Source organism: Triticum urartu, chromosome 1A, assembly GCF_056163025.1.
Source record: "Triticum urartu cultivar PI428250 chromosome 1A, HENAU_Tu73, whole genome shotgun sequence".
NCBI lineage: Eukaryota > Viridiplantae > Streptophyta > Magnoliopsida > Poales > Poaceae > Triticum > Triticum urartu.
In genome coordinates, this window is record NC_141873.1 from 472,519,573 (window position 1) to 472,591,661 (window position 72,089).

Genomic DNA, 72,089 nt, shown 5'->3' on the forward strand with positions numbered 1-72,089 from the left:
CAGGTAAGGTATCAATCAATATTAGCAAGGACATTTTGGAGAACGTAGCAGAAATTCAAAAAAATTCCTACGTGTCACCAAGATCAATCTATGGAGAGACTAGAAATGAGAGAGCGGAGTGCATCTTCATACCCTTGAAGATCGCAATGCGGAATTGTTACAAGAACGCGGTTGGTGGAGTCATACACGCAGCGATTCAGATCGCGGTCGATTCCGATCTAAGCGCCGAACAATGTCGCCTCCGTGTTCAACACATGTACAGCCCAGTGACGTCTCCCACGCCTTGATCCAGCAAGGAGAGAGGGAGAGGTTGGGGAAGACTCCGTCCAGCAGCAGCACAACGGCGTGGTGATGGTGGAGGAGCGCGGTACTCCAGCAGGGCTTCGCCAAGCACTACGAGAGACAAGGAGGGAGAGGGGTAGGGCTGCGCCAAGAGAGAGAGCAAATCACATGTGTTGGGCAGCCCCATACCTCAAGTAAATATAGGGGAAGGGGAGGGGCTGCGCCCCCTCTAGGGTTCCCTCCCCAAGGGGGGGCGGCAGCCCTAGATCCCATTTAGGGTGGCGGCCAAAGGGGAGAGGGAGAGAGGGGGGCGCCCTAGGGTGGGCCTTAAGGCCCATCTGGACCTAGGGTTTGCCCCATCCCACTCTCCCTGCGCCTTGGGCCTTGGTGGGGTGGCGCACCAGCCTACCTGGGGCTGGTCCCCTCCTACACTTGGCCCACGCAGCCTTCTGGGGCTGGTGGCCCCACCTGGTGGACCCCCGGGACCCTCCCGGTGGTCCCGGTACGTTACCGATAGCACCAGAAACTTTTCAGGTGACCAAAACGGGACTTCCCATATATAAATCTTTACCTCCGGACCATTCCGGAATTCCTCGTGACGTCCGGGATCTCATCCGGGACTCCGAACAACATTCGGTAACCACGTACATACTTTCCCTATAACCCTAGCGTCATCGAACCTTAAGTGTGTAGACCCTACGGGTTCGGGAACCATGTAGACATGTCTGAGACAACTCTCCGGCCAATAACCAACAGCGGGATCTGGATACCCATGTTGGCTCCCACATGTTCCACGATGATCTCATCGGATGAACCACGATGTCAAGGATTCAATCAATCCCGTATACAATTCCCTTTGTCTATCGGTATGATACTTGCCCGAGATTCGATCGTCGGTATCCCGAAACCTCGTTCAATCTCGTTATCGGCAAGTCTCTTTACTTGTTCCGTAATACATCATCCCATGATCAACTCCTTGGTCACATTGTGCACATTATGATGATGTCCTACCGAGTGGGCCCAGAGATACCTCTCCGTTACACGGAGTGACAAATCCCAGTCTTGATTCGTGCCAACCCAACACACTTTTGGAGATACCCGCAGTGCTCCTTTATAGCCACCCAGTTACGTTGTGACGTTTGGTACACCCAAAGCATTCCTATGGTATCCAGGAGTTGCACAATCTCATGGTCTAAGGAAATGATACTTGACATTAGAAAAGCTTTAGCATACGAACTATACGATCTTGTGCTAGGCTTAGGATTGGGTCTTGTCCATCACATCATTCTCCTAATGATGTGATCCCGTTATCAATGACATCCAATGTCCATGGTCAGGAAACCATGACCATCTATTGATCATCAAGCTAGTCAACTAGAGGCTTACTAGGGACATGTTGTGGTCTATGTATTCACACATGTATTATGGTTTCCGATTAATACAATTATATCATGAACAATAGACAATTATCATGAACAAGGAAATATAATAATAACTATTTTATTATTGTCTCTAGGGCATATTTCCAACAGTCTCCCACTTGCACTAGAGTCAATAATCTAGTTCACATCACTATGTGATTGTAATGAATCCAACACCCATGGGGTATGTTCATATCTTGCTTGTGAGAGAGGTTTATCAGTCAATGGGTCTGAACCTTTCAGATCCATGTGTGCTTTACAAATCTCTATGTCATCTTGTAGATGCAGCTACCACGCGCTACTTGGAGCTATTCCAAATAACTACTCTACTATACGAATCCGGTTTACTCCTCAGAGTCATCCGGATTAGTGTCAAAGTTTGCATCGACGTAACTCTTTACGACGAACTCTTTTACCACCTCCATAATCGAGAAAATTCCTTAGTCCACTAATTACTAAGGATAAGTTCGACCGCTGTCATGTGATCCATTCCTGGATCACTCTTGTACCCCTTGACTTACTCATGGCAAGGCACACTTCAGGTGTGGTACACAGCATAGCATACTGCAGAGCCTACATCTAAAGCATAGGGGAAGACCTTCGTCCTTTCTCTCTCTTCTGCCATGGTCAGGTCTTGAGTCTTACTCAATGCTCACACCTTGTAACACAGCCAAGAACTCCTTCTTTGCTGATCTATTTTGAACTCCTTCAAAATCTTGTCACGGTATGTATTCATTTGAAAGTACTATTAAGAGTTTTGATCTATCCTTATAGATCTTGATGCTCAATGTTCAAGTAGCTTAATCTAGGTTTTCCATTGAAAAACACTTTTCAAATAACCCTGTATGCTTTCCAGAAATTCTACATCATTTCTGATCAACAATATGTTAACAACATATACTCATCAAAAATTCTATAGTGCTCCCACTCACTTCTTTGGAAATACAAGTTTCTTATAAACTTTTATATACCCAAAATCTTTGATCATCTCATCAAAGCGTACATTCCAACTCCGAGATGCTTACTCCAGTCCTTAGAAGGATTGCTGGAGCTTTGCATACTTGTTAGCATCTTTCAGGATTGAAAAAACCTTATGGTTGTATCACATACAACCTTTCCTCAATAAAAACGTCGAGGAGACAATGTTTTGACATCCTTTCTGCAAGATTTCATAAATAATGCAGTAACTGCTAACATAATTCCAACAGACTCTTAGCATCGCTACGAGTGAGAAAGTCTCATCGTAGTCAAATCCTTGAACTTGTCGGGAAACATTTTAACGACACGTTGAGCTTTCTTAAAGGTGACACTTACCATCATTGTCTGTCTTCCTTTTAAAATCCATCTGCACCTAACAGCCTTACGACCATCAAGTAGTTCTTTCAAAGTATATACTTTGTTTTATACATGGATCCTCTCTTGGATTTCATGGCCTCGAGCCATTCGTCGGAATCCAGGCCCACCATTGCTTCTCCATATCTCGTAGGTTCATTGTTGTCTAGCAACATGACTTCCAAGACAGGATTACGTACCACTCTGAAGTAGTATGCATCCTTGTCGACCTATGAGGTTTGGTAGTGACTTGATCCGAAGTTTCATGATCACTATCATAAGCTTCCACTTCAATTGGTGTAGGTGCCACGTGAACAACTTCATGTGCCCTGCTACACACTAGTTGAAGTGACGGTTCAATAACCTCATCAAGTCTCCACCATCCTCCCACTCAATTCTTTCGAGAGAAACTTTTCCTCGAGAAAGGACCCATTTCTAGAAACAATCACTTTTGCTTCCGGATCTGAAATAGGAGGTATACTATGAAGATCCGCTTTGGGTTCAAGCTTACCAGCCTGAAACTTTTTCATATAAGCATCGCAGCCCCAAACTTTTAAGAAACGACAGCTTAGGTTTCTCTAAACCATAGTTCATACGGTGTCGTCTCAACGGAATTGTGTGGTGCCCTATTTAAAGTGAGTGCGGTTGTCTCTAATGCCTAACCCATAAACGATAGTGGTAATTCGATAAGAGACATCATGGTATGCACCATATCCAATAGGGTGCAGTTGTGATGTTCGAACACACCATCACACTATGGTGGTCCAGGCGGTATTAGTTGTGAAACAATTTCCACAATGTCTTAATTGTGTGCCAAACTCCTAACTCTGATATTCATCTATATGATCATATCATAGACCTTTTGTCATCTTGTCACGACGATCTTCAACTTCACTCTGAAATTACGTAAACCTTTCAATAATTCAGACTTGTGTTTCATCAAGTAAATATACTCAGTATCTACTCAAATCATCTGTGAAGTAAGAACATAACGATATCCACTACGTGCATCAGCACTTATTGGACTGCACACATCAAAATGTATTACTTCCAACAAGTTGCTTTCTTGTTCCATCTTACTGAAAACGAGGCCTTTCAGTCATCTTGCCCATGTGGTATGATTTGCATGTCTCAAGTGATTCAAAATCAAGTGAGTCCAAATGATCCATCTGCATGGAGTTTCTTCATGCATATCTACCAATAGACATGGTTCGCATGTCTCAATCTTTTCAAAAACGAGTGAGTCCAAAGATCCATCAACATGGAGCTTCTTCATGCATTTTATACCAACATGACTCAAACGGCAGTGCCACAAGTATGTGGTACTATCGTTACTATCTTATATCTTTTGGCATGAACATGTGTATTACTACGATCGAGATTCAATAAACCATTCATTTTAGGTGCAAGACCATTGAAGGTATTATTCAAATAAATAGAGTAACCATTATTCTCCTTAAATGAATAACCGTATTGCGATAAACATAATCCAATCATGTCTATGCTCAACGTAAACACCAAATAACAATTATTTAGGTTTAACACCAATCTCGATGGTAGAGGGAGCATGCGATGCTTGATCACATCGACCTTGGAAACACTTCCAACACATATCGTCATCTCACCTTCAGCTAGCCTCCGTTTATTCCATAGCCTTTTATTTCGAGTTACTAACACTTAGCAACTGAACCGGTATTTCAATACCCTGGTGCTACTAGGAGTACTAGTAAAGTACACATTATAATGTATATCCAATATACTTCTGTCGACCTTGCCAACCTTCTCATCTACCGAGTATCTAGGGTAGTTCTGCTTCAGTGACCGTTCCCCTCATTACAGAAGCACTTAGTCTCGGGTTTGTGTTCAACCTTGGGTTTCTTCACTAGAGCAGCAACTAATTTGTCGTTTCATGAAGTATCCCTTCTTTCCCTTGCCCTTCTTGAAACTAGTGGTTTTACTAACCATCAACAATTGATGCTCCTACTTGATTTCTACTTCCACGGTGTCAAACATCGCGAATTGCTCAAGGATCATCATGTCTATCCCTGATATGTTATAGTTCATCACTAAGCTCTAATAGCTTGGTGGTAGTGACTATGGAGAACTATAACTATCTCATCTGGAGGATTAACTCCCACTCGATTCAAGTGGTTGTTGTACTCAGACAATCTGAGCACATGCTCAACGATTGAGCTTTTTCTCCCTTAGTTTGCAGGCTTAAGAAACTTGTCAGAGGTCTCATACCTCTTGACGTGGGCACTAGTCTAAAATTCCAATTTCAGTCTTTGGAACATCTCATATGTTCTGCGACGTTTCAAAAACGTATTTGGTGCCTCCATTCTAAACCGTTAGTATTACGTACTGAACTATCACGTAGTCATCAAAACGTGTATGTCAGATGTTTCCCAACATCTACAGACGACGCTCGAGGTTCAACATACTGAGCGGTGCATTAAGGACATAGCCCTTCTGTGCAGCAATGAGGACAATCCTCAGTTCACGGACTCAATCCGCATAATTGCTAGTGTCAACTCTCAACTAAATTTTGTAGGAACATATCTAAAACAGTAGAACCAAAGCGTGAGCTACGACATAAATTGCAAAGACCTTTTGACTATGTTCATGATAATTAAGTTCATCTAATCAAATTATTCAATGAACTCCCACTTAGATAGACATCCCTCTAGTCATATAAGTGATACATGATCTGAGTCAACTAGGCCATGTCCGATCATCATGTGAGACGGACTAGTCATCATCGGTGAACATCTTCGTGTTGATCGTATCCACTATACGACTCATGTTCGACCTTTCGGTCTTCCGTGTTCCGAGGCCATGTCTGTACATGCTAGGCTCGTCAAGTCAACCTAAGTGTTTCGCATGTGTAAACCTGGCTTACACCTATTGTATGCGAACGTTAGAATCTACCACACCCGATCATCACGTGGTGCTTCGAAACAATGAACCTTCGCAACGGTGCACAGTTAGGGGGAACACTTTTCTTGAAATTTCAGCGAGGGATCATCTTATTTATGCTACCGTCGTTCTAAGCAAATATATGTAAACATGACAAACATCACATGCAAATCATAAAGTGACATGATATGGCCAATATCATCTTGCGCCTTTTGATCTCCATCCTCGAGGCGCGACATGATCACCTTCGTCACCGGCATGACACCATGATCTCCATCATCGTGTCTTCATGAAGTTGCCTCGCCAACTATTACTTCTACTACTATGGCTAACGGTTAGCAATAAAGTAAAGTAATTACATGGCGTTTTCATTGACATGAAGGTCATAAATAAATTAAGACAACTCCTATGGCTCCTGCCGGTTGTCATACTCATCGACATGCAAGTCGTGATTCCTATTACAAGAACATGATCAATCTCATACATCACATATATCATTCATCACATCCTTTTGGCCATATCACATCACATAGCATACCCTGCAAAAACAAGTTAGACGTCCTCTAATTGTTGTTGCATGTTTTACGTGGCTGCTATGGGTTTCTAGCAAGAACGTTTCTTACCTACGCAAAACCACAACGGTGATATGCCAATTGCTATTTACCCTTCATAAGGACCCTTTTCATCGAATCCGATCCGACTAAAGTGGGAGAGACAGACACCCGCCAGCCACCTTATGCATCAAGTGCATGTCAGTCGGTGGAACCAGTCTCACATAAGTGTACGTGTAAGGTCGGTCCGGGCTGCTTCATCCCACGATGCCGCCGAATCAAGATAAGACTAGTAACGGTAAGCAAATTGAACAAATCATCTCCCACAACTACTTTGTGTTCTACTCGTGCACAGAATCTATGCATAGACCTAGCTCATGATGCCACTGTTGGAGAACGTAGCAGAAATTTAAAAAATTTCCTACGTGTCACCAAGATCAATCTATGGAGAGACTAGTAACTGTTGAGGAACGTTGCAGAAAACAAAAATTTTCCTACTCGTTTCACCAAGATCCATCTAGGAGTTCATCTAGCAACGAGTCATCGGATGCATCTACATACCTTTGTAGATCGCGTGCGGAAGCGTTCAAAGAACGGTGATGATGTAGTCGAACATGACGTGACCAAATCACCGATGACCAAGCGCCGAACGGACGGCACCTCCGCGTTCAACACACGTACGGGACGGGAGACGTCTCCTTCTTCTTGATCCAGCAAGGGAGAAGGAGAGGTTGATGAAGATCCAGCAGCACGACGGCGTGGTGGTGGATGCAGGGCGTCACAGTAGCAGGGCTTCGCCCATACTACGAGAGAGAGACGTAATGGGGAGAGAGGGAGGCGCCAGGGGCTGGTGTATGAAGTCCCTCCTCTCCCCCACTATATATAGGGGTGCTAGGGGGGCGGCGGCCCTAGGAGATGGAATCTCCTAGGGGGGGCGGCGGCCAAGGGTGGGGGGCTTGCCCCCCAAGCAAGGGGGCGCCCCCTTTAGGGTTTCCCCTCAACCCTAGCCGCATGGGCCCTAGGGGAGTGGCGCCCCAGCCCACTTTGGGCTGGGTTCCCTCCCACTTCAGCCCATGGGCCCCCCCCGGGATAGGTGGCCCCACCCGGTGGACCCCCGGGACCCTTCCGGTGGTCCCGGTACAATACCGGTGACCCCGAAACTTGTCCCGATGGCCGAAACAACACTTCCTATATATAATTCTTTACCTCCGGACCATTCCGGAACTCCTCGTGACGTCCGGGATCTCATCCGGGACTCCGAACAACATTCGGGTTGCTGCATATACATATCTTCACAACCCTAGCGTCACCGAACCTTAAGTGTGTAGACCCTACGGGTTCGGGAGACAAGCAGACATGACCGAGATGACTCTCCGGTCAATAACCAACAGCGGGATCTGGATACCCATGTTGGCTCCCACATGCTCCACGATGATCTCATCGGATGAACCACGATGTTGAGGATTCAATCAACCCCGTATGCAATTCCCTTTGTCAATCGATATGTTACTTGCCCGAGATTCGATCGTCGGTATCCCAATACCTCGTTCAATCTCGTTACCGGCAAGTCACTTTACTCGTACCGTAATGCATGATCCCGTGACCAGACACTTGGTCACTTTGAGCTCATTATGATGATGCATTACCGAGTGGGCCCAGTGATACCTCTCCGTCATACGGAGTGACAAATCCCAGTCTTGATCCATGTCAACCCAACAGACACTTTCGGAGATACCCGTAGTCTACCTTTATAGCCACCCAGTTACGTTGTGACGTTTGGTATACCCAAAGCACTCCTACGGTATTCGGGAGTTACATGATCTCATGGTCTAAGGAAAAGATACTTGACATTGGAAAAACTCTAGCAAACGAACTATATGATCTTGTGCTATGTTTAGGATTGGGTCTTGTCCATCACATCATTCTCCTAATGATGTGATCTCGTTATCAATGACATCCAATGTCCATAGTCAGGAAACCATGACTATCTGTTGATCAACGAGCTAGTCAACTAGAGGCTTACTAGGGACATGTTGGTGTCTGTTATTCACACATGTATTACGATTTCCAGATAACACAATTATAGCATGAATAAAGACAATTATCATGAATAAGGAAATATAATAATAATGCTTTTATTATTGCCTCTTGGGAATATTTCCAACAGTCTCCCACTTGCACTAGAGTCAATAATCTAGTTACATTGTGATGAATTGAACACCCATGGAATTCTGGTGTTAATCATGTTTTGCTCTAGGGAGAGGTTTAGTCAACGGATCTGCTACATTCAGGTCCGTATGTACTTTACAAATATCTATGTCTCCATCTTGAACATTTTCACGAATGGAGTTGAAGCGACGCTTGATGTGCCTTGTCTTCTTGTGAAACCTGGGCTCCTTGGCAAGTGCAATAGCTCTAGTGTTGTCACAGAAAAGTTTGATTGGCCCCGACGCATTGGGTATGACTCCTAGGTCGGTGATGAACTCCTTCACCCATATTGCTTCATGTGCTGCCTCCGAGGCTGCCATGTACTCCGCTTCACATGTAGATCCCGCCACGACGCTTTGCTTGCAACTGCACCAGCTTACTGCCCCACCATTCAAAATATACACATATCCGGTTTGTGACTTAGAGTCATCAAGATCTGTGTCGAAGCTAGCGTCGACGTAACCCTTTACGACGAGCTCTTCGTCACCTCCATAAACGAGAAACATTTCCTTAGTCCTTTTCAGGTACTTCAGGATATTCTTGACCGCTGTCCAGTGTTCCTTGCCGGGATTACTTTGGTACCTTCCTACCAAACTTACGGCAAGGTTTACATCAGGTCTGGTACACAGCATGGCATACATAATAGAACCTATGGCTGATGCATAGGGGATGACGCTCATCTCTTCTATATCTTCTGCCGTGGTCGGACATTGAGCTGTGCTCAATTTCATACCTTGTAACACAGGCAAGAACCCCTTCTTAGATTGATCCATATTGAACTTCTTCAATATCTTATCAAGGTATGTGCTTTGTGAAAGACCTATGAGGCGTCTCGATCTATCTCTATAGATTTTGATGCCTAATATATAAGCAGCTTCTCCAAGGTCCTTCATTGAAAAACTCTTATTCAAGTAGGCCTTGATGCTGTCCAAGAGTTCTATATCATTTCCCATCAATAGTATGTCATCTACATATAATATGAGAAATGCTACAGAGCTCCCACTCACTTTCTTGTAAACGCAGGCTTCTCCAAAAGTCTGCGTAAACCCAAACGCTTTGATCATCTCATCAAAGCGAATGTTCCAACTCCGAGATGCTTGCACCAGCCCATAAATCGAGCGTTGGAGCTTGCACACCTTGTCCGCATTCTTAGGATCGACAAAACCTTCCGGCTGCATCATATACAATTCTTCCTTAAGGAAACCATTAAGGAATGCCGTTTTGACGTCCATTTGCCATATCTCATAATCGTAGAATGCAGCAATTGCTAACATGATTCGAACGGACTTTAGCTTCGCTACCGGTGAGAAAGTCTCATCGTAGTCAACCCCTTGAACTTGTCGATAACCCTTAGCGACAAGTCGAGCTTTATAGATGGTCACATTACCATCCGCGTCTGTCTTCTTCTTAAAGATCCATTTATTTTCTATGGCTCGCCGTTCAACGGGCAAGTCAGTCAAAGTCCATACTTCATTTTCATACATGGATCCTATCTCGGATTTCATGGCTTCTAGCCATTTGTCGGAGTCCGGGCCCGCCATCGCTTCTTCATAGTTCGAAGGTTCACCGTTGTCTAACAACATGATTTCCAAGACAGGGTTGCCGTACCACTCTGGTGCGGAACGTGTCCTTGTGGACCTTCGAATTTCAGTAGGAGCTTGATCAGAAGTATCTTGATCATTAACTTCCTCTCTAGTCGGTGCAGGCACCTCAGGAACATTTTCTTGAGTTGCGCCATTTTCCGGTTCAAGAGGTAATACTTCATCAAGCTCTACTTTCCTCCCACTTACTTCTTTCGAGAGAAACTCTTTCTCTAGAAAGGACCCATTCTTGGCAACAAAGATCTTGCCTTCGGATCTGAGGTAGAAGGTGTACCCAATAGTTTGTTTTGGGTATCCTATGAAGACGCATTTTTCCGACTTGGGTTCGAGCTTTTCAGGTTGAAGTTTCTTGACATAAGCATCGCATCCCCAAACTTTTAGAAACGATAGCTTAGGTTTCTTCCCAAACCATAATTCATACGGCGTCGTCTCAACGGATTTCGACGGAGCCCTATTTAAAGTGAATGCGGCAGTCTCTAAAGCATAGCCCCAAAAAGATAGCGGTAAATCGGCAAGAGACATCATAGATCGCACCATATCTAATAGAGTGCGATTCCGACGTTCGGACACACCGTTACGCTGAGGTGTTCCAGGCGGCGTGAGTTGTGAAACTATTCCACATTTTCTTAAGTGTGTGCCAAATTCGTGACTCAAGTATTCTCCTCCATGATCTGATCGTAGAAACTTGATTTTCCTGTCACGTTGATTTTCAACCTCACTCTGAAATTCCTTGAACTTTTCAAAGGTTTCAGACTTGTGTTTCATTAAGTAGATATACCCATATCTACTTAAATCATCAGTGAGCGTGAGAACATAACGATAGCCACTGCGAGCCTCAACACTCATTGGACCGCACACATCAGTATGTATGATTTCCAATAAGTTGGTTGCTCGCTCCATTGTTCCTGAGAACGGAGTCTTGGTCATCTTACCCATGAGGCATGGTTTGCACGTGTCAAATGATTCATAATCAAGAGACTCTAAAAGTCCATCTGCATGGAGCTTCTTCATGCGTTTGACACCTATGTGACCAAGGCGGCAGTGCCACAAGTATGTGGGACTATCATTATCAACCTTACATCTTTTGGTACTCACATTATGAACATGTGTAGTATTATGTTCGAGATTCATAAAGAATAAACCATTCACCATAGGAGCATGACCATAAAACATATCTCTCATATAAATAGAACAACCATTATTCTCGGATTTAAATGAGTAGCCATCTCGAATTAAACGAGATCCCGATACAATGTTCATGCTCAAAGCTGGCACTAAATAACAATTATTAAGGTTTAAAACTAATCCCGAAGGTAGATATAGAGGTAGCGTGCCGACGGCGATCACATTGACCTTGGAACCATTCCCGACGCGCATCGTCACCTCGTCCTTTGCCAGTTTCCGCTTATTCCGCAGCCCCTGCTTTGAGTTACAAATGTGAGCAACTGCACCGGTATCAAATACCCAGGAGCTACTACGGACACTAGTAAGGTACACATCAATTACATGTATATCACATATACCTTTTGTTTTGCCGGCCTTCTTGTCTGCTAAGTATTTAGGGCAGTTCCGCTTCCAGTGACCGCTTCCCTTGCAATAAAAGCACTCAGTCTCGGGCTTGGGTCCATTCTTTGGCTTCTTCCCGGCAGCTTGCTTGCCGGGCGCGGCAACCTCCTTGCCGTCCTTCTTGAAGTTCTTTTTACCCTTGCCATTCTTGAACTTAGTGGCTTTATTGACCATCAACACTTGACTTCTACCTCCGCTGATTTCAGCATTGAGAACAACTCAGGAATGGTCTTTTGCATCCCCTGCATGTTGAAGTTCATCACAAAGCTCTTGTAGCTTGGTGGAAGCGACTGGAGGATTCTGTCAATGACTGCATCATCCGGGAGATTAACTCCCAGCTGAGACAAGCGGTTATGTAACCCAGACATAGTGAGTATGTGCTCACTGACAGAACTATTTTCCTCCATCTTACAGCTGAAGAACTTATCGGAGACTTCATATCTCTCGATCCAGGCATGAGCTTGAAAAACCATTTTCAGCTCTTCGAACATCTCATATGCTCCATGTCTCTCAAAACGCTTTTTGGAGCCCCGGCTCTAAGCTGTAAAGCATGCCGCACTGAACGAGGGAGTAGTCGTCAACACGTGTCTGCCAAGCGTTCATAACGTCTTGGTTCTGTGGGACGGGAGCTTCACCTAGCGGTGCTTGTAGGACATAATCTTTCTTGGCAGCTATGAGGATGATCCTCAGGTTCCGGACCCAGTCCGTATAGTTGCTGCCATCGTCTTTCAGCTTGGTTTTCTCTAGGAACGCGTTGAAGTTGAGGACTACGTGGGCCATTTGATCTACAAGACATATTGTAAAATATTTTAGACTAAGTTCATGATAATTAAGTTCATCTAATCAAATTATTAATGAACTCCCACTTAGATTGGACATCCCTCTAGTCATCTAAGTATTACATGATCCGAGTTAACTAGGCCGTGTCCGATCATCACGTGAGACGAACTAGTCAACATCGGTGAACATCTTCATGTTGATCGTATCTTCTATACGACTCATGCTCGACCTTTCGGTCTTCTGTGTTCCGAGGCCATGTCTGTACATGCTAGGCTCGTCAAGTCAACCTAAGTGTTTGCATGTGTAAATCTGTCTTACACCCGTTGTATGTGAACGTCTGAATAAAACACCCGATCATCACGTGGTGTTTTGAAACAGCGAACTGTCGCAACGGTGCACAGTTAGGGGGAACACTTCTTGAAATTATTATGAGGGATCATCTTATTTACTACCGTCGTTCTAAGTAAACAAGATGCAAAACATGATAAACATCACATGCAATCAAATAATAAACGTGACATGATATGGCCAATATCACATAGCTCCTTTGATCTCCATCTTGGGGCTCCATGATCATCTTGTCACCGGCTTGACACCATGATCTCCATCATCATGATCTCCATCATCGTGTCTCCATGAAGTTGCTCGCCAACTATTACTTCTACTACTATGGCTAACGCGTTTAGCAATAAAGTAAAGTAATTTACATGGCGTTTCTCAATGACACGTAGGTCATATAAAAGAATAAAGACAACTCCTATGGCTCCTGCCGGTTGTCATACTCATCGACATGCAAGTCGTGATTTCTATTACAATAGCATGAACATCTCATACATCACATATAGATCATTCATCATTCATCACAACTTTGGCCATATCATATCACAAACCACTTGCTGCAAAAAACAAGTTAGACGTCCTCTAATTGATGTTGCAAGTTTTACGTGGCTGAATTTAGGGTTCTAGCAAGAACGACTTCTTACCTACGTTAAAGCCACAACGTGATTTGTCAACTTCTATTTACCCTTCATAAGGACCCTGTTCATCGAATCCGCTCCAACTAAAGTGGGAGAGACAGACACCCGCCAGCCACCTTATGCAACTAGTGCATGTTAGTCGGTGGAACCGGTCTCACGTAAGCGTACGTGTAAGGTTGGTCCGGGCCGCTTCATCCCACAATGCCGCTGAAGCAAGAAAAGACTAGTAGCAGCAAGAAAGTTGACAAATCTACGCCCACAACAAATTGTGTTCTACTTGCGCAAGAAGAACTACGCATAGACCTAGCTCATGATGCCACTGTTGGGGAACGTTGCAGAAAACAAAAATTTTCCTACTCGTTTCACCAAGATCCATCTAGGAGTTCATATAGCAACGAGTCATCGTATGCATCTACATACCTTTGTAGATCGCGTGCGGAAGCGTTCAAAGAACGGTGATGATGTAGTCGAACACGACGTGATCCAAATCACCGATGACCAAGCGCCGAACGGACGGCACCTCCGCGTTCAACACACGTACGAGACGGGAGACGTCTCCTCCTTCTTGATCCAGCAAGGGGGAAGGAGAGGTTGATGAAGATCCAGCAGCACGACGGCGTGGTGGTGGATGCAGGGCGTCACAGTAGCAGGGCTTCGCCTATACTACGAGAGAGAGACGTAACGGGGAGAGAGGGAGGCGCCAGGGGCTGGTGTATGAAGTCCCTCCTCTCCCCCACTATATATAGGGGTACTAGGGGGGGCTCCGGTCCTAGGAGATGGAATCTCCTAGGGGGGGGCGGCGGCCAAGGGTGGGGGGCTTGCCCCCCAAGCAAGGGGGCGCCCCCTTTAGGGTTTCCCCTCAACCCTAGCCGCATGGGCCCTAGGGGAGTGGCGCCCCAGCCCACTTTGGGCTGGGTTACCTCCCACTTCAGCCCATGGGGCCCCTCGGGATAGGTGGCCCCACCCGGTGGACCCCCGGGACCCTTCCGGTGGTCCCGGTATAATACCGGTGACCCCGAAACTTGTCCCAATGGCCGAAACAGCACTTCCTATATATAATTCTTTACCTCCGGACCATTCCGGAACTCCTCGTGACATCCGGGATCTCATCCGGGACTCCGAACAACATTCGGGTTACTGCATATACATATCTTCACAAACCTAGCGTTACCGAACATTAAGTGTGTAGACCCTACGGGTTCGGGAGACAAGCAGACATGACCGAGACGACTCTCCGGTCAATAACCAACAGCGGGATCTGGATACCCATGTTGGATCCCACATGCTCCACGATGATCTCATCGGATGAACCACGATGTCGAGGATTCAATCAACCCCGTATGCAATTCCCTTTGTCAATCGATATGTTACTTGCCCGAGATTCGATCGTCGGTATCCCAATACCTCGTTCAATCTCGTTACCGGCAAGTCACTTTACTCGTACCGTAATGCATGATCCCGTGACCAGACACTTGGTCACTTTGAGCTCATTATGATGATGCATTACCGAGTGGGCCCAGTGATACCTCTCCGTCATACGGAGTGACAAATCCCAGTCTTGATCCATGTCAACCCAACAGACACTTTCGGAGATACCCGTAGTCTACCTTTATAGCCACCCAGTTACGTTGTGACGTTTGGTATACCCAAAGCACTCCTACGGTATTCGGGAGTTACACGATCTCATGGTCTAAGGAAAAGATACTTGACATTGGAAAAACTCTAGCAAACGAACTATACGATCTTGTGCTATGTTTAGGATTGGGTCTTGTCCATCACATCATTCTCCTAATGATGTGATCTCGTTATCAATGACATCCAATGTCCATAGTCAGGAAACCATGACTATCTGTTGATCAACGAGCTAGTCAACTAGAGGCTTACTAGGGACATGTTGGTGTCTGTTATTCACACATGTATTACGATTTCCGGATAACACAATTATAGCATGAATAAAGACAATTATCATGAATAAGGAAATATAATAATAATGCTTTTATTATTGCCTCTAGGGAATATTTCCAACAGTAACGAGAGAGAGGAGTGCATCTTCGTACCCTTGAAGATCGCAAACAACGGCGCCTCCGCGTTCAACAGAGGTACAGCCCGGTGACGTCTCCCACGCCTTGATCCAGCAAGGAGAGAGGGAGAGGTTGGGGAAGACTCCGTCCAGCAGCAGCACAACGGCGTGGTGATGGTGGAGGAGCGCGATACTCCAGCAGGGCTTCGCCAAGCACTACGAGAGACGAGGAGGGAGAGGGGTAGGGCTGCACCAAGAGAGAGAGCAAATCACATGTGTTGGGCAGCCCCTTACCTCAAGTATATATAGGGGAAGGGGAGGGGTTGCGCCCCCTCTAGGGTTCCCTCCCCAAGGGGGGGGGGCAGCAGCCCTAGATCCCATCTAGGGTGGCAGCCAGAGGGGAGAGGGAGAGAGGGGGCGCCCTAGGGTGGGCCTTAAGGCCCAACTGGACCTAGGGTTTGCCCCCTCCCACTCTCCCTACACCTTGGGCCTTGGTGGGGGGGTGCACCAGCCTACCTGGGGCTGGTCCCCTCCCACACTTGGCCCACGCAGCCTTCTGGGGCTAGCGGCCCCACCTGGTGGACCCCCGGGACCCTCCCGGTGGTCCCGGTACGTTACCGATAGCACCCGAAACTTTTCCGGTGACCAAAACGGGACTTCCCATATATAAATCTTTACCTCGGGACCATTCCGGAATTCCTTGTGACGTCCGGGATCTCATTCGGGACTCCGAACAACATTCGGTAACCACGTACATACTTTCCCTATAACCCTAGCGTCATCGAACCTTAAGTGTGTAGACCCTACGGGTTCAGGAACCATCTAGACATGACCGAGACAACTCTCCGGCCAATAACCAACAGCGGGATCTGGACACCCATGTTGGCTCCCACATGTTCCACGATGATCTCATCGGATGAACCACGATGTCAAGGATTCAATCAATCCCGTATACAATTCCCTTTGCCTATCGGTATGATACTTGCTCGAGATTCGATCGTCGGTATCCTGATACCTCGTTCAATCTCGTTACCGGCAAGCCTCTTTACTCGTTCTGTAATACATCATCCCGTGATCAACTCCTTGGTCACATTGTGACATTATGATGATGTCCTACCGAGTGGGCCCAGAGATACCTCTCCATTACACGGAGTGACAAATCCCAGTCTCGATTCGTGCCAACCCAACAGACACTTTCGGAGATACCCGCAGTGCATCTTTATAGCCACCCAGTTACGTTGTGACGTTCGGTACACCCAAAGCATTCCTACGGTATGCGGGAGTGCACAATCTCATGGTCTAAGGAAATGATACTTGACATTAGAAAAGCTTTAGCATACGAACTATACGATCTTGTGCTAGGCTTAGGATTGGGTCTTGTCCATCACATTATTCTCCTAATGATGTGATCCCGTTATCAATGACATCCAATGTCCATGGTCAGAAAACCATGACCATCTATTGATCAACGAGCTAGTCAACTAGAGGCATACTAGGGACATGTTGTGGTCTATGTATTCACACATGTATTACGGTTTCCGGTTAATACAATTATAGCATGAACAATAGACAATTATCATGAACAAGGAAATATAATAATAACTATTTTATTATTGCCTCTAGGGCATATTTCCAACAGGACAGGCTATGCACCAGAATAGGATTAACGGAAAGCAGTAACATGATACACTACTCTAATGCAAGCAGTAGAGAGGAGAATAGGCGATATCTGGTGATCAAGGGGGGGCTTGCCTGGTTGCCCTGGCAAGAAGGAGGGGTCGTAGGCGATCACAGGGGTATCAGCGTTGGTCTCGGGGTCTACCGGAAAGAAGTAACGGAGGGGGAACACAATAAATAACAGAGCAATCAAAGCATCACAAAGCATAACATGGCAATACGCGGTGCTAGAGGTGACCTAACGCAGTACTAGGTGACACCGGCAAAGGGGGGAAACATCCGGGAAAGTGTTCCCGGTGTTTCGCGTTTTCGGACAAATGGACCAGAGAGGGAAAGTTGCGTGTTTTCTATGCTAGGGATGTGTGGCGGACGAACGGGCTGCATATCCAGAATCGTCTTGTCGTTCTGAGCAACTTTCATGTACAAAGATTTTTCATCCGAGTTACGGTTTATTTTATATGATTTTTCAAAGTTTTACTCAGTTTCTAAATTGTTTTAATTCAAAAATTAAATGTTAAATTGCTATGGGTACCCAATGGTGTACCTAGCAAAGAAGCTTACAGGTGGGTCTAGTGGACCCAGTCAATTTGTGAGTCAGCTTTGACTATTGACCTAGTCAAAAGGTGAATAGTGCATGTGGGTCCCGTATGTCAGTGGGACATAATTTTTAACAATGGATTTACTTGTTTAGTTTAGACTAATTAGTAAGTGGGACCTACTGTCAGCCAACCATTAGTGGAGGGGGTTATTTACTAAACTAATTAGGGGGGTTAATGCCTAAACTAATACGGGGGTTATCCCCCACTAACGCAACAGGGGCTGGCTGGGCTCGCACGGCGGTGGTAGCGAGCGGCGGCGAGGGCAACAACGGGGCGTGGCAGGGGCGGTAGGCAAGCAGGGGGGGGGGGCGCTTGGCGGCCGGCTCGGTGTAGCAGCGGCAACGGCGGCCGGAGACGGGTGCAGCCGGGCGCGGAGGGCCAAGCAGCAGCGGCACGGGTGAGCCGCGCGCAGGGAGGACGGCCGGCGGCCACGATGTTCGGCCGGCCGACCGGAGCAGCAAGCGCGCGGCCGGGCCGAAAGCCGAGGGCGGGCGCAGGGAGCGGTGGGCTCGCCGGCCGGCCATGTCCGGCATCGAGGGGGCGCGCGGGAGGCACCATTGGGTCGGGCTCGACGGGGCGCATCCAGGGGACATCGGGATAGTCGGAGAGGGGCCGTAGCGGCGGTGGCGTGGAGCGGGGCGGCGGTGGCGCTCGGCCCTGAAGCGGGCGAGGCGGGGCGCGTGGGTACTGGAGGCTGCGGGGAAGGCGGCCATGCGGGCGAGCGGCGGATAGGGCCGCGGCTGTCGCAAGCGGATGCGGACGGGCGAAGGCGGGCCGCAGGCGTGGCTGCAGACAAAGCGGGCGAGGGAGGAGGCGTGCGGGGCGGCACGGTCGCAGTAGTAGCAGCACCAGGGGGTGGCCGGGCTCGAGCAGAAGGCAGCGAGCGAGCAACGGCAACGCACGCGTGGGTAGTGCGGGAGGCGGGCGGCAGCAATGGGTCAAGGCCGCGGGAATGAGTGGCGTGGCGCGAGGCGGCAAGGGTGCAACAACGCGAGGACGAGCGCGGGGCGGGCGCGGCCACGGGGAACGACGAACTACGGCACGACAGCAAGGGAAAACAATGGGGAGAGAGGGTTTTGGTAGAGGAGCTCACAACGGTGTCGCCGGTGAGCTCGGGGAGGCCGAAGACTGGACAGAGCTAGGCGAATCGACGACGAGATGGTGCCGTCCGTCACGGAGAAGAGCTCGATGGTGAGGCTTGGAGCGGTCCTAGCTCGAACGGGTGCACGGGATGGACGAAGACGATAGATGCGGATCTCCTGAACGTCTTCCCACGCGAAGGCGACGACGGTGAGCGCGGGGACGGGGAGGTTCGTGGCGGCGGCGGCTCTGTTGCACGCGGGAGAGAGGAGGGGGAGCAAGGGGAGAGGAGAGGGGCAGCTAGGGTTCACAGGGGGGGTTTGAGGGCACCATGTAGATGCAGGGGACGAGGGGGGCACAGGAGGAACAACACGCACCATGGCACGGCCATGGCCGGTTGGATGCCCTCCATGATCCCTTGTCTCTTGTAGGAGGAAGGAGAGGTGGAGGTGGGTTGGGACTGGTGCTGTGCACTTGGGCCTCAAGTGCACAGTGTTAGGTTTTGCCTCTTTTTTTATATTACTCTTGTTTCTTTTTATTTATTTAGTTATGTTTTCTAATTCTTTTCAAATGATTTTAGCTTTATGAAATACAAAACTTGCACCACAATTTGTCATATATATTAGGCCACTGCCATAGTAGGTTTGGTACTCAAATAAAATATCTCGAAATTTCTTATAATTTAAAAAGCATTTAAAATATTGATTTGGTCCTAGTTTCAATTATTTTAGAGCGCTTAAACACTTTATAAATTTTTTGGTTGCCGTCTGTTAAATAGTTAGTGCATAATTGTAACCTTTTGAACATTTTTAATTCTTTGATTTACGAAAACTATAATTTGACTTGTTATTTGAATTTGTATTTGGACTAAGTTTGAAGCAAATGAGTTTAGCAAAATTTTAACTATGATGACTTGGCATCATTAATAGAGGTTTACTGTAACTTAACTATCGGGTGTCACACATGTTGTTTCTGTTAAAATAGGAGATCATTCTATCATGGCTTATGTGACATGGGTGCTAGTGCGAGTGCAATACCTCATTTCTTATACGAAGAAATTATGCATGATATTGTACCTACTTAGATAGAAGGTATTGATGTTATAATTAAACTTGCCAATAGAGATACTATTTCACCAGTTGGGATTGTTAGAGATATTGAAGTATTGTGTGGGAAAGTTAAATATCCTACTGATTTTCTTGTTCTTGGTTCCCCACAAGATGATGTTTGTCCCATTATATTTGGTAGACCCTTCTTGAATACTGTTAATGCTAAGATAGACTGCAAAAGGATATTGTTACTTTTGGTTTAGGGGATATGTCTCATGATTTTAATTTTGCTAAATTTCATAGACAACCCCAAGATAAAGAATTGCCTAGTAAAGATGAAATTATTGGTCTTGCTTCTATTGTCGTGCCTCCTAATGATCCTTTAGAACAATATTTGCTAGACCATGAAAATGATATGTTTATGAATGAAAGAAGGGAAATAGATGAAGTATTCTTTAACCAGGGGCCTATTTTAAAACACAACTTGCCTGCTGAAATTCTAGGGGATCCTCCTCCACCCAAGGGTGATCCCATGTTTGAGCTTAAACCATTACCTGATACTCTTAAATATGCTTATCTTGATGAAAAGAAGATATATCCTGTTATTATTAGTGCTAACCTTTCAGAGCAGGAAGAAGAGAAATTATTGAAAACTCTGAAGAAGCACCATGCTGCTATTGGATATACTCTTGATGATCTTAAGGGCATTAGTCCCACTCTATGCCAGCACAAAATAAAATTGGAGAAAGACGCTAAACCGGATGTTGATCACCAACGATGGTTAAATCCTAAGGTGAAAGAAGTGGTAAGAAATGAAATACTAAAGCTTCTAGAGGCAGGTATAATTTATCCTATTGCTGATAGTCAGTGGGTAAGTCATGTCCATTGGGTCCCTAAGAAGGGAGGTATTACTATTGTTCCTAATGATAAAGACGAATTGATCCCACATAGAATTGTTACAGGTTATAGAATGGTAATTGATTTCTGCAAATTAAATAAAGCTACTAGAAAGGATCATTACCCTTTAACTTTTATTGATCAAATGCTAGAAATATTATCCAAACATACACATTTTTGCTTTCTAGGCGGTTATTCTGGTTTCTCTCAAATACCCGTGTCGAAAGAGGATCAGGAAAAGACCACTTTTACTTGCCCTTTCGGTACCTTTGCTTATAGACGTATGCCTTTTGGTTTATGTAATGCACCTGCTACCTTTCAAAGATGTATGACTGCTATATTCTCCGACTTTTGTGAAAAGATTGTTGAGGTTTTCATGGATGATTTCTCCGTGTATGGAACTTCTTTTGATGATTGCTTAAGCAACCTTGATCGAGTTTTGCAGAGATGTGAAGAAACTAATCTTGTCTTGAATGGGGAGAAGTGCACTTTATGGTTAATGAAGGTATTGTATTGGGGCATAAAATTTCTGAAAGAGGTATTGAAGTTGATAAAGCTAAAGTTGATGCTATTGAAAAGATGCCACGTCCTAAGGAAATTAAAGGTATAAGAAGTTTCCTTGGTCATGCCGGTTTTATAGGAGGTTCATTAAAGACTTCTCAAAAATTTCTAGGCCTCTGACTAATCTCTTACAAAAAGATGTTCATTTTGTCTTTGATGATGATTGTGAAGAAGCATTTGAAATACTTAAGAAAGCCTTGATTTCTGCACCTGTTGTTTAGCTACCTGACTGGAATTTACCCTTTGAAATTATGTGTGATGCTAGTGATTATGTTGTGTTCTAGGACAAAGAGTTGATGAGAAATTAAATTCTATCCAATATGCTAGTAAAACTCTAGACAGTGCCCAGAGTAATTATGCTACTACTGAAAAAGAATTTTTAGCAGTTGTATTTTCTTGTGATAAGTTCAGACCTTATATTGTTGATTCTAAAGTAACTGTTCACACTGATCATGCTGCTATTAAATACCTTATGGAAAATAAAGATGTTAAACCTAGACTTATTATATGGGTTCTCTTTCTACAAGAATTTGATTTGCATATTATTGATAGAAAGGGAGCTGAGAACCCCATTGCAGACAACTTGTCTAGGTTAGAAAATGTTCTTGATGACCCACTCCCTATTGATGATAGTTTTCCTAATGAACAATTAGCTGTCATAAATGCTTCTCGTACTGCTCCATGGTATGCTGATTATGATAATTACATTGTTGCTAAATTTATACCACCTAGTTTCACATACGAGCAAAAGAAAAAGTTTTTCTATGATTTAAGACATTACTTCTGGGATGACCCACACCTTTATAAAAAAGGAGCAGATGGTGTTATTAGACATTGTGTACCTGAGCATGAACAGGAACAGATCCTATGCAAGTGTCACTCTGAGGCTTATGGAGGACACCACTCTGGAGATAGAACTGCACATAAGTTACTGCAACCCGGTTTTTATTGGCCTACTCTTTTCAAAGATGCCCGAAGTTTGTCTTGTCTTGTGATGAATGTCAAAGAATTGGTAATATTAGTAGACGTCAAGAAATGCCTATGAACTATTCACTTGTTATTGAACCATTTGATGTTTGGGGATTTGACTATATGGGACAGTTTCCTTCCTCTAATGGGTATACACATATTTTAGTTGCTGTTGATTACGTTACTAAGTGGGTAGAAGCTATTCAAACTTGTAGTGCTGATCATAACACCTCTATTAAGATGCTTAAATAAGTTATTTTTCCGAGGTTTGGAGTCCCTAGATACTTAATGACTGATGGTGGTTCACATTTTATTCATGGTGCTTTTTGTAAAATGCTTGCTAAGTATGATGTTAATCATAGAATTGCATCTCCATACCACCCACAGTCTATTGATCAAGTAGAACTGAGTAATAGAGAGATTAAATTAATTTTGCAAAAGACTGTTAATATATCTAGAAAGAATTGGTCCAAGAAACTTGATGATGCATTACGGGCCTATATAACTGCATATAAAAATCCTATGGGCATGTCTCCGTATAAAATGGTTTATGGAAAAGCATGTCACTTACCTCTCGAACTAGAACATAAGGCATATTGGGCCATTAAAGAGCTCAATTATGATTTCAAACTTGTCGGTGAGAAGAGACTATTTGACATTAGCTCACTTGATGAGTGGAGAACCAGGCCTATGAAAATGCCAAACTGTTTAAAGAAAAAGTTAAAAGATGGCATGACAAAGGGATACCAAAGCGTGAGTTTAATGTAGGTGATTATGTTTTGTTATACAACTCTCATTTAAGATTTTTTGCGGGAAAACTCCTCTCTAAATGGGAAGGTCCTTATGTTATCGAGGAGGTCTATCATTTCGGTGCCATAAAAATCAACAACTTCGAAGGCACAAATCCGAAGGTGGTGAACGGTCAAAGAATCAAACATTATATCTCAGGTAATCCCATAAATGTTGAAACAATGTTATTGATACTATAACCCCGAAGGAGTACATAAGGGACACTTTCCAGAATGTTTCAGACTCCAAAAAGGAATAGGTATGTGGTGCGGTAAGTAAACCGACTCCAAAACAGTTATAATAGCAATTTTCTCCGTTTTGGAATATTTAAGAAAATAGGAAAATAAGAAGTAGTCCGAAAGGGACACGAGGCATCCATGAGGGTGGAGGGCGCGCCCTACCCCCTAGGCACGCCCCCTACCTCGTGGGCACCTCGTGTGCCCTCTGGACTCCGTTTCTTGCACGATACTTCTTTTGGTTGGCAAAAATTCATTATATAATCTCTCGAAGGTTTTGACCACCGTACCATGCAAATATCTCCTGCTTTTGTTTTGAGCTATTTTTCTGACAGATCTAGATCACCATGACGTCTTCAAGCGCCCCCAAGGACAAGTTTTTTGAGAAGGTCATCAACCCCTACCTCGCGGAGGTGCTACAACACCCTCAAACCATTGCGATGCGTGAGGGGGTGCTGCACATCCGCGATGTTGAGGGACCAAGGAGGACCGGAAGCATGGAGACAAGACTCGAAGCAATGGAGCAACAAGTTTTCAAGTCCAAGGGGATGGCGGAATGCGGACTCAACGCCAACCACATGGTGATCGCGGAGTTCACCAACAACCACAAGCTGGATTCCAAGAACATTGGGGAGATTATCTGTAACACCCACGATGCGGCTATATCTCCCACGTGTCGGAGCACGACTTAGAGGCATAACCGCATAGTAGGCATGTCGCAAGAGGGGTAATCTTTACACATCCCATGTACTGAATAAGAAAGGGATAAAGAGTTGGCTTACAATCGCCACTTCACACAATACATAAATAAAGCATTACATCATCTAGAATACAATCAAGGTCCGACTACAGAACCAAAATAAAGAAAGACAACCCCTAATGCATAGATCCCCGATCACCCCGACTGGGCTCCACTACTGATCAACTGGAAACGAAAACAACACAACGAACACGATCTTCATCGAGCTCCCACTTGAGCTCAGCTGCGTCACCTGCACTGGAATCATCGGCACCTGTAACTGTTTGGAAGTATATGCGAGCCACGAGGACTCAGCAATCTCACACCCGCGAGATCAAGACTATTTAAGCTTATGGGTAGGAAAGGGTAGTGAGGTGGAGCTGCAGCAAGCACTAAGCATATAAGGTGGCTAACTTATGCAAATAAGAGCGAGAAGAGAAGCAATGCACAGTCGTGAACTAGAAGTGAACAAGAAGTGATCCTGAAACTACTTACGTTCAAGCATAACACAAGAACCGTGTTCACTTCCCAGGCTCCGCCGGAAAGAGACCATCACGGCTACACACACGGTTGATGCATTTTAATTAAGTTAAGTGTCAAGTTATCTACAACCGGACATTAACATATTCCCATCTGCCCATAACCGTGGGCACGACTTTCAAAAGTTCAAAACCCTGCAGGGGTGTCCCAACTTAGCCCATCACAAGCTCTCACGGTCAACGAAGGATATTCCTTCTCCCAGGAAGACCCGATCAGGCTCGGAATCCCGGTTACAAGACATTTTGACAATGGTAAAACAAGACTAGCAAAGCCACCCGATGTGCCGACAATCCCGATAGGAGTCGCACGTATCTCGTTCTCAGGGCAACACCGGATGAGACAGGCTACGAGTAAAACCAGCCCTTGCGTTTTCCCAAGGTGGCCCCGCAGGCGGCTCGGTTCGGACCAACACTTAGACAAGCACTGGCCCTGGGGGGGCTAAAATAAAGATGACCCTCGGGCTGGCCGACCCGAGGGAAGGGTAGGTGGTGGTGAGGCAAATGGTAAAACCAAGGTTGGGCCTTGCTGGAGGAGTTTTATTCAAAGCGAACTATCAAGGGGTCCCCATAACACCCAACCATGTAAGGAACGCAAAATCAAGGAACATAACACTGGTATGACGGAAACTAGGGCGGCAAGAATGGAACAAAACACCAGGCATAAGGCTGAGCCTTCCACCCTTTACCAAGTATATAGGTGCATTAAAGTAAACAAGATATAATAATGATATCCCAACAATAATCATGTTCCAACAAGGAACAAACTCCATCTTCACCTCCAACTAGCAACGCTATAAGAGGGGCTGAGCAAAGCGGTAACATAGCCAAACAACGGTTTTCTAGGAAAGGTGGGTTAGAGGCTTGACATGGAAATATGGGAGGCATGATAAAGCAAGTGATAGGTATCGCGGCATAGCAATAGAGCGAGCAACTAGCAAGCAAAGATAGAAGTGATTTCGAGGGTATTATCATCTTGCCTGAGATCCCGCAAGGAAGAAGAACGAGTCCATGAAGAAGACAAACGGACGTAGTCGAACGGATCCTCACAAACGCGACGTTGTCATAACTAACCCGAAGAAGCAACACCGGAAAGAAGCAAACAATATAGTAAAACTACCATCACATAAACATGGCATGATGCACAAGCAAGTATGATGCATGTCCGGTTTAATGAAGCATGGCATGGCAAAGTGCAACAAACAATACTACAAATTAAGTGGAGCTCAATATGCAACTCCGTTGCATATTGACGAAACACCACGACAATTATTTAGTTCCTCTCGTTTATGTACCCAACAATATTAAATGTTGATTAACAAGGCAAGATGTGAAGCATAATAAAACTACTTAACTAGGCAAGTTTAAATGAGGCCGGAAACAACAAGCAACAAGTCCGGAAAACTCCTCATGTGCATATTTTTAGGTTTGGTACTGTTCTGGCCTAAACCATATTTTAGAGTTGTTAAGCATGCAAAGTAAAGCCACCATGTTAAACTAGGCATTTTTCTACCCCATTTACATATAAAGTTTGTTAGGTTTGGAGCTACGGTTATTTAGTTATGAATTAAATCATTTTAACATGGCATAAAGCAAAACAAGTGCAAACAGCAATTTAACCATCTCAAACATGCATGAAAGTTGGATATTATGAAACTAGACAAAATTCTAAGCATATTACATGTATAACTTATTTAGATCCGATGCATGGTTGTGAAGTTATTATATGCATGATGCTCAAGGGGTTTTCTGAAAAACTACAGTCTCTAGATAAAGCTAAAAGGCAGATTTGGAAAAAAACAAGGCACGGGCCGAAACTACTAGGTGCTGGGGCGCTCACCATGGGCCTGGCCCGGTCATTGCAGCAGCCGGCTTGGGCTGGCGGAGGCTTGGTGCGCTGGGCCTCGGTCAACAGGCGCAAGGGAAGGCGGCCCGGGCACGCACGATCGATGAGGGCGCGGTCAATGGAGAACCACGGCGGCAGCGGCCGAACTCCGGCGAGAGCGGCGCATGGCTAAACGACGATGGGCGCGGTCGGGAACGAGCAGATCCTGGCGAGGGGGTCCCGGATCTGACGATGTTTCAGGGTGAGGAGGCCGGCAACGCCCTCGACGACGGTGGAATGTGCGACTCCGGCGACGGTGATCTCCCCTGCGCGCGCGCGAGAGAGAGAGTTTAGAGAGGGAGGCCGAATGAGGAGGAGAAGGAAGTAAAGAGGCGGGGCGGCGGGGCTAGCCTGATACAGGGGTGGCGGTCGCCGGCGCAGCTCCAGTGGCCATCGGGGTTCGGCGAGGTGGCGGCAGGTCAGCGTAGAGGGAGCTCGGGCTCCTGACCGCGAGGAGGAAGACAGGGCACCGGGGGCTGAGGCAGACGGGCCCAGATCCGGCCCGGGCAGGCCGGTTGAGGGCTCGGGCGGGCCACGGCGAAGTGGGGCGCGGGGGGGGGGGGGGGGGGGGGGGGAGGGCGTGGCGCCTGCCCGTTGGCTGCGAGCGTCCTACGTGGTGGCAGCTAGCCACTAGGACGACGCCAAGTGGCAGGGACGAGGTGGCCAGCGGCGGAATTTGAGGAGAAGAGGTGGGAGGCGGCTGGTTGATGATTGGGGGTCAGATTTCGAGGAGGAGGAAGGAGAAGGCCGAAAATGGCATGTGGGTGTGCTTAAATAGGGTAGGGGCTAGGGTTTGGTGGGTTTGAGGCTGTTTCGAGCCGTTTGATCTCGATCGAACGGCTCCGGCGAGAGGGGAGCTAGATGGTCTGTGTAGAGGGGCTTGGGCTGAGAGGAGAGGAAAGAAGGCAGCCCGGCAACCGTTTCCGGAGACCGAAAACGTCCGACGTTTGACCAACTATAATGCCACTATAGTTATCCGTTGGGGCGTCAAACGGACTCCGAATGCGATGAAACTTGGCAGGTGGTCTACCGACAACATAACAACACCGCATGCCAACTTTCAATCCATTCCGAGAACCTTTTCTAGCCACTTATAAAATACTATTTCGGACGTGCCGCGGGCGTGTGCATGTGTGTCTGGGCTCAGAACGGAAAACAGACAGAACTGGGGGAACCCGGACGGATGCAAGTTTTGAAAACATGATGATGCAATGCACATGATGACATGACAAGATGCAACACGCAAGCGAAATACACGGCAACACAGCGAATAACTGGGAGACAGCTGGCGCAACGGTCTCGGGGCGTCACAACACTCCACCACTACGAGAGGATCTCGTCCCGAGATCTAGGATGGCACCGGAGAGAAGGAAGAGGAAGAGAAGAGGTAAAACTAAGTTGCTCCTTTAACCAAATGAGTGAAACCAAAGAACCTTGCGAGGTTGAAACAAATTGAAAGAAAGAATGTAACGAAGGTGAACAAAGTTGAAAACAGTCCGTTAGAAAAGAGAAACAAGGAACATTACTAGAACCTTTGTAGGTAGAAAGACATAAGAAAAGGGTTGCAATGGACAAAAGTACATGCAAGCACTCCATTGAAACGAGATGTACAAGGAATGATAAGGATCAATTACGACAACATGCCAGTTGGAAAAGGAAGGCATAGCAATATGAACTTGGCAAAATGAAGGAACTTGGATGAGAGTCCGGTTAGAAGAGGAATGATAGACATAACACTCCTGTTAAAACAAGATAAAGAAGGAATAAGAATGATATAATTTGGACAACACTTCGACTGTAAATGTAAGGAATTGAACATGATCTTGACAAGATGAGAGGATACTTGATGAAATCAACAACACACGGCCTCCAGAACTATTGAAAGAATGGCACAAGGGGTAAGAAAGATTTCAGACAGCACTCCGGTTGAGAAGGGAGGCAAAAACTTGACAAAATGGGAAGAACTTGAAAAGAGGGCACGACACTCCAGTTAAATGGATAAGCAAAAAGAAAGAACATGATCTTGGCACAACAAGATGATTGGACGAAAAGAGCAACGTCACCATGCCTCCGGAACAAAAGTAAGAATAGAATCAAAAGAACGGAGGAGAAAACAACATCTTCTACCTCAAATGAGCTTGAAAAGCATCTTTAGGAGAAGGGTCGAACGGAGTTGTTGGAAAACCAACAACGAAAAAAACAAGGTTGTAGTGGGCTTATGGAGAACATCTCAAAACTATGAGGTGAAATTTTGCTAGTAATGGAAACAATAGATTGGATTGATATCAACGAGACGAGAAGCTTATTTCACCGGGATAGGAAGGATAAGATTGGATCATTGGTAAGCATCACAATAGCAACATTCCCAATGGAAGGCTTTCGGTGAAATCTAAACCAAGATACTCCAACAAAGAGATTGATGGATTGAGAAGAGCTCATGCTCAAAAAAATTGATGGGTTTAACTATCTCATTCATGACAAATTGAGAATCATGAAACACGAAAGAAATTGTCAAGAATGACATAACACCACCGCAAGCGACAAGATATAAAGAATTGCGCTTCGGAATGCAAGATGAAGAATGCTTGAACTCCTCAAAACAAGACATGTGTTGAACACCATGTTTAGTTTTGAGTATAGCTATGCAGATCTTCACTCCAAGAGAAATCTTGAAAAACAATTGAAGAATGAAATGAATCCTTGATGAACCACCACGTAGAAGCTCCATGAAGAACTCTGGCAACAAAATGATGATAAAAAAGAAAGAGAAGTTGAAAACACAAGGTGAAGCCTTGTAATGATTTAGATGGATCTTCGCGATGATATAATTGAGAGAGCTTGGAACTCCGGAAAAAGAAAAGATGAAACAATTGAAACTGAGAATTGACTCATCGTGAACAAACTCCGGAAGAATGAATCAATCACTTGGATGAAGCAAGAATAAGAATTATGTTATGCGTATCCTTCACCAATTAAATCGATGACGAACAATGGATTTGGCATACTACTTATTCTCGTTGAAAGGAAATAAGATAGATATAGCGCAAACATGGGAAGGTCTTCGACGAACCACCGGAAGGATTGAAACAACGAATGAATTGATATGATAACGAAGGAAGATAAATCTTCAATGAACCACCGTAAGAATTAAAAATGAACATAGAAAAGGCACAATTCACCGGGAAGGATTGGAGAACGAATGAAGATACTTGAGGGAATATAAATATATGAGAACAAAGAGATCACGAGCTGATTAGAGAATACTTGAATGATGCACCGGTATGATTTCGAGAATGAGAGCTGAAAGCTGGAATGAATAATTTTGAGAAGATGGGCTCCAGAGAATCAAACTGAAAAGACTCTTAAATTGCTCCGGAAGGGTGAAAAGCATTCTCACAATCGAAAACAATTATGTGAGGATGGCATCAAGCTTGAACTACGCATCTCTGAGAGAACGGATAAGATTTGGAGGAAAAACTTCTTTGGCCTTCAAATGTTGAGAATGACGAGAAGAAAACAGCACCAAATTGTTGAGACACTCCGGAATAATGAAGAATAGAAAGGTTGAACCAACGATGAAAAGAATTTGAAAGATCTTGAAGAAATACATTTGACTGATGACCAATCATTCTTACGTCAAACTTTGAAATGAATTTGAGAATAACTCCGAATTAGAAGAGTTAGGTAAGATCCTGGAAAAGACCTATGGGTTAGGGCCCACTCAAAAGAAACACCATTGAAAAGGTTTTGAAGAGAGATTGCACCGGTTGAATTAAATGGCTTGAGTGAGATAACAACCTCAAAATAACTTGAACGGATCGGGAATGGCAACGTGAATCTTCTGAGATATCTTCAGCACTCTGGAACAATTGAATAGCGAGAGGTGAATGATTAAGAGGTGCATCGGCATGAGAAAACATTTGAACCGAGGAAAATGATGTGATCAACACCAAAGCTTGAATTGAATCCATCGGAGAAGAAAAGAGAACGAAGAATGATGAACTTGTGGAGCATCTTCATGAGAACCACTGGGTAAGAACATTGATTGAAAATAACGAAGAGACTTCACATGAATAAAATGGATATTTGATGAAGAAATCTGAGTTCTTGAAGAAAAAGGGTGGGTGGGTGGGTAAAACAAAAGGAAACTTGGGACGGATGAAACAAACAACATTGAGAAGACTTTGAGTTGATCTTGCGGATGTTGAAAATGATCGGATCCACTTGAAGAGAAACACGCCGGTTGAAAAGGATTGACATGAAAATCTTGATTATCATGAAGGATTAGTATTCACATAGAAATATGAGAACACCTCTTAGGCAAGGTATGGAACCAACATTTGACTTCGAAGCAACTCGAATACCACAACTGAAAAAAACAAAGGACTGGCTTGCAAAATAAGCTGGAACAAACATATGATAGAGATTTCGTCCGAAGCTTTCGTGGTGGGGCCCATACGGCTCGATCGTACAGCACCATCATGTACAAGGCAGTGCACATGACATACGAAGCATCCCTGAGTCAGCATAGCCAAGGACTCTTTAAGACACAACGAGACCACTGTAAAACCAACCGTGGATAGGCGGACCACTAGACGTTGAACCCCAATTTCATATCATGCATCTGTCGGAAAGATATCCTAAGAGCTACTTGAATTCCCACTTATAAACTCCCGAAACATTTTGGTTATGCAATCAGGTGTTGGGGATACAAGGGAAGCATAATATCTCACCCAAAACTAACAAATCCTACATCCAGTTGTATCCATCCTTCAACACATAACCAAGAAACCTTCGGAAACCATTTACCTCAACCTTCGAAAAGCATCCGTTATACGAGTTATGGCAATACTCCTGAACTCCCGCCCCAGTACTGGGTGGCGTCGAGGTTATCTCACCAACAATTGCATAAAAGAGATTTTCGATGTCGGCGAAACTCAGGTATTCCAGAACTGCAAAGATAAAATTGTGACGACAACACCTCGGAGCTCAACTCCCTGGGACACTGCCACAACCCCTAAATGCGAGGAGGCACCAAGAACAATGTTCTCGTCACAAAACCATCGGAACAATACCAAGATACCCGTGTGATCCTAATTTTTTTTCATGAAATTTGAGGAGAGAAGAGTCAAAAATTCTACCCCAGGAGGCCTCACCAGAGCGATGAAGGGACTGAGGAGTAAAAAGAATCCTACTCTCCGATATATATAATCCTAAGACTCAAAACATTTTTTTTCTAGACTCAACAACGTCAGCGATTCGATCAAGTAGGGGGCTCCTAAGTCGGGGAAGCCTCTGATTACCAACTTGTAACACCCACGATGCGGCTATATCTCCCATGTGTCAGAGCACGACTTAGAGGCATAACCGCATAGTAGGCATGTCGCAAGAGGGGTAATCTTTACACATCCCATGTACTGAATAAGAAAGGGATAAAGAGTTGGCTTACAATCGCCACTTCACACAATACATAAATAAAGCATTACATCATCGAGAATACAATCAAGGTCCGACTACGGAACCAAAATAAAGAAAGACAACCCCTAATGCATAGATCCCCGATCGTCCCGACTGGGCTCCACTACTGATCAACTGGAAACAAAAACAACACAATGACCACGATCTTCATCGAGCTCCCACTTGAGCTCAGCTACGTCACCTGCACTGGAATCATCGGCACCTGCAACTGTTTGGAAGTATCTGTGAGCCACGAGGACTCAGCAATCTCACACCCGCGAGATCAAGACTATTTAAGCTAATGGGTAGGAAAGGGTAGTGAGTTGGAGCTGCAGCAAGCACTAAGCATATAAGGTGGCTAACTTACGCAAATAAGAGCGAGAAGAGAAGCAATGCACGGTCGTGAACTAGAAGTGATCAAGAAGTGATCCTGAAACTACTTACATTCAAGCATAACACAAGAACCGTGTTCACTTCCCGAACTCCGCCGGAAAGAGACCATCACGGCTACACACGCGGTTGATGCATTTTAATTAAGTTAAGTGTCAAGTTATCTACAACTGGACATTAACAAATTCCCATCTGCACATAAGCGCGGGAACGACTTTTGAAAGTTCAAAACCCTGCAGGGGTGTCCCAACTTAGCCCATCACAAGCTCTCACATTCAACGAAGGATATTCCTTCTCCCAGGAAGACCCGATTAGGCTCGGAATCCCGGTTACAAGACATTTCGACAATGGTAAAACAAGACCAGCAAAGCCACCTGATGTGCCGACAATCCTGATAGGAGTCGCACGTATCTCGTTCTCAGGGCAACACCGGATGAGACAGGCTATGAGTAAAACCACCCCTCGAGTTTCCCCGAGGTGGCCCCGCAGGCGGCTCGGTTCAGACCAACACTTAGACAAGCACTGGCCCGGGGGGGGGGGCTAAAATAAAGATGACCCTCGGGCTGGCCGACCTGAGGGAAGGGTAGGTGGTGGTCAGGCAAATGGTAAAACCAAGGTTGGGCCTTCCTAGAGGAGTTTTATTCAAAGCAAACTGTCAAGGGGTCCCCATAACACCCAACCGTGTAAGGAACGCAAAATCAAGGAACATAACACCGGTATGACGGAAACTAGGGCGACAAGAGTGGAACAAAACACCAGGCATAAGGCCGAGCCTTCCACCCTTTACCAAGTACTAGCAAATATGCTCGTGCGTTGCAACGGAAGAAAAGAATCCTCACATGTCCTTTACCCACTGAGCTTGGCGAAAAACATCACCCTCATGCCCATAACATAATAAACATGACTAATACCTCATTCTTGGGTCTACATCCCCATTTCAATATAACACCAGACACATGTTTCCGCTTGTCGTCTTTGTCGTCCTCGTCGCGGGTGGTCTCAGTACTAGTTGTCACTAACCAAGGTTGGCCCGGTCCAATAGTTGGATTGTTGAGCCGCCTTCGTGTCCGTCGAAGATCAAGAGCGTTGAACAAAGTTTTTTATCATTGGGCTAATATAATAGGGAAAAGCACTGCACATTATATATGTCCGTGTCATCATGTAAATTGAGTAGTTTGCGTCAGATAGACCATGAAATCTTAGTTGGACTCCTCATGCATTTTGACGGGAGTCACTGGGCCGAGTGAGACTGGTCGTACGTGAAGGCATGACAGAGAAAAAGATTCCTTCCATATCCCTAGTTTAATAAATTGAACTAAAACAATGCATCAGGTGGGCATATTTCAAAAATTCGCCAAGTTTTATTAATAGATATAGATTAGAACAATTTAGCTACAGTACCTCCTAGTTTTTATATATAAAAAATCATGTTTTGAAAAATGTTTGCCTTTTCAAATTTAAAGTTAAAAATATATTTGTGTTTTTCAAATGTTTACAAATTCGAAAAATATTCACAACTGTACTTCCTGGTTTTAAAAAAATTGTTTGTGTTTAAAAAAATACTCAGGGAAAAAATAAAAAGAGAAATATTGTTATTTTGAAAATGTTCCAGTTTAAATTTTTAATTAAAAACTTTCCAAAAAATTTGCGTTGTAAAATATATTCACTTAAAAAAACAAATGTTTTCCTCTCTATATCTCGCACGACTGCGAGCTTAATTTAAAACTTTGCGCTGCCAAGTAAACACCAACAATTGTTAGTCTAATGGCTGGCATTCCTAGAACTCCAGCGTGAGCAACTGGGTTCGAACCCTGACAGCGCAGTATTTTTTTCTTGGTATTATTTTATTGGCGTAGCATGTTGGTATATGCTAATGGGCCGGCGCATTATGGCTCTATTCGTCCTGTGATTTTTTTCGACAGAAAAGATCAGGAGAACGATAAAACTAACGCACGAAGAAACACCTGGGACGTACAAAAATTATCTAGATCCCACCATAAACCAAAAAATCTAGAGAAACAATCCTCCCTTTAATATTAGGGAAAGATATAGGTGCATTAAAGTAAACAAGATATAATAATGATATCCCAACAATAATCATGTTCCAACAAGGAACAAATTCCATCTTCATCTGCAACTAGCAACGCTATAAGAGGAGCTGAGCAAAGTGGTAACATAGCCAAACAACGGTTTGCTAGGAAAGGTGGGTTAGAGGCTTGACATGGCAATATGGGAGGCATGATAAAGCAAGTGATAGGTATCGCGGCATAGCAATAGAGTGAGCCACTAACAAGCAAAGATAGAAGTGATTTCGAGGGTATGGTCATCTTGCCTGAAATCCCGCAAGGAAGAAGAATGAGTCCATGGAGAAGACAAACAGACGTAGTCGAACGGATCCTCACAAACGTGACGTTATCGGAACTAACCCGATGAAGCAACACCGGAAAGAAGCAAACAATATAGTAAAACTACCATCACATAAACATGGCATGACACACAAGCAAGTATGATGCATGTCCGGTTTAATGAAGCATGGCATGGCAAAGTGCAACAAACAATACTACAAATTAAGTGGAGCTCAATATGCAACTCCGTTGCATATTGACGAAACACCATGGAAATTATTTAGTTCCTCTCGTTTATGTACCCAACAATATGAAATGTTGATTAACAAGTCAATAGGTGAAGCATAATAAAACTACTTAACTAGGCAAGTTTAAATGAGGCCGGAAACAACAAGCAACAAGTCCGGAAAACTCCTCATGTGCATATTTTTAGGTTTGGAACTGTTCTGCCCTAAACCATATTTTGGAGTTGTTAAGCATGCAAAGTAATGCCACCATGTTAAACTAGGCATTTTTCTACCCCATTTACATATAAAGTTTGTTAGGTTTGGAGCTACAGTTATTTAGTTATGAATTAAATCATTTTAACATGGCATAAAGCAAACCAAGTGCAAACAGCAAGTTAACCATCTCAAACATGCATGAAAGTTGGATATTATGAAACTAGACAAAATTCTAATCATATTACATGTATAGCTTATTTAGATCCGATGCACGGTTGTGGAGTTATTATATGCATGAAGCTCAAGGGGTTTTCTGAAAAACTGCAGTCTCTGGATAAATCTAAAACGGAGATCTGAAAAAAAACAAGGCACGTGCCGAAACTGCAGGGCGTTGGGGCGCTCACCATGGGCCTGGCCCGGTCAGTGCAGTAGCTGGCTTGGGCTGGCGGAGGCTTGGTGCCCTGGGCCTCGGTCAACAGGCGAAGGGGAAGGCGGCCCGGGCACGCACGGTCGATGAGGGCGCGGTCAATGGAGAACCACGGCGGCAGCGGCCGAACTCCGGCGAGAGCGGAGCACGGGGAAACAACGACGGGCGCGGTCGGCGAGGTCGGGAATGAGCAGATCCTGGCGAGGGGGTCTCGGATCTGACGACATTTCAGGGCGAGGAGGCGGCAACGCCCTCGACGACGGTGGAATGGGCGACTCCGGCGATGGTGATCTCCCCTACGCGCGCGAGAGAGAGAGTTTAGAGAGGGAGGCTGAAGGAGGAGGAGAAGGAAATAGAGAGGCGGGGCGGCGGGGCTAGCCTGATGCAGGGGTGGCGGTCGCCGGCACAGCTCCCGGTGGCCATCAGGGTTCGGCGAGGTGGTGGCAGGTCGGTGCAGAGGGAGCTCGGGCTCCTGACCGCGAGGAGGAAGATAGGGCACCGTGGGCTGAGGCAGACGGGCCCAGATCCGGCTCGGGCGGGCCGGTTGCGGGCTCGGGCGGGCCACGATGAAGTGGGGCGCGGGGGGACGGGGACGCGTGGCGCCTTCCCGTTGGCTGCGGGCGCCCTGCATGGTGGCGGCTGGCCACTAGGACGGCGCCAAGTGGCAGGGACGAGGTGGCCGGCAGCGGAATTTGAGGAGAGGAGGTGGGAGGCGGCTGGTTGATGATTGGGGGCGCGGATTTCGAGGAGGAAGGAGAAGGCCAAAAATGGCATGTGGGTGTGCTTAAATAGGGTAGGGGCTAGGGTTTGGTGGGTTTGAGGCCGTTTCGAGCCGTTTGATCTCGATCGGACGGCTCCGACGAGAGGGGAGCTAGATGGTCTGTGTAGAGGGGCTTGGGCTGAGAGGAGAGGAAAGAAGGCAGCCCGGCAACCGTTTCCGGAGACCGAAAACGGCCGACGTTTGACCGACTATAATGCCACTATAGTTATCCATTGGGGCGTCAAACGGACTCTGAATGCGATAAACTTGGCAGGTGGTCTACCGACAACATAACAACACCGCATGCCAACTTTCAACCCATTCCGAGAACATTTTCCAGCCACTTATAAAATACTATTTTGGACGTGCCGCGGGCGCGTGCAAGTGTGTCTGGGCTCAGAACGGAAAACGAACGGAACTGGGGGAACCCGGACGGATGCAAGTTTTGAAAACATGATGATGCAATGCACATGATGACATGACAAGATGCAACACCCAAGCGGATGAGTTTGGCTGGGAGACAACTGGCGCAACGGTCTCGGGGTGTCACACCACCTTCAAGCTTCACGAGAAAATCGAGCACCTCCAAGCCCAGATCTATGACCTGCAAAACCAAAACTGTGAGTTTGACTATAGATTCAAGAGGATGAGTTTGGCTACAGATTTGAGGATCCCGGAGACTCGATCATCCTTCTATGATGGTGAGCCTATGCCTTGGAAGATGGACGACAAGCCTACAACATCAACAACTCCATCATCACCACCTCCGAAGAAAGAGACATAAATACATGTGTATGGGCACTCCCCTAGGCAACTGCCAAGCTTGGGGAAGGTGCCCCGGTATTGTATCACCATCACACTTCTATCTTTACTGTCTTTCTTAGTTCGATCCTTTTGGTTATATCTTGATCTAGTAGAATAAAGTTTAGTATAATCTAGCTCTGAGTTTTTGTGTTGATCCTTATCTATGTAATCGAGTCCGTGAGCTATATATAATAAAGATTAGTCTTCAGTCGAGGGCTTGGTTATCTTGCTATGATCTTGAGGGAAAAAATAAAAAAAATAAAGAAAAAAAGAAAAAAAGAGATCATATTGATCTTATGGAGAGTAATGACTTCACATATAAAGAGTGTGATGAATAAAAGTTGTTGAGAGCTGACCAACATAGTTTGGTCATTGTTGCAATTAATAGGAAGTAATAAAGAAAGAGAGGTTTTCACATATAAATATACTCCCTCCGTTCGGAATTACTTGTCACCAAAATGGATGTATCTAGAATTAAAATACATCTAGATACATCCATTTCAATGACGAGTATTTCCGAACAGAGGGAGTACTATCTTGGACATCTTTTATGATTGTGAGCACTCATTAAAATATGACATGCTAAAAAGTTGATGTTGGACAAGGAAGACAACATAATGGTTATGTTTTCTTATATCCGAAATAAATTATATTGTCATGGATCATCCAACATGTTGAGCTTGCCTTTCCCCCTCATGCTAGCCAAATTATTTGCACCAAGTAGAGATACTACTTGTGCTTCCAAATATCCTTAAACCCAGTTTTTCCATGAGAGACCACCATATCTACCTATGGATTGAATAAGATCCTTCAAGTAAGTCGTCATTGTTGCAAGCAATAAAAAATGATCTTTAAATATGTATGATCTATTAGTGTGGAGAAAATAAGCTTTATACGAGCTTGTGATATGGAAGAAATAAAAGCGACGGACTGCATAATAAAGGTCCCTATCACAAGTGGCAATATAAAGTGACGTTCTTTTGCATTAAGATTTTGTGCAACCAACCATAAAAGCACATGACAACCTCTCCTTCCCTCTGCGAAGGGCCTATCTTTTTTTTGTGTCTTATACCTTATACAAAAGTCATGGTGATATTCACCTTTCCTTTTTTACACTTTATCCTTTGGCAAGCACTATGTGTTGGAAAGATCCTGATATATATATCTAATTGGATGTGGGTTTTCATAAAGCATTATTGTTGACATTACCCTTGAGGTAAAAGGTTGGGAGGCAAAACTATAAGCCCCTATCTTTCTCTGTGTCCGATTAAAACTTCATACCCATAAGTATTACGTGAGTGTTAGAAATTGTGAAAGACTAAATGATAGTTGAGTATGTGGACTTGCTGAAAAGCTCTTATATTGACTCTTTCCGATGTTATGATAAATTGCAATTGCTTCAATGACTGATATTATAGTTTGCTAGTCTTTCAATGATGTTTATGATTCATACTTTACATTGTGAATAGATTGTTACTTCATTATAATAAATCGTATGACAATATATATATATATATGTTGCTATTCTAAGAATTATCATGATGCCCTCATGTCCGTATTTTATTTTATTGACACCTCTATCTCTAAACATGTGGACATATTTTTCGATATCGACTTCTGCTTGAGGACAAGCGAGGTCTATGCTTGGGGGAGTTGATACGTCCATTTTGCATCATGCTTTTATATCGATTTTCATTGCATTATGGGCTATTATTACACATTATGTCACAATACTTATGCATTTTCTCTCTTATTTTACAAGGTTTACATGAAGAGGGAGAATGCCGGCAGCTGGAATTCTGGGCTGGAAAAGGAGCAAATATTAGAGACCTATTCTGCACAACTCCAAAAGTCCTGAAACTCCAGAAAGTCAGTTTTGGAATATATATATAAAATATTGGGCGAAGGAAGCACCAGAGGGGGGCCACCCACCATCCACGAGGGTGGAGGGCGCGCCCTACCCCCTGGCGCCCCCTGCCTCATGGGCCACCTGGAAGCCCCCCGATGCCCATCTTCTGGTATAAGGTGTATTTTGCCCTGAAAAAAATTAGAAGGAACCTTTTGGGACGAAGTGCCGCCGTCTCGAGGCAAAACCTTGGCGGAACCAATGTAGGGCTCCGGCGGAGCTGTTCTGCCGGGGAAACATCCCTCCGGGAGGGGGAAATCGTCATCACCACCGATCCTCTCATCGGGAGGGGGTCAATCTCCATCAACATCTTCAACGGCACCATCTCCTCTCAAATCCTAGTTCATCTCTTGTATCCGATCATTGACTCAAAACCTCAGATTGGTACCTGTGGGTTGCTAGTAGTGTTGATTACTCCTTGTAGTTGATGCTAGTTGGTTTAATCAGTGGAAGATTATATGTTCAGATCCTTTATGCATATTAATACCCCTCTGATTATGAACATTAATATGATTTGTGAGTAGTTAAGTTTGTTCCTGAGGACATGGGAGAAGTCTGGTTATAAGTAATCATGTGAATTTGGTATTCGTTCAATATTTTGATGAGATGTATGTTGTCTTTCCTCTAGTTGTGTTATGTGAACGTCGACTACATGAAACTTCACCATTGTTTGGGCCTAGGGGAAGGCATTGGGAAGTAATAAGTAGATGATGGGTTGCTAGAGTGACAGAAGCTTAAACCCTAGTTTATACGTTGCTTCATAAGGGGATGATTTGGATCCATATGTTTCATGCTATGGTTAGGTTTACCTTAATTCTTCTTTCGTAGTTGCGGATGCTTGCGAGGGAGGTTAATCATAAGTGGGATGCTTCTCCAAGGAAGGGCAGTACCCAAGGACCGGTCCACCCACATATCAAATTATCAAAGTAAAGAACGCGAATCATATGAGCATGATGAAAACTAGCTTGACGATAATTCCCGTGTGTCCTCGGGAGCGCTTTCCTTTATATAAGAGTTTGTCCAGGCGTGTCCTTTGCTACAAAAAGGATTGGGCCACCTTGCTGCAGCTTGTTTACTTTTGTTACTTGTTACCCGTTACGAATTACCTTATCACAAAAGTATCTGTTACCGCTTGTAGAGAATAGCTTACTAAAAACCGCTTGTCATTTCCTTCTGCTCCTTGTTGGGTTCGACACTCTTACTTATCAAAAGGACTATGATAGATCCCCTATACTTGTGGGTCATCAGTCGTCTAGGTCATCCTGCCGACCGAGCTTAGCTTCTCGCTCTTTGTACATGCGCACTCGAGGTGAGTCCTGAATAATGTCGCAGGGTAGCTAGGACAGCTTCTGCGTCGTACACCATAAAGAAAGGTGTGTGTCCGGTTGTTCGGTTAGGTGTAGTCCACAGCCCCCAGAGCACAAAATCAATTTCCTCAACCCAGTGCTTATCTGACTCCCATAGGGAGCACACTAGTCGGGGTTTAATGCCGCTCATTATCAGGCCGTTGGCCCGTTCAACCTGGCCGTTTGTTTTAGGGTGGTAGACGGATGCATAGTCGAGTTTAATGCCCAATTTAGCACACCATTTTTCACCTCATCGGCCGTAAAATTGGAGCCATTATCAGTGATGATGCTGTGCGGGACACCGTAGCGGTGTACCACGCCGGATATAAAGTCAATCACTGGTCCTACTTCAGCCATTTCTACTTGTTTGGCCTCTATCCACTTAGTGAATTTATCCACCATAACCAGTAAATATTTCTTTTTGTGGCTTCCCCCTTTAAGGGGTCCGACCATATTGAGCCCCCAGACCGCGAAGGGCCAAGTGATGGGGATTGTTCTTAAGGTAGTGGGAGGCATATGACCTTGATTGGCGAAAGGCTGACATCCCACACAACGTTGGACAAGGGCTTGTGCATGTGCTAGGGCCGTTGGCCAAAAAAAACATGTCCAGAAGGCTTTGCTTACGAGGGCCCGAGCTGCGGTGTGGTGGCCGCCTAGACCAGAATGTATTTCAGCCAAGAGTTGTCATCCCTCCTCTTCGGAGATGCACCTTTGGAGGACTCCGATAGTGCTTTTCTTGTACAGCTCACCGTCATGAACTTTGTAGGCTTTAGAATGCCAGACTACGTGACATGCCTCATTTGATCATCGGGAAGCTCTTGCTATTAAGATAGGCCAGGAAGGGTTTGGTCCAAGGAGAAATAATGGCCATGATCTCATGAGCAGTGGGTGTTATTTCAGTATCCGAACCCCCGATGATATCTGTATTGTATTCGGCTGCTGGGGGCGTGGTCAGGTCCGAACTGGCTTCTCTACTCTCGTCCTGCCATACCACCAATGGCTTAAAGAGCCTTTCCACAAAGGTGTTAGGCGGTACGGGGTCGCGCTTGGTGCCCATGCGAGCGAGTATGTCCGCTTCCTAGTTACTGTCTCGAGCGATGTGATGAAATTCAAGCTCCTCAAGTCAAGCTGATATTTTTAATACGGCGTTTTGATATGCCGCCATTTCTGGATATTTTGCATCGAACTCTTCGTTTATCTGAGGTATTGCGAGGTTTGAGTCTCCGCGCACCTCTAGGCATTGTATGTCCATGGAGACAGCCATGCGGAGACCATGTAGTAGTGCCTCGTATTCGGCCGCATTGTTGGAGTCCGTATACATGATTTGCAGCATGTTGCAGACTGTATCCCCTGTAGGGGATGTCAAGATGATGCTTGCCCCCAGTCCAGCTAGCATCTTAGAGTCGTCAAAGTACATGATCCAGTTGGAGTATGACTGTACTCTTTAGGGAGCTTGACTTCCGTCCACTCCGCAACGAAGTAGGCCAGCACCTGTGATTTAATAGCTCGACGTGGCTTGTATATTATTTCGAATGGTAAAATCTCAATGGCCCATTTAGCTATGCGGCTGGTGGCGTCCCTGTTGTTTATAATGTCATTAAGTGGTACTTTGGATGCCACAGTGATAGAACACTCTTGAAAATAGTGTCGAAGTTTTTGGGATGCCATAAAGACCATGTAAGCTATCTTTTGGTAGTGAGGGTATTAGGATTTGCATGGTGTAAGGACCTCTGATATGTAATACACTGGCTTTTGGATGGGGAATTTATGTCCCCCTCCCTCTCATTTGACAATGAGTACAACGCTCACTACCTGGTGCGTTGCTGAGATGTAAAGCAACATAGGCTCGCCAACACTTGGGGCAGCTAGAATTGGGCTGCCTTCTAATAAGGTTTTTATTTCTTCCAATCTGGTTGTGTCCGCTTTCGTCTATATTCGATGGCGGTCAAGGGCATTCAGAATTCCCTCATCGGTACAATTGCGATGAAACACCGGAATTGCATCATCGTCGCAGCAATCTTTAATCTTGTTTTTGACAAGTAGGAACCTGGCCCAAAAGTGATGGACCGTTTCCTGAGGTTGCTGCCGTACATACATAAGGTCATATATGTCTGGAGGGCCTGAATTACTAGGAGAGTATTGATTGTGGTGGGTGGGCTAAAACTCGAATCCCGACCCAAGATTTTATCCGGAGTTTGCTAAATCTCCGAATTCACCAGTTCGTGTCCGGAAAGATCCAAGTGCTCCCCGGACTCAATGTCCGACCCTGAGTTTGGGGGGTGTGGAGTCCCACCCAAAGGAAGGGTATCCGGCTCAAGGGATTCAGAGGTCCAAACATAGCCGGTCTTTAGTTTAGGAGAAGAAGTGTTTTCGGCTCGTTCCTCGACTACCGTTACCAGGTGAGTGATCGGTGGGAGATTGATTTCCCTCTGGTCAGGTTTAAGCCTGATCTGATCATTGGCCGTTGAAAGCCCCATGGCGGCAATGCGATCTAGCAGCTCGTTTAAGGACAAGGTGTCCGCCAGATCCATCTTTTCAGAGTATTCGAGACTGATGCAGGGGTGGTGCTTGGCGATCGCGGGGAACACTATCGGCTTGATGGCCGTGCAGGCACCCACGGTGAAACCGCCGAGCTGGGGGACCTATCCAGAATTTAGGCTCCTTCCATAAGTGATATCATCATTGATGACTAGGTGAGCCACAGATCACTTTTCGTGACTACACAGCGGAGCTCTCAATGAAAGCACCATTGTCGGTGTCAAAACCGACAGATCTCAGGTAGGGGGACCCGAGCTGCGAGTCCAAGGATCGGTGGTAACGAGGGACAATAGGGACACGGTGTTTACCCAGGTTCGGGCCCTTTCAAAGGAGGTAAAACCCTACGTCCCGCTTGATTCTATTCTATGAGTATAAGGGTTACAAGAGTTGATCTACTTCGAGATCATAATGGCTAAACCCTAGTCGTCTAGCCTATGATTATTCTGATGCCTCTGCGGTCTAAACCCTCCAGTTTATATACACACCAGAGGGGCCTAGGGTTTTACAGAGTCGGTTCATAGAGGAAGGAAGTATTACACCCAGACACTAAACTTGTTTATGTCAGCTAGAGCTACGTCGGTATTTCCCCAAAGAGGAAGGGATGATGCAACAAAGCAACGGTAGGTATTTCCCTCAGTGATGAGACCAATGTTATCGAACCAGTAGGAGAACCAAGCAACACTACGTAAACAACACCTGCACACAAATAACAAATACTCGCAATCCGACGTGTAAAAGGGGTTGTCAATCCCTTTCGGGTAATGGCGCCAGAAATTGGCAAACAGACGTGAAAGAGTTGTAAATATTGATAGATCGAATGACAAATAAAATAAATTGCAGCAAGGTATTCTTGTATTTTTGGGTTTAATAGATCTGAAAATAAAAGGCAAATAAAACAGATCGCAAAGGCAAATAATATGAGAAAGAGACCCGGGGGCCGTAGGTTTCACTAGTGGCTTCTCTCGAAAAAATAGCAAACGGTGGGTAAACGAATTACTGTTGGGCAATTGATAGAACTTCAAATAATCATGACGATATCCAGGCAATGATGATTATATAGGCATCACGACCAACATTAGTAGACCAACTCCTGCCTGCATCTACTACTATTACTCCACACATCGACCGCTATCCAACATGCATCTAGTGTATTAAGTTCATGGAGAAACGGACTAATGCAATAAGAATGATGACATGATGTAGACAAGATCTATTTATGTAGAAATAGACCCCATCGTTTCCCCTTCTGTCACTGGGATCAAGCACCATAAGATCGAACCCACTACAAAGCACCACTTCCCATTGCAAGATAAATAGATCAAGTTGACCAAACAAAACCCAAATATCAGAGAACAAATACGACGCTATAAGCAATCATTCATATAAGAGATCAAAGAAACTGAAATAACTTCCATGGATAAAAAGAGATAGATCTGATCATAAACTCAAAGTTCATCGGATCCCAACAAACACACCGCAAAAAGAGTTACATCATATGGATCTCCAAGAGACCATTCTATTGAGAATCAAATAAGAAAGAGGAAGCCATCTAGCTACTAACTACAGACCCGAAGGTCTACAAAGAACTACTCACGCATCATCGGAGAGGCACCAATGGAAGTGGTGAACCCCTCCGTGATGGTGTATAGCTTGGATCTGGTGGTTTTGGACTTGCGGCGGATGGAATTGATTTTCGTCGACTCCCCTAGGGTTTCTGGAATATTGAGGTATTTATAGAGCAAAGAGGCGGTCCGGGGGCACTTGAGGTGGGCACAACCCACCAGGGCGCTTCTCCGACCCATTAGATGTCTGCTGGTCCAAAAAAATCCAGAAAAAGTTTCGCTGCGTTTGGACTCCTTTTGATATTGATTACCTGTGATGTAAAAACATGCAAAAAACAACAACTTGCACTTGTCAATTGGTTAGTACCAAAAAATGATATAAAATGACTATAAAATGATTATAAAATATCCAGGAATGATAATATAACAGCATGGAACAATCAAAAATTATAGATACGTTGGAGACGTATCAGCATCCCCAAGCTAAATTCCTGCTCGTCCTCGAGTAGGTAAATGATTAAAACAGAATATTTGATGTGGAATGCTGCCTAACATGTCATCTCATATTCTTTTCTTTATAGCATGGACATTTGGAATTTTATATTGTTCAAAGCAATAGTCTAGTTTTGACATGATAATTTAGATACTCAAGCATACCAACAAGCAACCATGTCTTTCAGAATATCAACGCTAAAATAAGTTATCCCTAGCAGATTAACTACACCCAATGCTCAAGTACGATCATAGTGCCCCCTAGTTGGTGCTTTATAAGAGAAGATGGAGACTCAAATTAAAAATAAAAATTGCATAAAGTAAAAGAAAGGCCCTTCGCAGAGGGAAGTAGGGTTTTGTAGAGGTGCCAGAGCTCAAAGCAAAAATTGAGAGATAAAACCATTTTGAGAGGCATACTTTTCCCACCAACGAAAATGAATTAGAGTTCCCAACACTTTCCATGCTAGATATATCATAGGCGGTTCCCAAACAGAAAATAAATTTTACTCCTTTTTCTACCATAGTTTCACTTTCTATGGCTAACCGTATCCACGGGTGCCTTCCATACCAACACTTTCCAAGGAATTTATTGTTTGACAACATAAAGTAAATTCATTTTTCATTTTGGGACTGGGCATCCCTAATACCTTTGCCTTACTCTCGTGCAATGACAAGTGAATAAACACTCATCGTGAGAATAACACATCTAGCATGGAAAATGTTAGCCACCCCTCACCGCCTCGCGAGCAGTACGAGCACACAAAAGAGAAATTTATTTTAAATATTAGAGATGGCACATACAAGTTTGCTTAGAACGGAAAAATAATACCGCATATAGGTAGGTATAGTGGACTCATGTGGCAAAACTGGCTTAAAGGATTTTGGATGCACAAGTAGTGACCATACTTAGTGCAAAATGAAGGCTAGCAAAAGATTGGGAAGCGACCAACCAAGAAACGAATAATCTCATAAGCGAGCATTAAGCATAATTAACACCGAATAATGCACCACAAGTAGGATGTAATTTCATTGTATGACTATTGATTTTCGTGCTTGCATAGGGAATCATAAACCTTAACACTAATATTGTTACTAAAGCATAATTACTCATCAACATGCCTCACATATCACATTATAATATCTCAAAACTATTACAAGGAATCAAGTTTATTTGTCCAATGATCTTCATGAAAGTTTTTATTATATCCTTCTTGGATATCTATCACTTTGGGACTAATTTTCATGTGTTGCTTTTGATAAGCTCAAACAAATATAACTGAAGATCATGAGCATAATATTTATTTCTCTCAAATTAATTTAAGTGAAGTAAGAGAGAATTTCTTGAAAATTTTACTAACTCTCAAATAAATCTAAGTGAAGTAAGAGAGAATTTCTTCAAAAATACTAAAGCACACCATGCTCAAAAAGTTATAAGTGAAGCACTAGAGCAAATCCACAGCTCATAAAAATTTAAGTGAAGCATAGAGAGCAATTCTAACAACTCATGGCATAATTTTGGTTCTCTCAAATAGGTGTGTCCATAAAGGTATCAAGACTAAAAACACAAAGCAAAACAAGCAAAGAATCATATCATACAAGACGCTCCAAGCAAAACACATAGTATGTGACGAATAAAAATATAGCTTTGAGTAAAATACTGATGGTCGTAAGAAGAAAGAGGGGATGCCACTCGGGGCATCCCCAAGATTAGTTGCTTGCTTATATTTTGATAATATCTTGGGGTGACATGTTCATGCCCAAGATTAGCCTCTTATTACTCCTTATTCCTTCATCCATCGTAAGATAACCCAAAACTTGAAAACTTCAATCACACAAAACCGAACAAACCTTCGTGAGATCCGTTAGTATAAGAAAACAAGTCACTACTATAAGTGCTGTTGAAAAACAAATTCATATTTTATTCTTGCATTCTATTTACTGTATTCCAACTTTTCTATGGCAAAAACTCATCAAAGAAAACCATAGAATCATCAAAACAAGCACACAACGCAAAGAAAACAGAATCTGTCAAAAATAGAACAGTCTGTAGCAATATGGATATTTTGAATACTTGTGTAACTCCAAAAACTCTGAAAAACTAGGACCACCTGAGAAATTTGTATATTAATTTTCTGCAAAAAGAATTGGTATTTTATAGCTTTGTGGTTAGAAATGAGAATTGTTTTCGTGAGCGTGAAAGTTTCTGTTTTTCAGGAAGATCAAACAACTATCACGCAAGAAGATCCTAAAGGCTTTAGTTGGAACAGACACTAATCAAAACAAAAAAAATACAATCATAACAGTAGCATAATTATTTATTTAGTGGGTTGCCTCCCAACAAGCGCTATTGTTTCACGCCCCTAGCCAGGCATAAAGCAAGGATCTAAGTTTTGTAATCTTTGTTCCTAGATCCATAAGATGCCCTCATGATTGATTTATATAGTGGCCTAATTCTTGTTCTAGGAGAGTGTTCCATACCCTTAGTGGGAATTGGACCTTAATATTGCCTTCTTTCATATCAATCACGGCACCGATAGTGTGCAAAAACGGTCTACCAAGAATAATTGGACAAGAAGGATTGCAATCAATATCAAGAACAATAAAACCTATGGGCACATAATTCCTATTTTCAATAATAAGAACATCATTAATTCTTCCTATAGGCTTTTTAATAGTAGAATCCGCCAAGTTTAAATTTAAAGAACATTCTTCAATATCGGTAAGACCAAGCACATCACATAAAGATTTTGGAATTGTAGAAACACTAGCACCCATCACACAAAGAAAAGCAGTAATAATTTTTATTCTTGACTTTGATAGTAGGTTCCCATTCATCATGCAATTTTCTAGGTATTGAAATTTATAATTCCAACTTTTCTTCTAAAGCTTTCATCATAGGATCAACAATATGTTTCGTAAAAGCTTTATTTTGTTCATGAGCATGGGGTGAATTTATCATAGATTGCAACAAAGAAATACAATCAATCAAACAGGAACTATCATAATTAAAGTCTTTGTAATCCAAAAGAGTGGGTACAACATGTTGGGGAACGTAGTAATTTCAAAATTTTCCTATGCACACGCAAGATCATGGTGATGCATAGCAACGAGAGGGGAGAGTGTGATCTACGTACCCTTGTAGATCGACAACGGAAGCGTTAACTTGGTTGATGTAGTCGCACGTCTCCACGGCCTGACCGATCAAGCACCGAAACCACGGCACCTCCGAGTTCTAGCACACGTTTAGCTCGATGACGATCCCCGGACTCCGATCCATCAAAGTGTCGGGGAAGAGTTCCGTCAGCACGACGGCACGGTGACAATCTTGATGTACTACCGTCGCAGGGCTTCGCCTAAGCACCGCTACAATATTATCGAGGACTATGGTGGAAGGGGGCACCGCACACGGCTAAGAATAAGATCACGTGGATCAACTTCTGTCTCTAGGGGTGCCCCCTGCCCCCGTATATAAAGGAGCAAGGGGAGGAGGCCGGCCGGCCCTATAGGCGCGCCAAGGGGGAAGGAAGTGGGGAGGGAGAGGGAAAGGGGGGCGCCGCCCCCCCTCTCCTAGTCCAATTCGGACCAGGGGGGGAGGAGGCGCACGGCCCACCTTTGGCTGCCCCTCTCTCTCTCCACTAAGGCCCATATGGCCCATTACTTCTCCCGGGGGGGGGGGGGTCCGGTAACCCTCCGGCTCTCCGGTTTTCTCCGAAATCACTCGGAACACTTCCGGTGTCCGAATATAGCCGTCCAATATATCAATCTTTATGTCTCGACCATTTCGAGACTCCTCGTCATGTCCGTGATCACATCCGGGACTCCGAACTAACTTCGGTACATCAGAACTCATAAACTCATAATATAACTGTCATCGAAACCTTAAGCGTGCAGACCCTACGGGTTCGAGAACAATGTAGACATGACCGAGACATGTCTTCGGTTAATAACCAATAGCGGAACCTGGATGCTCATATTGGCTCCTACATATTCTATGAAGATCTTTATCGGTCAGACCGCATAACAACATACGTCGTTCCCTTTGTCATCGGTATGTGACTTACCCGAGATTCGATCGTCGGTATCTCAATACCTAGTTCAATCTCGTTACCGGCAAGTCTCTTTACTTGTTCTGTAATACATCATCCCGCAACTAACTCATTAGTTGCAATGCTTGCAAGGCTTAAGTGATGTGCATTACTGAGAGGGCCCAGAGATACCTCTCCGACAATCGGAGTGACAAATCCTAATCTCGAAATACGCCAACCCAACATGTACCTTTGGAGACACCTGTAGAGCTCCTTTACAATCACCCAGTTACATTGTGACGTTTGGTAGCACACAAAGTGTTCCTCTGGGAAACGGGAGTTGCATAATCTCATAGTTATAGGAACATGTATAAGTCATGAAGAAAACAATAGCAACATACTAAACGATCGGGTGCTAAGCTAATGGAATGGGTCATGTCAATCAGATCATTCAACTAATGAGGTGATCCCGTTAATCAAATAACAACTCTTTGTCCATGGTTAGGAAACATAACCATCTTTGATTAACGAGCTAGTCAAGTAGAGGCATACTAGTGACACTCTGTTTGTCTATGTATTCACACATGTATCATGTTTCCGGTTAATACAATTCTAGCATGAATAATAAAATTTTATCATGATATAAGGAAATAAATAATAACTTTATTATTGCCTCTAGGGCATATTTCCTTCAGTCTCCCACTTGCACTAGAGTCAATAATCTAGATTACACAGTAATGATTCTAACACCCATGGAGCCTTGGTGCTGATCATGTTTTGCTCGTGGAAGAGGCTTAGTCAACGGGTCTGCAACATTCAGATCCGTATGTATCTTGCAAATCTCTATGTCTCCCACCTAGACTAGATCCCGGATGGAATTGAAGCGTCTCTTGATGTGCTTGGTTCTCTTGTGAAATCTGGATTCCTTCGCCAAGGCAATTGCACCAGTATTGTCACAAAAGATTTTCATTGGAACCGATGCACTAGGTATGACACCTAGATCGGATATGAACTCCTTCATCCAGACTCCTTCATTTGCTGGTTCCGAAGCAGCTATGTATTCCGCTTCACACGTAGATCCCGCCACGACGCTTTGTTTAGAACTGCACCAACTGACATCTCCACCGTTTAATGTAAACACGTATCCGGTTTGCGATTTAGAATCGTCCAGATCAGTGTCAAAGCTTGCATCAACGTAACCGTTTACGATGAGCTCTTTGTCACCTCCATATACGAGAAACATATCCTTAGTCCTTTTCAGATACTTCAGGATGTTCTTGACCGCTGTCCAGTGATCCACTCCTGGATTACTTTGGTACCTCCCTGCTAGACTTATAGCAAGGCACACATCAGGTCTGGTACACAGCATTGCATACATGATAGAGCCTATGGCTGAAGCATAGGGAACATCTTTCATTTTCTCTCTATCTTCTGCAGTGGTCGGGCATTGAGTCTGACTCAACTTCACACCTTGTAACACAGGCAAGAACCCTTTCTTTGCTTGATCCATTTTGAACTTCTTCAAAATCTTGTCAAGGTATGTGCTTTGTGAAAGTCCAATTAAACGTCTTGATCTATCTCTATAGATCTTTATGCCTAATATGTAAGCAGCTTCACCGAGGTCTTTCATTGAAAAACTCTTATTCAAGTATCCCTTTATGCTATCCAGAAATTCTATATCATTTCCGATCAGTAATATGTCATCCACATATAATATCAGAAATGCTACAGAGCTCCCACTCACTTTCTTGTAAATACAGGCTTCTCCAAAAGTCTGTATAAAACCAAATGCTTTGATCACACTATCAGCGCGTTTATTCCAACTCCGAGAGGCTTGCACTAGTCCATAAATGGATCGCTGGAGCTTGCACACTTTGTTAGCTCCCTTTGGATCGACAAAACCTTCCGGTTGTATCATATACAACTATTCTTCCAGAAATCTATTCAGGAATGCAGTTTTGACATCCATCTGCCAAATTTCATAATCATAAAATGCGGCAATTGCTAACATGATTCGGACAGACTTAAGCATCGCTATGGGTGAGAAGGTCTCATCGTAGTCAACCCCTTGAACTTGCCGAAACCCTTTTGCGACAAGTCGAGCTTTGTAGATAGTAATATTACCGTCAGCGTCAGTCTTCTTCTTGAAGATCCATTTATTCTCAATTGCTTGCCGATCATTGGGCAAGTCAACCAAAGTCCACACTTTGTTCTCATACATGGATCCCATCTCAGATTTCATGGCTTCAAGCCATTTTGCGGAATCTGGGCTCACCATCGCTTCTTCATAGTTCGTAGGTTCATCATGATCTAGTAGCATGACTTCCAGAACTGGATTACCGTACCACTCTGGCGCGGATCTCACTCTGGTTGATCTACGAGGTTCAGTAGTATCTTGTTCTGAAGTTTCATGATCATTGTCATTAGCTTCCTCACTAATTGGTGTAGGTGTCACAAAAACAATTTTCTGTGATGCACTAGTTTCCAATAAGGGAGCAGGTACAGTTACCTCGTCAAGTTCTACTTTCCTCCCACTCACTTCTTTCGAGAAAAACTCCTTCTCTAGAAAGTTTCCGAACTTAGCAACAAAAGTCTTGCCTTTGGATCTGTGATAGAAGGTGTATCCAATAGTCTCCTTTGGATATCCTATGAAGACACATTTCTCCGATTTGGGTTCGAGCTTATCAGGTTGAAGCTTTTTCACATAAGCATCGCAGCCCCAAACTTTCAGAAACGACAATTTTGGTTTCTTGCCAAACCATAGTTCATAAGGCGTCGTCTCAACGGATTTTGATGGCGCCCTATTTAATGTGAATGCGGCCGTCTCCAAAGCATAACCCCAAAACGATAGCGATAAATCAGTAAGAGACATCATAGATCGCACCATATCTAGTAAAGTACGATTACGACGTTCGGACACACCATTACGCTGTGGTGTTCCGGGTGGCGTGAGTTGCGAAACTATTCCGCATTGTTTCAAATGTACACCAAACTCGTAACTCAAATATTCTCCTCCACGATCAGATCGTAGAAACTTTATTTTCTTGTTATGATGATTTTCAACTTCACTCTGAAATTCTTTGAACTTTTCAAACGTTTCAGACTTATGTTTCATTAAGTAGATATACCCATATCTGCTTAAGTCATCTGTGAAGGTGAGAAAATAACGATATCCGCCACGAGCCTCAATATTCATCGGACCACATACATCTATATGTATGATTTCCAACAAATCTGTTGCTCTCTCCATAGTACCGGAGAACGGCGTTTTAGTCATCTTGCCCATGAGGCACGGTTCGCAAGTACCAAGTGATTCATAATCAAGTGGTTCCAAAAGTCCATCAGTATGGAGTTTCTTCATGCGCTTTACACCGATATGACCTAAACGGCAATGCCACAAATAAGTTGCACTATCATTATCAACTCTGCATCTTTTGGCTTCAACATTATGAATATGTGTGTTACTACTATCGAGATTCAATAAGAATAGACCACTCTTCAATGGTGCATGACCATAAAAGATTTTACTCATATAAATAGAACAACCATTATTCTCTGATTTAAATGAATAACCGTCTCGCATCAAACAAGATCCAGATATAATGTTCATGCTTAATGCTGGCACCAAATAACAATTATTTAGGTCTAATATTAATCCCGAAGGTAGATGTAGAGGTAGCGTGCCGACCGCGATCACATCGACTTTGGAACCGTTTCCCACGCGCATCGTCACCTCGTCCTTAGCCAATCTTCGCTTAATTCGTAGTCCCTATTTCGAGTTGCAAATATTAGCAACAGAACCAGTATCAAATACCCAGGTGCTACTGCGAGCATTAGTAAGGTACACATCAATAACATGTATATCACATATACCTTTGTTCACCTTGCCATCCTTCTTATCCGCCAAATACTTGGGGCAGTTCCGCTTCCAGTGACCAGTCTGCTTGCAGTAGAAGCACTCAGTTTCAGGCTTAGGTCCAGACTTGGGTTTCTTCTCTTGAGAAGCAACTTGCTTGCTGTTCTTCTTGAAGTTCCCCTTCTTCTTCCCTTTGCCCTTTTTCTTGAAACTAGTGGTCTTGTTGACCATCAACACTTGATGCTCCTTTTTGATTTCTACCTCCGCAGCTTTCAGCATTGCGAAGAGCTCGGGAATAGTCTTATTCATCCCTTGCATATTATAGTTCATCACGAAACTCTTGTAGCTTGGCGGCAGTGATTGGAGAATTCTGTCAATGACGCAATCATCTGGAAGATTAACTCCCATTTGAATCAAGTGATTATTATACCCAGACATTTTGAGTATATGCTCACTGACAGAACTGTTCTCCTCCATCTTGCAGCTATAGAACTTATTGGAGACTTCATATCTCTCAATCCGGGCATTTGCTTGAAATATTAACTTCCACTCCTGGAACATCTCATATGCTCCATGACGTTCAAAACATCGTTGAAGTCCCGGTTCTAAGCTGTAAAGCATGGCACACTGAACTATCGAGTAGTCATCAGCTTTGCTCTGCCAGACGTTCACAACATCTGGTGTTGCTCCAGCAGCAGGCCTGGCACCCAGCGGTGCTTCCAGGACGTAATTCTTCTATTCAGCAATGAGGATAATCCTCAAGTTACTAACCCAGTCCGTGTAATTGCTACCATCATCTTTCAACTTTGCTTTCTCAAGGAACGCATTAAAATTCAACGGAACAACAGCACGGGCCATTTATCTACAATCATACATAAACAAGCAAGATACTATCAGGTACTAAGTTCATGATAAATTTAGGTTCAATTAATCATATTACTTAAAGAACTCCCACTTAGATAGACATCCCTCTAATCCTCTAAGTGATTACGTGATCCAAATCAACTAAACCATGTCCGATCATCACGTGAGATGGAGTAGTTTCATTGGTGAACATCACTATGTTGATCATATCTACTATATGATTCACGCTCGACCTTTCGGTCTCCGTGTTCCGAGGCCATATCTTTATATGCTTGGCTCGTCAAGTATAACCTGAGTATTCCGCGTGTGCAACTGTTTTGCACCCGTTGTATTTGAACGTAGAGCCTATCACACCCGATCATCACGTGGTGTCTCAGCACGAAGAACTTTCGCAATGGTGCATACTCAGGGAGAACACTTCTTGATAATTTAGTGAGAGATCATCTTATAATACTACCGTCAATCAAAGCAAGATAAGATGCATAAAAAGATAAACATCATATGCAATCAATATAAGTGATATGATATGGCCATCATCATCTTGTGCTTGTGATCTCCATCTCCGAAGCACCGTCGTGATCACCATCGTCACCGGCGCAACACCTTGATCTCCATCGTAGCATCATTGTCGTCTCGCCAATCTTATGCTTCCACGACTATCGCTACCGCTTAGTGATAAAGTAAAGCATTACAGCGTGATTGCATTGCATACAATAAAGCGACAACCATATGGCTCCTGCTAGTTGCCGATAACTCGGTTACAAAACATGATCATCTCATACAATAAAATTTAGCATCATGTCTTGACCATATCACATCACAACATGCCCTGCAAAAACAAGTTAGACGTCCTCTACTTTGTTGTTGCAAGTTTTCGTGGCTGCTACGGGCTTAAGCAAGAACCAATCTTACCTACGCATCAAAACCACAACGATAGTTTGTCAAGTTGGTGTTGTTTTAACCTTCGCAAGGACTGGGCGTAGCCACACTCGGTTCAACTAAAGTTGGAGAAACTGTCACCCGCAAGCCACCTATGTGCAAAGCACGTCGGGAGAACCGGTCTCGCGTAAGCGTACGCATAATGTCGGTCCGGGCCGCTTCGTCCAACAATACCATCGAACCAAAGTATGACATGCTGGTAAGCAGTATGACTTATATCGCCCACAACTCACTTGTGTTCTACTCGTGCATATAACATCAACATATAAAACCTAGGCTCGGATGCCACTGTTGGGGAACGTAGTAATTTCAAAATTTTCCTACGCACACGCAAGATCATGGTGATGCATAGCAACGAGAGGGGAGAGTGTGATCTACGTACCCTTGTAGATCGACAACGGAAGCGTTAACTTGGTTTATGTAGTCGTACGTCTCCACGGCCCGACCGATCAAGCACCGAAACCACGGCACCTCCGAGTTCTAGCACACGTTCAGCTCGATGACGATCCCCGGACTCCGGTCCAGCAAAGTGTCGGGGAAGAGTTCCGTCAGCACGACGGCATGGTGACGATCTTGATGTACTACCGTCGCAGGGCTTCGCCTAAGCACCGCTACAATATTATCGAGGACTATGGTGGAAGGGGGCACCGCACACGGCTAAGAATATGATCACGTGGATCAACTTGTGTCTCTAGGGGTGCCCCCTGCCCCCATATATAAAGGAGCAAGGGGAGGAGGCTGGACGGCCCTATAGGCGCGCCAAGGAGGAGTCCTCCTCCTAGTAGGAGTAGGACTCCTACTAGGAGGGGGAAGGAAGTGGGGAGGGAGAGGGAAAGGGGGGCGCCGCCCCCCTCTCCTAGTCCAATTCGGACCAGGGGGGAGGAGGCGCGCGGCCCACCTTTGGCTGCCCCTCTCTCTCTCCACTAAGGCCCATAGGGCCCATTACTTCTCCCGGGGGGGTTCCGGTAACCCTCCGGCTCTCCGGTTTTCTCCGAAATCACCCGGAACACTTCCGGTGTCCGAATATAGCCGTCCATTATATCAATCTTTATGTCTCGACCATTTCGAGACTCCTTGTCATGTCCGTGATCACATCCGGGACTCCGAACTAACTTCGGTACATCAAAACTCATAAACTCATAATATAACTGTCATCGAAACCTTAAGCGTGCGGACCCTACGGGTTCGAGAACAATGTAGACATGACCGAGACACGTCTCCGGTCAATAACCAATAGCGGAACCTGGATGCTCACATTGGCTCCTACATATTCTATGAAGATCTTTATCGGTCAGACCGCATAACAACATACGTCGTTCCCTTTGTCATCGGTATGTTATTTGCCCGAGATTCGATCGTCGATATCTCAATACCTAGTTCAATCTCGTTACCGGCAAGTCTCTTTACTCGTTCTGTAATACATCATCCCGCAACTAACTCATTAGTTGCAATGCTTGCAAGGCTTAAGTGATGTGCATTACCGAGAGGGCCCGGAGATACCTCTCCGACAATCGGAGTGACAAATCCTAATCTCGAAATACGCCAACCCAACATGTACCTTTGGAGACACCTGTAGAGCTCCTTTATAATCACCCAGTTACGTTGTGACGTTTGGTAGCACGCAAAGTGTTCCTCTGGCAAACGGGAGTTGCATAATCTCATAGTCATAGGAACATGTATAAGTCATGAAGAAAGCAATAGCAACATACTAAACGATCGGGTGCTAAGCTAATGGAATGGGTCATGTCAATCAGATCATTCAACTAATGATGTGATCCCGTTAATCAAATAACAACTCTTTGTCCATGGTTAGGAAACATAACCATCTTTGATTAACGAGCTAGTCAAGTAGAGGCATACTAGTGACACTCTGTTTGTCTATGTATTCACACATGTATCATGTTTCCGGTTAATACAATTCTAGCATGAATAATAAACTTTTATCATGATATAAGGAAATAAATAATAACATTATTATTGCCTCTAGGGCATATTTCCTTCACATCACTAGTTAAAATTTTGACCTCTTCAAACCCACTTTTATCAATTTTCTCAACAACATTTTCACCCTCCAAATTATCGGGACACCTTCTAGCTAAAGCTGACTCTTCTCCATTCCCTTTTTCATCAATCTTAACTTTAATAAACAAGGAGTCAATATAAGAAACACCAATCAGTTTAAGATCTTCATTACTTTTATCTTTTAGCGAGATTGGTTTAGCGGCCATTTGATTTAGTAAGGTAGCTTGTGCATCGGATATTTTTCCTAGCAAACTTTCAGCAAAAGCATACTTAGATTAGAGATTGGAAACTTCTCTACTAATATCATCAAGTTGTTTTGTCATAGCATCTAGCACAACGGAGTGCTCCTTAAGTTCTTCGGTAAAATACTTATTATGCTCAAATTGTCTAGTCATATATTCCTTAGTACATTTCTCAATTTCAAGCAAAATATTGGGGTAAGGAACATCAAAATATTTTCTTTGGGGCATCATGACTACTCAAACAAGATTGCACTCAAAAACAGATGCATCAAGAAAACGGCGAACAAAGAAGAGGGCGAATAAAACAGCAAATTTTTGTGATGTGGCTGTCGGTGTCAAAACCGGCGGATCTCGGGTAGGGGGTCCTGAACTGTGCGTCTAAGGTCGATGGTAACAGGAGACAGAGGACACAATGTTTACCCAGGTTTGGGCCCTCTCTATGGAGGTAATACCCTACTTTATGTTTGATTGATCTTGATGAATATGAGTGTTACAAGAGTTGATCTACCACAAGATCGTAATGGCCAAACCCTAAAAGTGTAGACTGTCTGACTATGATTATCTATCTATGGACCTAGCCCTCCAGTTTATATAGACACAGGAGGGATCTAGGGTTACATAAGGTCGGTTACAGAGAAAGGAGTCTTCATATTTGGTCGCCAAGCTTGCCTTCCACGCCAAGGAGAGTCCCATCCGGACACGGGTAGAGTCTTCGGTCTTGGTATATTCACAGCCCATCAGTCCGGCCCATGTCTAATAGGTCGAACGCCCGAGGACCCCTTAGTCTAGGACTCCCTTAGTAGCCCCTGAACTAGGCTTCCATGATGAGGTGTCCGGCGCGCAAATTGTCTTCGGCATTGCAAGGCGGGTTCCCCTTTCCGAATACTCCGAGATAGTCTTCGGACGAACGTGTCCGGATCTGCAACACAAGTACCACGCACAACCGTAGAGAACATAATACTGCACGAATCCAATCTGCAGACAATTTTTTGTAATGTGACGTCACATTTGCCTGGTCATTATTTTGAACCGTTTCTTGTCCTGCCGTTCCAAGTTTCGAGGCACGGTTTTATTGGCACGTCTTGTTGAAGCAGTCGTGTCCCCTTATTGTGGGATTCTCATCAATACGAGCATGGGTAACCCAACTACTCCATTGGCATGATTCCTTAGGAATAGGTAGTTTTTCGGGTTTAGGAGGAGGCGTTCGATATGTGTTGCCATTATAAAGGAACCAAGGGCCGCCTTGTTTTGCGCCAACCTTTTCCTTAGCCCTCCCAACTTCAAGTTCTAGCACCCAAGTGTAACATCCCAAATTTTCAATTTGGAATGTTATACATAGGTCATTCATGCATATCATATTTTATTACATCTCGTTTCGCGATCCTCGAAAATCCTAAGCAACTCAAGGAACCACGGAGAGAGTTGGGGATTTCACGTTCTTCATATTTGAATTTTATCAAATATTGAGGCAAGGATCATTTTGGTTTTAATAATTTTCTCTCCAAAAATATTTCATATTAAAATATATCAGAGGAGATAATATGACTTCTCCAAAAAAATAAGTGAAATATTTTAGGAAAAATATTAAAATCAAATGATAAATTTTTATTTGGATTTTATTGCAATTTTATTTGAATTAGGAAAAATATGCGTTTTTTCAAAATTGCGTTAGAGGCCCAAATAAATATTCACTTTGTCCGGAATATTATTATAGGACCGTGAAAATTTATTTCAGATTTTTGGAGTCCGTTTAGTATTTCTTTTATTTGTTTTTCTGCGTCAGGTTTAAAAAAAAGAGCACCGACCTAACGGGCCGTGCCCGACTAGGACACCGCTCGACCAGCTTTTTAAGGCGAGGACCGAGGCCCGCGACGCCTCCAACCCCGCCCGAACCCTAGCGCCGCCCGCCGCCGCCGACCTCGCCCACTGCCGCCGGAGACCCCGCCGCCGGAGCCACCGCCCGCCGCCACCGATCCCGCCGACGCCGAGGTAGCCGCCGCCACCGTCCGGTTTTCTCGGGAAAACCGTTGTTTTTTTAGAAAACCCTAGATATAGTTTTTTTAAATAGATCGGTTCGTTTGGTTTTCCGTCGGTTTATCTATTTAGCGAATGTTCGTCCGTACATTCGTTTTAACAAACGTTGTTCGTCGGTTAGTCGCAGACAACGAACGTTTGTTCATTAGCCTGTTGTAGGATCGAAAATATGTCTAGAGGGGGGTGATTAGACTACTTGACCAAATAAAACTTATCCTTTTCCCAATTTTAGTTCTTGGCAGATTTTAGCAACTTTGGACAAGTCAAGCAATCTTAACACAATTCAAGCAAGCATGCAAAGAGTATATAAGCAGCGGAAAGTAAAGCATGCAACTTGCAAGAATGTAAAGGGAAGAGTTTGGAGGATTCAAACACAATAGGAGACACAGATGTTTTTGTCGTGGTTCCGATAGGTGGTGCTATCGTACATCCACGTTGATGGAGACTTCAACCCAAGAAGGGTAACGGTTGCGCGAGTCCACAGAGGGCTCCACCCATGAAGGGTCCATGAAGAAGCAACCTTGTCTATCCCACCATGGCCGTCGCCCATGAAGGACTTGCCTCACTAGCGGTAGATCTTCACAAAGTAGGCGATCTCCTTGCCCTTACAAACTCCTTGGTTCAACTCCACAATCTTGTCGGAGGTCCCAAGTGACACCTAGCCAATCTGGGAGACACCACTCTCCAAGAAGTAACAAATGGTGTGTTGATGATGAACTCCTTGCTCTTGTGCTTCAAATGATAGTCTCCCCAACACTCAACTCTCTCTCATAGGATATGGATTTGGTGGAAAGAAGATTTCAGTGGAAAGCAACTTGGGGAAGGCTAGAGATCAAGATTCATATGGTAGGAATGGAATATCTTGGCCTCAACACAAGTGTAGGTGGTTCTCTCTCAGAAAAGGTAAGTTGGAAGTGTAGGTTCGTTCTGATGGCTCTCTCCACGAATGAAGAGGAGGTGGAGGGGTATATATAGCCTCCACACAAAATCTAACCGTTACACACAACTTGCTAATCTTGGTGGGACCGAATTGGTAAACTCGGTCGGACCGATTCAACAAATCTAGTGACCGTTAGGATTTTTGGTGGGACCAACATGCAACTCGGTAGGACCGATATGGTTAGGGTTAGGGCATAACGTAATCTCGGTGAGACTGATTACACAAACTCAGTGAGATCGATTTTGGTAATAAGCTAACCAGAGAGTTGGTCAGGTAAACTTGGTGGGACCGATAAGCTCATTTCGATGAGACCGAAATGTTACGAAAGGGAAACAGAGAGTTTACATTGCAATCTCGGTGGGACTGATCGCTCATCTCGGTGGGACCGAAATGTTACAAAGGGAACAGAGAGATTACAATCCCATCTCGGTGAGACCGATTTGCCTAGGGTTTGTGGCAGTGGCTATGACATCTGAACTCGGTGGCGCCAGATAGAAAGAATCGGTGGGGCCGAGTTTGACTTTTGGTTTAGGTCATATGTGGATGTGAGAAAGTAGTTGAGGGCTTTGGAGCATATCACTAAGCATTTTGAGCAAGAGCCTCATTAAGCAACACCTCATCCCTCCTTGATAGTATTGGCTTTTCCTATAGACTCAATGTGATCTTGGATCACTAAAATAGAAAATGTAGAGTCTTGAGCTTTGAGCTTGAGCCAATCCTTTTGTCCTTAGCATTTTGAGGGGTCCACTTTTCTCATCCATGCCATGCCAATCATTGAGCTTTCGTGAAATATTAATCTTGAAATAGCATTAGCTTAATTAGCTATATGTTGTTAGGAATTACCAAAACCACCTAAGGATAGTTGCACTTTCAATCTTCCCCTTTTTGGTAATTGATGAAAACATATAGATCAAAGCTTCGACAAATGATAATAAGAGTGAAAAACATTGTCGCTTTGAGAAGTATGTGAAAAGCAAGAGCTCCCCCTAAATTTGTGCATAATTTAAGATTTGCTTTGGACTGCAAATGCACAATGAGTTAGGATCATGGGTTACTCTTCCATGTCACATACATCTTGGTGGAGCGCTCAAAATGATAATAATTAAATACATGCATTAAGGTAGCATATGATCAAACACATGATCATCCAAGTATCACACAAAAGTATAAAGTATCTGAAACAAGCAAAAAACAAAGTTCAACCACCAAAAAACAAGAGATAACAAAGAGGAACACTCTCTCTCAAAGCCTATGATCTATACATTTTCTCCCCCTTTGGCAACAAGTTACCAAAAAGTTCATAAAAAATGCATAGTGCTAGATCGACTCTCAGGCTTGGTCTTTAGGTGGTGGTGTAGATAAAGCTCCAAGGACGAAGGCATCAGTTGATATAGATGGAGCCGGTGGAGTGGGTGCTGGAGCTAGTGGCACTGAAGCTGTAGCTGGTGCAGATGAAGTTGCTCTGGTGTCTGTAACTGGCACTGCAGCAGATCTCTGTCCTCTGGGAATTCTAGCAAAAGCATCAATGGTAGACTTGCCCTTCTTCTCATGCACTTCATCCTAAAGTTTCTCAACAACTGACTAGATCTCAGTGACCTTCACATCTAAATCATAGAACTTCTGCTCCATGATCCTCTCCAAGCTCTCCTGGTTTTGAGTCAGGGTGGTCAATCCCTTCTCAATCCTCAGACTGGAGGCAATCAAGTAGCCAAGCTGATCTTGCTTGCTCTTCAGAAGATACTGAGATGCCTCATCAATGGTTGGCATCTTTGCAGCCTTTTCAGTCCTTGCCTTCTCCCTCTTTGCTTGTGCTTGCACAGAAGATGGTTCATTCTCATCCATCACCACAGTGTTGTCCTCAAAGTCTGGGTAGATGGGCATATGTTCCTTGTCCAAGAGATATGTGCCAGTGCCCATCTTGGAGTTGATTAGCTCCAGGATCTGAGGGGCATACCCACAACTTCTCTTCTGATCTCCAGCTGTTCTCTTTATCGTTTCCACAATTAGGCTCATGACTTTGAACTTTTGAGGCACATCAAATATGTGAAGCAGGTTAATTGCATGGCCTCTGATCATCTTGTGATCACCTGACTTTGGCAATAGAGTGTGCCTGAGGATGCAGTTGATTGTTGGCAAACCTGACAGAAGGTAATGTATTGATCCAAATTTGTGTGTCTCAAGAGCAGCATATGGGATCTCTCTGTACATATGTGCCATGGTGTTGTGATCCTTCTTCTTGGCATAGACATCCAAGTCATCTTCATTCTCCTTAGGAGCATTGATCAATTTTTCCCATTCTTCAACTGTTGATTGGTATCTAGTACCTTCAGACATCCAGACAATCATTCCATCTGGGTTGAAATGAGCTGTGGAGTAGAACTGCATAATAAGCTCATCATTCCACTTTGTGAGCTTCTGCCCAACAAAGTCCTCAATTCCACAAGACTTGAAACTATCATAGACTCCAGGATAGTATTCTTCATTTTCCTGATGTACTTCCAGTCCACCCATCTCATATCATAGACTATAGGCTTCTTGTCAAGCAACACTGTCTCATAGAAGTCCTGTTGTTCCTTTGTATGGAACCCGTAGTCCACAATAGTTCTTCTCCTGACTGCATAGGGATCAGTCAATCTCCACTGTCTGAGTCCTGCATCCTTCCTGAGCTTCATGTCCTCAGCTACTGGATGAGCATCATTGTGATCTGGAATTTTGGGATTCAATTTCCTCAAGACATGTGACTCATCATCTTCTTCTTCTATAGAAGCTTCAGGCACTTGGGCCTTGTTCTTCTCTGCAGCTGGAATATTCCTTGTACTCCTCTTGGGTGCAGTTTTGGGTTTTGGAGCAGCTGCCTTGGGAGCTTCTTTGGGCTTAGATGGAGCAGCCCCTGATCTTATAGCATCTCCCATGAGCTTTTGAGCTTTAGGTGCTGGTGCAGCAACCTCTTCCTCTTCATCTTCCATCATTGAGGGCTTCCCAATTACTCTAGCCATGGTCTTCTTAACCCTTTCTTTCCTTTTCTTCTCTGCCAAAACCTGTTCTTTGGGTGCAGATCCCAAAGTTTCTTGAGTGGATGTTCTGGCCTTTGACATAGGAACTCTCTTGGCAGGAACCTTTGTCTTCATTCCTGGCTTAGTGCCAGCAGCTGTGCCATATTCCTTTTTTCAGAAGTTTCTTCTTTGAGGTGGCCTCTTCCTCAACAGCCACATAGCCCTCATCCTCAGAATCTGAGATTCTCTTCTTTCTGGCCCTGGTGGCTGCCTTAGGCAAGTTGCTGGGTGTACTCCTGCTTCCCTCATCATAGCTGCTAGAGGGACTAGTGCCCTCACTCATGTGAACTTGCTCCTCAGACTTGTTCTGACTGTCACTCTGATCTAACATGATGCAAACACTGACAGCAGACCCTGTGAAAGATATAGATGAGATAGATTGGATGAGCACCACAAAGTACATAGGTTTTTGCCAAAGAATGAGTTAAAAACTTAGTTTTAGTTTTCCACAGAAAGCATTTCGGATCTTCCGATTTGAAAACTCAGTGATACCGAAGCAGCTTTTGGAACCAAAAATAGTGAACTCGGTCAGACCTAGTCACAGTTCGGTGGCACTGAGACTGCTAGGGTTTCACAAAGAATTGAACTCGATCACACCGATTTGCAATTCTTGGTCAGACCGAGAATCACATGTGCAATGGCCTTAGCCAAATCGGTGGAACCGATTTCAACAACTCGGTTGGTCCAAGATGATTTCGGCGGAAACCTAACCCTAAATTTTCAATCCACAACTAAACTATAGAGTGATTTCGCTGGATAGAGTGATCTCAATCGTGGCAAGATACATGGAAAAACAATGTGCTAGGAATCAGAGTGAGATTAGCACAAGGATCAAGTCCATACCCTAAGTGCGGCGATTGACCTACTACGGCGGCAACGACAGACACGATTTCCGTTAACGGCGGCGGAGACCAGCGGCGGGAGGTAGCTGGCGATGAGGAGAACGATCCGGAGACCCAGGGAGGCAGAGCAGGCTGAGCGCGGGCGAAGGGGTTCGGAGAATTTTTCCAAATTTTGGCCCGGGGATATATATATAACCTGACCCTGTCGGTGTGACCGAGTGGAACAACTCGGTGGCACCGAGATGCATAACTGTAAGCAGTTACTACAACTCGGTGTGACCGAAAAGTTCAAATCGGTTGCACCGAGATTGAAAACCTAGATCGACTTAGTGATCTCGGTATGACCAAAATGGATGAATCGGTCAGACCGAAACGCACAAAGAAGTTTTGGAAGTTTAAGTCTATGACGAATCGGGGACTCCGAGTGCTCCTCACACAGAGTGGTTCGAATCTGACTTGATCAAACTTTGTGATGTAGCATGAATAGAGTTTGAGACAAGAAAAGCATAGATAGCTAGAGAAGGTTCTTAGGCATTCTTTTCCATCCACTTGGCAAAAGAAAAAGGAACCAAGCAATCAAAACAACAAGTGGATGTCCTCGAATGAGTAAATTATGCAACCAACATGCTCACACAATAAAATGGCAAATGAAATATGTGGCAAAGCATGCACAACCAATTCTATCATCTATCAAGCAATTGGCGATGACTAGGTCATCTATATATGAGTATATTGACTTAGGAGTCAAATGAGGACATTTGACCATAGGTCATACTCATTGTTTAAGCACAAGTGGGGTTACCACTTTTACATAAAGCGTTGTTGTGTTCACACCATTAGAGTTGCTTTAGCTCAATTCTTAGAGTAAAGCTCCCCTAGATGTGAGATCCCCCCTAAGAGGGATGAACTAACCTTGGGTTTTGTCGATGATGACTTCATGTAGGTGTTGCAGATGTGGATGCTCAATGTTGATGTAGATCATTTGGAGCAATCCTTTGGAGTGAGTTGCACTTTCAATACCAACACGGGTTAGTCCCACAAGGAACAAACATGGATATCCATAGACATAGAGTGATGCACACACAAGATGATGTCTATGATAGCATTAGGTTACCTTGTCCCTTGTCTTACCAACAAGAGGGTTTGTGACTCCTTGAACTAGTGCAAGATGTGGAAGTTGATTGCACTTGTTCTTGCCAAAATGATAAGAGTGAAGTATGTTGTTGGAGTCACCCTCAAGAACTCTTTAGTTCTTCTTTTTCTAGATCCACATCATCTTGATGGGAATCCTTGGAGTTGTAGTCGTACTTGATGAAGTAGAACTTGATGTAGTCTTGGGAACCCACTTGACCAAGGCCTTGGGTGCTTCTTCAAATGCATCAATTTCCTCTTGAAGCTTATCCTTGCCTTTTTGCTCGTGGTCTTGTGGTGGAAGATCATCTTGAGCTTGTGTCCCTTTGAAGGAAGTAGGATCATACTTCTTTTGTTGAGGAACAAACTTTGTCTTGGGGTATTGATCTTCTCCCCACTCAACTCCATTGGCATTGAACTTTCGTTCAAAACCAACACCTTTGTTCTTCCGGTGCCTTCCTTGCTTGCGTACAATTTCCTCGAATTGCTTACTCCCGACAAGGTTCTTGTAAACACCTTTCTCTATAATTCCCTTCAATAAGCTATTTCTTGCTCAAGTGTAACTTGGCTAAGAGAATCATTAGTGGAATCAAGAGAACTACTATAAGCACCAACATTAGATTTAGCATGATTATTGTTACTACTAGAGGAAGAATCGTTCTTGTTACTAGACATGACTTGAGGCATGTAAGTGGATAAGAGTAAACGCTTGGCAATGTAAGAAGAACTTTTCTTGCGAAGATCATCATTGATTGCCTTTAAGAACTCATGCTCTTGCTCAAGGTTGAGCTTTTCAAAACGTAATTTCTCATGTGTCCTTAAAAGTTCTCGATGATCTCCTAAGATAGTTTCATGAGCTAACTTAAGAGTGTTTAGTTCTTTAGTTAGAAACTCAATCTTCTCCTTATGATTGTCATTCGTTTTATCTTGATTAGCATGATTAATTGATGCTTCATCATAGTATTCATCACTAGAGTTGTCAACAAGTAAATAATCATCACCTAACAAGTCATCTTCATCACTATTGAAATCAGCATACTCGGGGTGTTATACCTTTGGGCCTTTAGCCATGAAGCATCTTCCAAGTCCTTCATTTGGTGAATCAAATATGTCATAGGAGTTGGTTGACACAAGTGCTAGACCGGAAACACCTTCATCTTGAGTATATTCGGAGTCGGAGTGATAGCTTCTCTCGGAGTGATTGTCGGAGTCGGAGCCGGATACCCATTCACCAACATGAACTTGATGTCTTTGTTTTCCTTCCTTTCTTTCCGAATCCTTGCTTCTCCGGGATGTTCTTCATTCATAACGATCATCTCTACTCCTTCTCTCTCTTGATGGTGATTCTTCTCTTCTACTTCTTCTTTTTGGAGAATCTTCTCTTCTCTTGTAGGGTGTCGTACACTCATTGGAATAGTGTCCGGGTCTTCCACAATTGTAGCAATTTTGCTCTCGACTAGAAGATCTTTTGTCATTGTAGGACCTTTACTTGGAACTTCTCTCTTTGCTTCTACTCTTGTAGAACTTGTTGAAGTTCTTCACCATTAGGCTCAATTCTTCATTGAAGGTTTGTTTCTCACTTGATGATGTGGGAGCTTCACATGAGGCTTTGTAAGCACCACTTGACTTGTTATGGAGCTCCTCCTTATCCTTGAGTGACATCTCATGAGCAACAATTATTCCAATGACTTCCGTTGGCTTGAGATCTTTGTAACTGGGCATAATTTGGATCAATGTGCATACGATATCATATTTTCCGTCCAAAGCTCTTAGGATCTTCTTGATGATGAATTTGTCGGTCACCTCTTCACTTCCTAAGCCGGGGATCTCATTTGTGATAAGAGCAAGCCTAGAGTACATTTCAGCGACACCTTCACTATCCTTCATTTTGAACTTGTCAAGCTGACTTTGAAGCACATCCAACTTGGATTCCTTGACGGAGTCGGTACCTTCTTCCATATCAATCAAAGTATCCCAAATTTCCTTTGCATTCTCAAGACGGCTGATTTTGTTGAATTCTCTGGGGCACAATCCGTTGAAGAGGATATCACAAGCTTGAGCATTGTATTGCATCATCTTCAACTCTTTCGCGGTAGCTTCACGGTTCGGTTCTCTCCCATCCAAAATTCACCTTGCAAGCCAATACACACAATAGCCCATACGGTGGGGTTATGTCCAAGAATATGCATTTTCATCTTATGCTTCCAACTAGCAAAATTAGTACCATCAAAGTAAGGACCTCTACGGTGGTAATTTCCCTCGCTAGATGCCATACTCTCCTAGGTTGTGAAACCAAGGCTATGACTACCAAAAGCTATGGAAATCAAAGCAAATGGAGAACAAAGCTCTGATACCACTTGTAGGATCGAAAGTATGTCTAGAGGGGGGTGATTAGACTACTTGACCAAATAAAACTTATCCTTTTCCCAATTTTAGTTCTTGGCAGATATTAGCAACTTTGGACAAGTCAAGCAATCTTAACAAAATTCAAGCAAGCATGCAAAGAGTATATGAGCAGCGGAAAGTGAAGCATGCAACTTGCAAGAATGTAAAGGGAAGGGTTTGGAGGGTTCAAACACAATAGGAGACACAGATGTTTTTGTCGTGGTTCCGATAGGTGGTGCTATCGTACATCCACGTTAATGGAGACTTCAACCCACGAAGGGTAACGAGTGCGTGAGTCCACGAAGGGCTCCACCCACGAAGGGTCCACGAAGAAGCAACCTTGTCTATCCCACATGGCCGTCGCCCAGGAAGGACTTGCCTCACTAGCGGTAGATCTTCACGAAGTAGGCGATCTCCTTGCCCTTACAAACTCCTTGGGTCAACTCCACAATCTTGTCAGAGGCTCCCAAGTGACACCTAGCCAATCTAGGAGACACCACTCTCCAAGAAGTAACAAATGGTGTGTTGATGATGAACTCCTTGATCTTGTGCTTAAATGATAGTCTCCCCAACACTCAACTCTCTCTCACAGGATATGGATTTGGTGGAAAGAAGATTTGAGTGGAAAGAAACTTGGGGAAGGCTAGAGATCAAGATTCATATGGTAGGAATGTAATATCTTGGCCTCAACACAAGTGTAGGTGGTTCTCTCTCAGAAAAGGTAAGTTGGAAGTGTAGGTTCGTTCTGATGGCTCTCTCCACGAATGAAGAGGAGGTGGAGGGGTATATATAGCCTCCACACAAAATCTAACCGTTACACACAACTTGCCAATCTTGGTGGGACCGAATTGGTAAACCCGGTCGGACCGATTCAGCAAATCTAGTGACCGTTAGGATTTTCTATGGGACCGACATGCAACTCGGTAGGACAGATATGGTTAGGGTCAGGGCATAACGTAATCTTGGTGAGACCTATTACACAAACTCGGCGAGACCGATTTTGGTAATAAGCTAACCAGAGAGTTGGTCAGGTAAACTCGGTGGGACCAACACTGAAATGTTACGAAAGGGAAACAGAGAGTTTACATTGCAATCTCGGTGGGACCGATCGCTCATCTCGGTGGGACCGAAACATTACGAACGGAAACGGAGAGATTACAATCCCATCTCGGTGAGACCGAGATCCCTACCGGTGAGACCGATTTGCCTAGGGTTTGTGGCAGTGGCTATGACATCTGAACTCGGTGGCACCGGATAGAAAGAATCGGTGGGGCCGAGTTTGACTTTTGGTTTAGGTCATATGTGGATGTGAGAAAGTAGTTGAGGGATTTGGAGGATATCACTAAGCATTTTTAGCAAGAGCCTCATTAAGCAACACCTCATCCCTCCTTAGATAGTACTAGCTTTTCCTATAGACTGAATGTGATCTTGGATCACTAAAATAGAAAATGTAGAGTCTTGAGCTTTGAGCTTGAGCCAATCCTTTTATCCTTAGCATTTTGAGGGGTCCACTTTTCTCATCCATGCCATGCCAATCATTGAGCTTTCCTAAAATATTAATCTTGAAATAGTATTAGCTCAATGAGCTATATGTTGTTAGGAATTACCAAAACCACCTAGGGTAGTTGCACTTTCACCTGTTCGTTAGTTTTTCTTTTTCCAGGGTTTTTCCACGATTATTTCCGATCGCGATTTCTGCCCTAGTCTTCGATCTAGTATATCTTTTCGCTCGTTTATCCAAATCAGGTGAAACAAGCGCCTAGATCTTCATCTAGAAGCCCTCTTTCTTTTTAAACAACTTGAACAGGATTTTGGTACTGTAAAATTTGGCTTTTTTCCAGATTAGTAATTGGATCTTGTTCCTTTCGTAGTTTGTGTTTCGTTGCTCCGTTTGATTTGATTTTTTGCAAACCGGAGTTCTTCAGTTGAACTTTCTGGTTAGATCTTCTTATTTGAGTTTTCCCCATGCATCTTTGCTTGATTGCTTATGTATGCTATTGTTTGTTTGCGATAGAACACCCGGAGTGCGAAGTGCGCTACTACGTGTCACTATGTTTTGCAGATCGTCAGCAAGGCAAGTAACACATTGATCATACTCTTTCATATCCAGTTTTTATGCATTAGTTACAATCCTCAAACACTGCATGATTAGGATGTGATTAACATGTGGGTATTGGGAAGTAGTTGATGAGGTAGAACCTATTACCTATTTCATTATCAAACCCTTGGGTGTTACTTCTACGTTATGCTTATATTGTTATGCTATGCTAGTAGACGTGGATTGGGTTTGAGTGTATCCATGACATATGTGAGTTTGTTAATTAATGGTTCAATTCTAAGGTGGCAACTTTAATACACCTCTAGGTGGATTGTTGGTTTTGGGCACCTGGGGTTATACCAGTGTTGTCCTAGGAGATCCCGGGGTTATACCGTGTGATCCTCCTATGGTCCGCCACCCAGGCTCAAAGGGATCATAAGATTATTCATGCTAGAAACTTCCGTGTGCAGCCACAAGCTATTATGGGCTCTAGCATAGTTGAGTAGGTTGCATGACCTCTTCTAGTGGTAGGCTAGCAGATGTAGGGGATGTAGGTTGGTAATGTCTACCTGGGGTTAGAGTTAATGCTTCTGAATGACTGTGTCTCAGTCATCCGTTTCTCAAACACCATGTAGTGCGAGAAATCCAACGGAGGAGATCGAGTCTTGTGGGGAAAAGTGCACAAACCTCTGCAGAGTGTACAAACTAATCATGGTTAGCCGTGTCCCCGGTTATGGACAACTTGAGTATCTGGTTCTTGGATTATCATACGGATATCATCACTCTAAATTAATTGTTGGGTTGATAATTACTTTTAATTGGGATTGAGATGGGGGTACCATTCTCAATGTTTCAACCATCATGATAGTTGTCGGTGTCAAAACCGGCGGATCTCGGGTAGGGGGTCCCGAACTGTACGTCTAAGGCAGATGGTATCAGGAGGCAGGGGACACGATGTTTTACCCAGGTTTGGGCCCTCTTGATGGAGGTAAAACCCTACGTCCTGCTTGATTATTCTTGATAATATATGTAGTACAAGAGTTGATCTACCACGAGATCGGAGAGGCTAAACCCTAGAAGCTAGCCTATGGTATGATTGTATGTTGTCCTACAGACAAAAATCCTCGGGTTTACATAGACACCAGAGGGGGCTAGGGTTACACAAGGTCGGTTACAAAGGAGGAGATATACATATCCGTATTGCCTAGCTTGCCTTCCACGCCAAGTAAAGTCCCATCCGGATACGGGACGAAGTATTCAATCTTGTATCTTCATAGTCCAACAGTCCGGCCAAAGGATATAGTCCGGCTGTCCGAAGACCCCCTAGTCTAGGACTCCCTCAGTAGCCCCCGAACCAGGCTTCAATGATGATGAGTCCGGCGCGCAGTGTTGTCTTCGGCATTGCAAGGCGGGTTCTTCTCCAAATTTCGAACGTTTGCTAAGTAGTGTCCGGTCCCATAAATGTTGAACCTCTTGGCTTCTGCGCCCAATAAGGGCTATCTTCCATGCGTCGAATGAATGCGAGGCACCCGGTCATTTTTACATTCGCCCCCCTAGCCAGATAAATAAATTGTCTATTAAAGGGCTGGGGATCCTTAGATCCAATCCATACCATGCATCCTCCCCCAGCGAGAATCCATCGGAGCGTGCTTCGGAAAGATCCACTCCAGCATGGCCGACCTCCGCAGCTCCTCCTCCCGCCCCCGTAGCCCTAAGCCCGGTGATTGGGAGAGGTGTTCAGTCCCACACAGTCGATTAGTCGAACTACATACTAAGGGATTTCTCCCTCCGGCTTATATGGTGCCCGTCCGAGCCAGGCTCGCCACCTACAATGGCGGGGAGCAAGCGGAGAGCTTCCCCAGCCCTTCTATGGGGGAGCGGGTATGCCTTGTCCCTTACTTATTTAGGGGACTCGGATTTCCGATTCATCCGTTCCTCCGCGGGCTCTGATACGTCTCCAATGTATCTATAATTTTTGATTGCTCCATGCTATATTATCTACTGTTTTGGACTATATTGGGCTTTATTTTCCACTTTTATATTATTTTTGGGACTAACCTATTAACTGGAGGCCCAACCCAGAATTGCTGTTTTTTGCCTATTTCAGTGTTTCGAAGAAACGGAATATCAAACGGAGTCCAAACGGAATGAAACCTTCGGGAACGTGATTTTCTCACCGAATGTGACCCAGGAGACTTTGACCATACGCCAAGGCATCAAAGAGGCGGTCACGAGGGTGGGGGCACGCCCCCCTAGGGCGCCCCCTGCCTTGTGGGCCCCTCGATGCTCCACCGACGTACTCCTTCCTCCTATATATATCTACGTACCCCCAAACGAACAGATACGGAGCCAAAAACCTAATTCCACCGCCGCAACTTTCTGTATCCACGAGATCCCATCTTGGGGCCTGTTCCGGAGCTCCGCCGGAGAGGGCCGTCATCACGGAGGGCTTCTACATCATCATAGCCTCTCCGATGAAGTGTGAGTAGTTTACCTCATACCTTCGGGTCCATAGTTAGTAGCTAGATGGCTTCTTCTCTCTTTTTGGATCTCAATACAAAGTTCTCCCCCTCTCTT